Here is a 72,089-nt window from a genome sequence, read left to right on the forward strand (position 1 = left end):
TGATTTAGCACACTGTTTCACTTCATGCTACCCTCCTGTTTCCCCTACCCTAGTAATTCACATAACCCAGAGACCATTTCCATTCCACAGGGAAGCTACCTATCTTTCTTCTATGTTTATATCCCTGAAACACTCCTTCCCCATTCTCACTTAAATCTTAAACATTCCTCAAGCCTCAGCTGAAATGCCCCCTCTGTAAGAAGAAATCTCTGACCTCTACCCACCTCTATCTCAGAAGATTTTATATTTTCTTTCATTTGATGGTTTCTACTTCATGATTACATTTTTACTTCTGTGTTTGTATGATAAACTTGATTTCTGCCCCTCCCCACACACACAGGCTATTTATAAAAGTAATATTAAGAAATGAAAACAATGTGTTTTCATGTTAGTTTCATCATGAGCTGGAAATTATTCCATGGTTACCTTAAGAACAGTCAAGTCTGACAGACCTAGGTCAAGGGTTCCTTATCATTAGTGTAGGAAGAAAGGCCCTTCCTTATGTCTTGTTCTTTTATAGTGAATAAAGACTGGGGCTTGGTGAACAGGTAGAAAAGGGGGGAGTTAGGAAAGAAGAATTCATGTTCAGATAATAGAAAACAAAAAAACTTAACTTTTCCATCTAAATAAATTGTGGAAAGGGAAAAGACAGGGAGAGCCAGGAGATTCTGTGGGTAGTAGCTCAGAGTTCTGCACTGAGAGCCAGGTTCGCTAGTTAGGGCTGTCATAATACATCAGTGTCAAGAAAGCTGAATTACCACTAATTTGTTTCTTCACAGTTCTGAAGACTAGATCCAAGATCAAAAAATATAAGTAGTTGTGTTTCCTTCTGAGGCTCTTGTCTCTAGCTTGCAGATTGTTGCCTGCCTCCTTTGTTCATTTGTACCAAACCATAGGGTCTATTTGTGCGTGCATGTTTCCCTTTCCTTCATGGATATCACTTAAGTTGGATTAATCCCCAACATATAACTGGATGTCACCTCAATTATCTCAATAAAGACTCCCTTTGTAGTCATATTCTGTGGCCCTAGAAAGAAAAAGAAAGTCAATATAAGAACTTAAGGGGCCTTCCAATCCATAACTGCACCCAGGGGCAGATCAGATGCTCTAGCTCTCCCCTACAACCACACACAAAGACAGCTTGACTCCCAGAAGGTCCATCATAACCAGACTCGCAGGTGAGACACCAATATATGGCCTAACTGGGCCCACCACTAGCCCCAGCTGAGAAAGGAACTATATCCCCTGCTGGAGACACATCTTGCTTTCAGCCTGCAATTCAGATTGGAAGGCCCAGACCCCCTCCCACACCCAGAGACAGCCTGACTTGAGGAGGTCCATCAAAACGGGGATCACAAGAGGGACAGGCTCCAGTCAGAGATAACAGGGCCAGTTAACACCAGAGATAACCAGATGTCAAGAGGCAAGTCCAAAAACATAAGCAACAGAAACCAATGCCACAATCAGCACCCAGTTCTCTCACCTCACCAAGATCTGGATACACTACCATTCCTGAAAAGCAAGATTCTGACCTAAAATCTCATCTCATAAACATTATAGAGGGTTTTAAAAAGAACATAAATAACTCCCTTAAAGAAATTCAGAACACAATCAAGCAGGTGAAGGAATTGAACAACAATGGCCAGTATCTAAAAATGGAAATAGAAAGAATAAAGAAATCACAAAGGAAGGCAACTCTGGAAACATAAAACCTAGGAAAGAGACCAGGAGTTACATATGCAAACATCACCAACAGAATACAAGAGATAGTAGAGAATCTCAGGCATAGAAGATACCATAGAAGATATTGACAGAATAGTCAAAGAAAATACAAAGTGCAAAAAGCTTCTAATCCAAAACATCTAGGAAATTCAGGACACAATGAAAAGACCAAACCTAAGAATAATAGAATAAAGTGAATAGAAAGAAGGTGAAGATTTCCAATTCAAAGGACCAGAAAACATCTTCAACTTTATCATAGAAGAAAACTTCCCTAACTTGAAGAAAGAGATGGCTATATATGTACAAGAAGCCTACAGAACACCAAATAGATTTGACTCAAAGAAGTCTTCGTGTTAAAAGTCTTGGAACGATCAGGAATTCAAGGACTGCCACATAAAATCACATATGTTGAATCTAATAGAAGACAAAGTGGGAAAGAACCTTGAGCACATCAGCATGGGAGTTTCCTGAAGAGAGTACCAATGCCTCATGCTCTAACACAACAGTTGACAAATGGGACCTCATGAAACTGAAAAGCTTCTGTAAGGCAAAGAACACTGCCAATAGGACAAAACTGCAACCTACATATTGGAAAAAGATTTTTACCAACCCTCATCCAATAGAGGGCTAATTTTCAAAATATACAAAAAAAAATAGAGGGCTAATTTTCAAAATATAGGAAAAAAAAGTTAGACCCCAGAAAACCAAATATTCCAATGGGGAAAAAAAATGAGTTAGGGAGCTAAACAAAGAATTCTCAACTGATGCATATTGGATAGCACCTAAAGAAATGTTCAACATCTTTAGTCAGCAGAGAAATGCACATCGAAATGACCCTGAGATTCTACCCCATTCCAATCAGAATGGCTAAGATCAAAAACTTAGGTGACAACAGATGCTGGCAAGATTGTGGAGAAAGAGGAACCCTTCTCCATTTCTGGTAAGATTGTGACCTGGTACAACCACTTTGGAAAACAAACTGGTAGTTCCTCTGAAAATTGGAAATAGTTCTACCTGAAGACCTAGCTATATCACTACTGAGCATATATCCAAAAAAATGTTCCAACATATAACAAGGGCACATGCTCCACTATGTTCATAGCAGCCTTATTTATAATAACTAAAAGCTGCAAACAACTCAGATGCCGCTCAATGGAAGAATGGATACAGAAAATGTGGTACAGTTACACAATGGAATAGTATTCAGCTATTAAAAACGACAACTTCACAAATTTTGTAGGCAAATGGATGGAACTAGAAAATATCATCCTGAATGAGATAACCCAGACCCAAAAGGACATACACAGTATGTACTCCCTGATAAGTAGATATTGGACCCAAAAGCTCAGAATGCCAACGATACAACTCACAGACCATATGAAGCTAAACAAGAAGGAAGGTCCAAGTGTGGATGCTTCAGTTCCACCTAGAATTGGGAACAAAATAATCATGGGGGGGGGAGGGAGGGAGGAACATGGGTGGGAGAGAGAAGGGGGAGGGAAAAAAGGTGGAGGGCAGGGCCAGGTATGGGAAGAAACAGGAGAGAATCACAGAGGGCCAAGAAAATGAATATAAATAAGTAGGTGGGCTGTGGGGTTGGGGAACCACTAGAAAGTCCCGGGAGCCAGGGATTCGAGAGGCTCCCAGGATCCAATGGGGAAGACATTAGCCAAAATACCCAACAGGGGGGATATTGAACCTGAAAAGACCACCTCCAGTAGACAGACATGGCCCCAAGTGGTGGAATGAGGATACCCACCCATCTCAAAATTTTTAACCCAAAATTGTTCCTGTCTAGAGAAAATGCAGGAACAAAAAAGGAGTAGAGACTGAAGGAAAGAAAGGCCATCCAAAGACCCCCCAGCCTTGGGAAGCATCCCATCCACAGACACTAAACCTCAGCAGTATTGCTCATGCTAAGTGCTTGCAGACAGGATCCTGGTTTGGCTGTCCTCTGAGAGGTTCTGACAGCACCTGACAAAGATAGATGCAGATACAGCCAGCCATTGAACTAAACCTGGAAACCCCAATGGAAAAGTTCAGGGAAGGACTGAAGGAGGTGAGGGGATTCCAACCCCATAGTAAGAACAACAATATCAACTAAGGGGACCCACAGAGCTTCCAGGAACTAAATCACCAAACAAAGTGTATACATGGGTGGGTCCAAGTCTCCTTCTTGTCAGAACCTCATGATCTACAGCAGGAAGAACACATGAGGCTATTAGTGGTGACACTGAGGCTACAGGTTCCCAGTCTCAGATCAAAAAAGGAGGTAGTCTGATCATGGATTCCAGGAATAGATTTCACCCAACAGTTCAAAGCTTCAACCAAGCTGGTTTTGTTTCAACAATGCCACTGGTTGATTATATTATTATTCCTTCTTTGTCATGATCAGAAGGGCACCAGAATAGCCCCTCTACAATGATAAATATTAAAGAATTTTATTAAAATACCTTGTCTTCCTTTAAAAGTCATCTGAACAACATGTAGGGAGTATACAATTCTAAACTTACTGAAGTTTTAACCCACAGGAAGTGTTAAATGACTCAGGCTGAAGCAGAAGAGGGAGAAACCTTTGCTCATTCACAAGTTTACACATCCCTCCTACCCATGGGAAGATAGACATAAGGAAATGAGTCAGTTTGTAGGGGGAGATGTGTTCCTCTAGACAGGAATGGTAACAGGCATCACATTCAGACATTCTTAGTGTACACTCCAAGAGGACAGGCTTGTTCAGGTGTGCCCAGCACAGAATAGATTCTGGGAAAATGTTTTGCAAATATTTTTTGTCACCAGTCTTGCAAGAACATCTATGCCAATTTAGATCTGTCTTTAAAACGTAACAGTAGGTTTGTCTCCATTATGGTATTTTGTTTTTCAGCTTTGCATTAATTCCAAATTATTCCAATAACAAATGTCTCTAGCCTTGCAAAATAGTGTCGGGGAGAATCTTATCTCTAATTTTAAATTTCTCCAACCATTAAACGTGATGCCCTCCCTTCAGGGTTCTATATTTAGAGCCCATATTAATTCCAATTCACCCGGCTCCCTTAGCTCATCCTCCAAGTTTGCTTGACCTCTTAAAATTTTAACTCAAAAAATACTAGACTCTATTAAATTTTTTTTTTAAATTCTCCCTGGCTACTACTTTGGCTTCATCTCCTTTGTCATACTCAATTTCCTTCTTCATTCTGTCCCCACATTCATTCATCCCTCTACACACCAATTCCTAATCATGCACCCTAATGCTACCATTTATGTGAACCTCCTCTTGGAATTCGTTTTTACATTATTTGAGTTTCATATTGCATGAACTATCCTGAAATATCATCCATAACTCATGATTTAAAATTAATTATCATTAATACCTTATATACATCTAATATAACTATTATTCTACAAATACATATATATTTATAGAGAAAATACATACATATGCATATTTTACACATGTGTACATATGAAACTCATCGTGATATATTTAATATTCTCCTTAGAAGCAGTCCACATTTTCAGTGTTCATTAATTTTGAACACCATGGCTCACAATAGAGATAGGAAGCTCTCAATGACACAATTTCATTTATCTTAGATCAAATATGTCTTTATTATCTAGGAAATATGCCAATATAAATTTTAAATTAAATTATGTTTTCTTAATTTTTAAATCAATTTTTCATTGTTTTGTTTTATGCGTTATCTTCATTTAAGCAAGTAGGAGAGTTTCCCAATGCAGGCCCATCTGTTCTTCCTCTTGACTTTGAAGTGGTCTGCAAGCTAAATTGGTAACATCTTTCATTCTGTGGCAAAGCCCCATATTGTCTCAGGCATGCAATTCCGATTTCATTGCCCTATTGAGCCAAAGGCAAAGGGAGGCAACAAGAGATAAATCCCTTCAAAAACTCAATAAGTTTAATAATAGCTAACAGACACAGAATCCTACCCACCATAGAAATGCTTAATTGCTCTTTGTCATTACCTTGGTTCAGATGATAACAGCTCTCTGTGAAGCACCCTTCCCCTTTGGGGTAACTGAAGAGTTACACTGTATGAAAAGGACTTTGGAAGCCCACACCTCCCACCACACGCACACATATTCACATTCTTTCAGCTTCCACTGCACAGAAAGTAGTAAGAACAGGAAAAAAACCTAGACTCTTTTCATAGTTCTCCAGGGAAAGTCTCTTCTCAGTATTCTAGATAAAATACAGCAGGGTTTGGAAGTCCTCATCTGAGCCCAATCTACCCTATGCCATCTGAAATACATCTGGCTTACTTTGGATACAAAATTTTTTAAATGTGGCCTTAACAAAAAAGCAAGAATAAATTAATAACATATGTATGAACTACAAAGTAATGGCCTAATAAACCATTGCTTAAATTTCTCCTTGTATTTCATTTACAATATTAAAGGGAAGCCCTAACCCTAACCCTAACCATTTCAGTTGATTTTTTTATAGTACCATTTCCGCCCAAAATTAAACCCATTGAATAGAAAATAATCAAATTATTTTCTTCACATTGAAAAGTGAAGGAAAAAACTAAAAGTTGGATAATTGGATGAATGCAAGTATTTATAAACATATGTATCTACCAACCAGCCCATTCCCTCTAAGTATATCATTGCTATTTTCTTCTGAATGTCCAAGGGTTGTCCATACTTTCAAAGCCCATATGCTTAGGAATAATGAGAAAGCAGAGCAAATAGGCTGACACTAGATGAAACTACAGAGCTAGAAAAACTTTTTTTGTGTCCTTTCTTCTCCCTTTTCTATCAATCATTAAAAGATAAACCCAAGCAAGTTAAGATTTCAGAGAGCACATGAGGAAAAAAAATGGATACTGGATCAGGCAACTCAGATTCAGGAAGCTTTGTGCTCCAGCAGAGGGGGTATAGGGGAAGGCTCCAGAAGGCGAGCATGGAAAAAAAACAAAGAATATATTTGACTGATAAGTAAAGTAATTACCTGCCTGGATCTGCCTCTGTCTGCTAACCTAAGCCTAGAATGTTTCAGCCTCTAATGTATTCAGGCTTACTGCTGAATCAACTGTCCCCACCCCTTTCTTAGAACTCCACCAAAATCAACTGAATTCAACTCAACTTCTCTCCCTGAACTGCCTCTCTTCCTGTCTTTTCTTGTGAGAGCTGGACATATCCTGTCACTGACTCATTCTGTCAAATCTTTCTCAGATTAATTACTTTGTCTGCCCTTCAACTATTTGGGATTAAAATTGTGTACTAAAGGCATGTCTGTATTCTGACCAGATAATACTGTAACCCAGAGTGTGTCTGAATTCCAGCTGGATCATATAGACCTAGATGGTCTTTGGATGTGCTCCTTTGCCAGAACAGCTGTTGCTGGATTGACATTCCTCTACATCCTACCCTGTAGCAGCTTAAGAAATTCTTTTGCAAGATTCCAACACAGGTGAAGCTGGAATTCTTAACTTCACCATAGAAAAGGATATCAGGAAAAGTCAGAATGAATCAGAGTTGGAATTCAATAAGAAGATGTTTTATCACAGACTTAAGAACAAAGACCAAAAGTAGAAGAGTGTTCAGGAAGACAGTGTGCATCCAAGGGTGGGTGAGGGTGTCTCAGAAGAGACTGTACTGAACTGACTTAGCAGCGTTCATACAACATTAATGGTTTCTGTAGCTATAGCATTCAGAGTTTCTAAATGACCTTTTTGGTTTGTTTTGGCTTGTTCTTGTTGTTCTTGGAGACATTTTATTTTGTTTTGTTTTGTCTTGTCTTGTCTTGTTTTGTTTTGTTTTGTTTTGTTTGTAAATGAGTTCATATGGTGCTTCCTGGGGCTGCCTTAGGTAAGAATATAGGGAAAACTCGAAGTGCTGCTACTGCTTGCTACACAAGCAAAAAAATGAGAAATGAGTCTTTAAACCATGTTTTATTGAGAGAACGCAGAACACAGGGAGGTAACAGCTTAGGATCCTAGGAATCTGTCTTCTATCTCAACTTCCCCCAGCAGAGTATAGAGGAAGAGAAAAACAAAGGCAATCAATCATCCAAGGGTTCAGTCTCCCAAATACCTCTGTGGTCAGGTAGTTAGTGTTGTTTCAGATTGTTGTTGTTGCTGCTGTTGTTGTTGTTGTTGTTGTTGTTTTTCTCCATATCTTCTCCTCTCTGGGAGAGGGGTATTGTCATATTTCAGTGCCACTGAGTCTGTATTCTTCTTGATCTGTTCACTTAGATTACATCTAATCTGACAGTCAACTCAGAGGAAACAAACCATCAGAAATAATGTGCGCATAGACAAACTCCTTACTATGGAACAAGGCACAAATAAGTCTATATAATAGAGAATATTCAGTGCCCCTATCAAAACCATGTCACAACAGTCCTGCACTGAGGTTAAGATGTGTCTTTTATATGTAAATGGAATTTATAGTCTTGCTTAGGCGACTCCTAGAAAATTACTGGTTTACAAGTACAAAAGGAGAAAGGTCATCTACCCATTCATATGTGAATAGGAATTAAGCATGGCTTGTTGCTATTTCAAAGTAGCATTCTCTCTGCAGCTAGCCTTTACAGCAAATGTAAATTTTGCTGGAATTCTTGACTCCCAGATGTCAGACCGAAGGTCTCTCAACCAGTTGCAGACTAAGAGACTCATTTTCATTCCTCTGCCCCCTAATCTTCTGCTGTCTTTCTATCCTGCCTTATTACCAATAAGGACTGTTTCTCACATGATTTCTGTAAATCCTCTAGCCTGCTCTACCGTGGAATTTGCATAGCTGTACTAAAAAGGAAACTAATGGCCCAGAGAGGCTAAATCACATAACTAACTTTCCAAGGGAAACAATGTTTTTTCTATCACAAAAGATGTGCATGGCAAAGTGGTACCAAGAGGCTCCAACTATGCTTCTTTCTTTTTCTGGTGGATCCAATCCTCCATGTTGCTATAACGTTACCTTAGAAACTCCATGTTCAGAATTAATTCAGAAACTGAGATATGCAGATCAGCTCCTATACTGAAGAAATAGAGACAGCCCCTTCTTCATTGCCCTATCTGTGATCTTACCTAGCATCTTGATATCAGAATCTGCCAAACTAACAAATTGGGCACTCCATTCTCCCAAAGTATTAAGTGTTATGTAATGTTTTCCGAGGGAGTTCCCAACAAATGACTATCCATCCCAGATTAGGAACTGACAACAGGCCAGAGTAAGGATTCAACCAAACCCAACTTGGTGAATTAATCAAAGGACAGATGTGTGGGTGACCCCTTATGTCTGTGCCATTGATATGGGAAAACCAGAGTGCCTATGAAGTGAAACAAGGACTTTCCTAGAATCTCAGATGTGTTTTTACCCAAAACACATGGTACCAGATTCTCAACTTCCCAAAACTTCACTGTGTCAGTGAACTATGGGCTCATGTTTTCATATTCAAAGAATGAAATTCACACACCACAGAGGGTGAGCCTTAGAAAGAAGCACATTATAGATTTATAGGTGGAAGCTTAAAGACAGACCTCCTGGATGACAGGAAAGGTCCTAGGAAACAGGGTACTATCAAGTTATCATTCCAGAGGCCTTTTATAGGACGTATGTCAGAAATACGGATGAGGCATGAAAAGGAGATTGGCTAGTCAGCTCAACTGGCCCAACCAGGATGTAACCAGCTATTTCCTCTTAGTTTCAATCTACATCAGGTTACAATATTAAGTCATGTTTGAATTAAGGTGTGTCTTAGAAAACAAAGAATCTAATTTTCCTTATACAAAGAAGAACATTGGAGCTCCCATGAATTTCGTACGTCTCTGCACTAAGTCCATGACAGAACCAGATCTTAAACTGGGGTCTCTGGACATAATTCAAAAGAGGGCCACCTATTTGCCCTAGCTATAGGCTGGCTATGTGACTTGGTGTTAGAGTACACGTTTATCACACAGGTGGCTCTGGGTTCAATTCCTGGCAGCAGAAGCATCACCACCGACAAGAATGATTCATAGCACAATGGTAAAAGCTCTCGGTCTTTACTTGTCATTACATGTATCACCATCTCTAGACGCCAAAATAAGCAGTATCTCTACTTAAGCATGTTCCCTGGCCTAAATCTTAGTAATCCCTGCATTATAATATTTTCTTGAATTTTCAATTTGTTGTATTCATGGTTTTTGTTTTAACACTTTTAAAGCCCATTTGGTTATTAGCCCTTAGAATGGATTCTGTTTTTATTTTTCTCCTTGCATGTTTTATTATTTGGTCAGCAAATAATATCCCTCCAGTCCTCTAATCAGCCTGGAAGTCCACTCAAATACCTCCTGAATGACAAGATTCTCATCTTATGACCATGAGATAAGTGGCTTCTTAGATTAAAAACTCAAGTTTTCAAGGATTATAGAAACTAATCCTGTGCAAGTATTTCTTTGTTCTGTATTGTTTTGTTTGTTTCTAGTGCAATAATTTGTAAAATTTTATAAACTAAATTAAAAGAGAATAGACAATATATATGTATTTCAACCCCACTATAAAAACTGGTTTATGCTCTTTCTCCATCCTTCAGCGTAAACATTAATGGTGAGCGTTGTGACTCACTTGACAAAATATAGAATGCCCTGGGAGATGGACCGTTAGGCAAGCCTGTGAAGATTGACTAGATCATGATTGGCTTCTGAGCATATCTGCCTTGATTGTGTCAGGTGAGTTGAGGTGGTAAGACCCACCCAGTTCAGGTGGCACAATTCCCTGGGCTTGCGATATATGGAAATGTAAATGGAGAAAGGAATCTGAACAACAGAATGCTTTCAATTATCCATGCTTCCTGACTGTGAATGTAACGTGACCAGCTTCTTCAAGTTGCTTCTATCTTGATTTCTCCATAGTGACAGACTGTACTCTCAAATTTAAGTCAGAATGAACTCTTTCTCCCTTAGAGTGCCTCTGTCAAAGTATTTTATTCTAGCAAGAGAAAATTGAGTCAAAAAATGTTGAAACCTAATCATAATGTGATACACTTGGTGGGACCTTTAGGAATGAACTAGGAATGAATGGACTTAATTCCCATATAAAAGTGAAGCCAGAGAGAATTCTCCTCTGCTATGTGATGTTAGTTTTACAGAAAGATGGTGCCATCTGTGAAGCCTGAAGTAAGCTCTCACCAGGCAGCAATTCTGCAAGTGTCTTAACCTTATACTTCTCTATTTCTGAGCTGAAAATTTTAGTTCTCTTATTTATAAAACAACCAATCTACCAGGGGTTGTTATAGCAGCCTAAATATACTACACATAACCTCAGTGTCTAAGAAAACTCATTGTCCCCAGAGCCGCTAATACTCGTGATCATAGTAATCGTCATAATTATCATCACTGTATATTAACATTTCAGACATTGAGGAGAAGCAACCTTCTGTGTTTGGTCTGTTATCACTGCCTGTATCAGCTCTATAAATCCCATCCCCAGCCAACAATCTCAGTGTCTTAGATAAAACATGACTCTGTTTTAATCAGCAGAGAATTTTTCTGCCAAACGTGCATTAAAGATTATTTGAATCCTGCTATTCAAACAGTTCACCGATGATCATGAGCTGGCTTAAATGTCAAGAGTTGTGGTTGAACTTCAAAGATGAGCAATAGATAAGGAAAACATTTTCAATTCTGCGAGCAGGGACAATATGCCAGAGACCATTGTTATGCTGTAGAGCAAACAGCTATAATCAATGCATAATCATCAAAGGTAGAAGGCCAGTCTCCTTCATAGTTGAATCTTCAGAATATAATGTTATCCTCATAGAACCATCACACATCCCTCTGCATCAGAACCTAGTTCTTGTTTTCCATCTCATTGTTCTAGCATTTTTAATATTCAGCATCTTTGCACTTGTACCTGGCCTTCTGTTTTGTATATTATTATCTAAAATGTAAAGACCTGGTTTAAATTTCCCTTTTCTAAGCCCCCTTCAAAGTCACTCCTGCTTCTGTAATTACCAATATTTGTTGATACATAACTTATCCATCTTCTCTCACCAGACAGACCTCAAGCAAGGGTAAGTTCTTGTTTGTTTGTTTGTTTGTTTAAGGGTAAGTTCTTAATAATATTTTTATTTCTCAGACCTATCACCTAACCTCCAGCACATTAGAGAATGCCAAGACATGCTTATTGAAAAAATAGATGAATGAAAAAATAAACTCCTTACTTTAAATTTGTTGGAACTATAGATAGTCCTCAGGCAAGAAGAGAGTGTTTTCAACTATGGTGTATTAGTTTATTTTGAGTGTATCATGGGCTTCTGAATTTTTACCAGGCATTCATATGTTATAATGAGTCAAGATTAAGTAGGTTGTTGTCTGAGTGACCAGCCTTTCTTCATGAGCAAGGTAAAGGTCATGCTTGCATGAGTGTGCTGCTATCATAAATAATTCCCAAACTTTAACCTTCAAAGAATAAATGAATCTGAATTCTACCATCCAAAACTACAAACTATGCATATGCTCCTGATACACAAGATCAGTTCAGCAAGAAGGATGTAACATTTAGCAACGACAAAACATATTTCAACTACAGTCAAAATAAAGGGTAGGTGCTCACCCCAGCTAAAAGAGAAATGAAAAATGGTTGGGTAGCACCGACATGCTTAATGCCTGTTTTGTTTCAGCTCTCATTATGAGAACTACTGTTGTCAGAGACATAATACAATTCCGACCAGAGGACTTAAGAAATAAGATTTAAAACAGGCCAGGGACTTAGTCATCCAGATCAGATTTGCCAAAATGTCCAAAAAATTAATCAGTTCATCCTGCATTACAAGAGGAGCAACAGTCCTACCTCATGAATTATGGAACAGTTGGTCTGACTCTCAAATCTGAAAGTTTCTAGGGCAATTCATTAAGGAAAAGATCAATTTGTAAAAAATCCTGGAGGTTATTGAGTTGTTTAGAAGCAGCACACAAGATTTTTCATGTCAAACCAATTCCACTTTCTTCTTCAGGCAGAAGGAGCTGGGAGAAGACATGAAAGATGCATTAGATGGCTTACTGTCCTCTTAACAAGGCTTTGGACACATCAACATATTGACCATCAACTAATAGGTTGTTTGCTTAAATTGGAGGACAACCAGAGGACCTAAAGTGATACAGTAACAATTTAAAAAAAAATCTATCCTCCACCCAGTGTTTTCTGAATTTGTAAAACATGCAAGACAGCCTAGTGGAAAAGGCAAACCCCATCCACACTTTTAAATTAAGTAGAAAGTTCTGAAGATATTTAGGCATTATAAAATAAGGGTTTTAAAATGTCTTTCCTAGAAATAAGGCCACTGACAGTCTCAATAATGGGTCTGTTACTTACTAACAACCTGAATTTGATATCATGTGACTTTTCTGCCTCAGTTTACTCATCTGTTAAACTAATGTGAGTGGAGGTTTATACACTTTAGTCAATGGTTAATAATAAATGAGTTAGCCATATAACGTACTTAGAATAGTCTAGGAAGTTCAGGGAGAGAGGCATTATTTCCACAATGGGTAGATTATTTTAGGAAGAGATCAGGAAAATAAGGATAGGATGAACAAGAATTGTGAAAATTCAGAGGTAGTGATATGAAAGAAATGCTTGCAATCAAATAGACTCTAGGATGCCTGAACTCTGATGCAATGATCTCTTGGTTGATACTGTAAGTTAGGTAAAGAATAAATGAGTAATCTAATTGTACTAAAATATCAATGAAAAAAAGAGACAAAACAAAATAAAGTTGTATAGCATGTGAAAAAAAAAAGTGACTTAGATAAGTGGGATATGGGCAGACGGGGGTGGAGATATATAGAAGCTGTGTTGTAAATCAAATGCAGCCTGTGAGTAACCAGCAGTCTGGTATAAGGGCAGCCAACTTCAGGCACAGCCTGAAATAGCATATCCTAACGTGCAGATACCAGAGAAAGAATTGAGGCTCATCTACTGGGACATCATTATTAGGAGCAGGATATTAGATAAAATTACAAAGGAAGAGGGTAGATCAGGAGGGCACTGAGCAGTTCAAAATAATAAGTATTCAAGATGGTGAGGGGGCAGACTCCACACACGTAAGCACAAGGCAGGAAGGTGAAAATTAGAATAGGAAGGATTTTTCTGATCTCAATGTTCATTTTCCTTTGTTAATTGTAATCATGTCTGGCTTCTCTCTCAGAAAAAAAAGAAGAAGAAGAACAAATGTTTAAACTGGCATAAGCTGAATGGAAAATTGGTTCAAGGAGGAAGCGTAAATAAATGAATTAATTCAAATGCAAGAAGTTGGCTCAGGATACATATTAGAGAGCTGTCCAGAGCTAGGGGTGCTGGATTCTTCTCAGTAATCCTCTTCCTTTCCTTCCTTCTCTCTCAGAGTTACAAGAGGTATCTAGAGAAACCTATGTGGTATAGGGTGTCACCCCAAGAATCTGGTTTATGTATTTCCTCCTTGTCTCCTGGGCTATGAACTAATGCCTTGTACAAAGCTAAATAACCAGGAAATAATGAGTGGACTTCCTACAGGATGTGACAACTGCAGTACCTAAAAATAAATATACAAGTTTTCTACCTAATAGATTCTAAGAGACCTATGAGTTATATGGAAGTCCCAGCTTATGTTGTTGCCTGGTGTACTATTCTAAAACAAAGACCTCTAGTCTTTCAGTGTGAAGAATTCCTCTTTGATGCAGTACTTGCTTTCATTTTAGAGAAGCCAATATCTCCACAATCAGAGTCAGCTGACTTCAGTAAGTATAACTCTCTTTCAGAAACACCTTTTAGGTTATTTCTCCTACTCTTTTCTAATATATAACATTTCAGATACTTAATGTTTTCTTATTAAAGGATGTGAAAAACTCTCTGCCTCCATCACAGATTGTCTGCTCAAATCTCAAAAAGCTCTCTCTCTCTCTCTCTCTCTCTCTCTCTCTCTCTCTCTTTCTCCTATCAAGTCATCCCTAGATCCCAACAGCATCATGTCTCTCTCAGACCACTAAGGGATATATCAGTCACTGTCTGCATAGTTAGTTAAAGAAACTGCAGGAGTACCCCTAATGCATTCCATGAAGCCATCAATAGCTAATATTTAAGTGAACCTGATTTTTTTTTGTTTCAAAACCCACCCAAATAGCTTGGGGAGATCCTCAGCATATAAAACCCCTTGTTTTACATGAATAAGTACCTGAATATAAGTGTGCAACTTCATGGTCATAGCCATGCTCGTGACTGTAACCCCAGAACTGTGGGGTGTAAAGACAGGATGATGAATTCTGTGGATTTCTGGCATTAAGCCTAGTAGTACCAGACTCAGTGAGTGGCCCTATTTCAAGATAATAAGGCAGAACATGATAGAACAGAATAGCTATCCTTCTATAGCTTCTGTATATATAGGTACACACTCACGTGTTAGTAGACCACACATAAGTACCACATAGAAGTCGAAACACACAAATGGTGATTTTTGTTTTTACAAACATGCATGAGTTTACACCATGCTAGTTCATTAGACCATTTTCATGGCATTATGTATTATCTGAGCCTTAACACTCCCCATTCTTATGTACTTTCACCCCATCTAAGTACTCCACATTGGTGAAAAGCTTCTAAGTCCAAGCCACACTGAAATCTCTGACTTTCTCTTCAACTACAAAGTTCCTGGGAGAGGCATCTGTCTACTTGAGATATGACCTTAGTGAAGTGAAAATATATCTGGATTTTTCTAAACTCCATCCTGCCCTTTAAAATAATCAGCTGCCGTGTTGACAGTTCCTTCTTCAACAAAACTCCGAAGCTAGTGAGACTCCTTATTCTATGTACTTTGCTGTCTAGAGTCCTATTAACCTCAGATTTATTAGCTTTTTTGTCAACCACTTACACGGCCAGCTTCCCAAGAGGAGAACACATCACAAAGCAAAGAAACGCTAAGAGACACATACATAGAGAAATATCTCAAATAGCAAACATTTACTGAAAGCAAGGACGTCGAATGATCACACTTGAATAACCCTTCTCCCCCACGAGCACATTCTATGGATATGCCTGTGAACATTGTGCAAATAAATCTCATTATTCTGCAAAGCATGGAATTATTCTCTCTTTCAGAGAACTGAGATGAAGCTGAGAATATTCACAAATGTACTGGGCTGGCTCCAGATGCATGCTAGATTATATTTATCAAAATGAAAGGATTTTTAAAGTGAATCTAAAATAAATTCTTTCAAAAATTTAAGACTTTACCCTGGGGGGATTTGGCTTCTTTCTTCTGTCCTCTCTCTGGCTCCAGAGACAGAGGATGGAAAGGAATCTTCATTAAAACAAAGCAAAAAGGATAATTTGACTTAAGTTACTGAGCCAGAGAGCTGCCAGATGTCAATAGAGCCAGCAGAGGTTACCAGGAGCCAGGGACCAGAAGTAGAAATTAGAGCAAATGTGTCTATAGAAAAAGTCTGAAAAGTCCATCCAACTCCAAATGCAGAGTGACTGGGGGACCCTGGAGGCAGCCTGTTTTGGCTGGAGGGCTGAGCAGCTGCCTCTGTTTAGTTCAGGTTTCCTCCTGTGTTTTCTTCCTAAGAGTCGTGTTTCTAATTGTTGTATTTTAATGTATTAACCTATTCTTTGTGGCTCACTTTAGACATAAGCCCAAGGAAAGAGAATTTAAATGCACAAAACTACCCTTTGGATTGTTCTGAACCTATCTCTTTATAAATCTATTTCTAAGCACACATACACATGCGCGCGCGCACGCGCGCGCGCACACACACACGTGCACACAGTGACATAGTCACTTTAAATCAATGTCCTTGGATATTTATAATGTACCTCTTAGACTGATGTCATTACTTTTCTTCTCTGTGTTCCATTCAAATTAAGCTCTTGGTCATTGTCCAGTGAATGTGACTCATGTCATGTCATTGTTCCCATTTTACAGGTGAAACAAATAACACAAAGAACAATGAATGTGACCAAAGACACATTAGAAGTGATAGAGATGAGACTGGGAAACAGCTGGTATAGGTTTAGGACTTGCACTCAATTACTGCAATTTTCCTGTTAAAGTATTATTCATGGTGGCTATGGTGGCTTATGCCAGTACTGAGGAGACAGAGGCAGGAAAATCTATGTGAGTTCCAGGACAGTCTGTTCTACATAACAAGTTCCAGGCTAGCCAGAGCTTCACAATGGGAAATAATTATTCTTCATAATAAAAATTGTGTAAAGTATAATATAGGTATATTGTGGGTTCAATATTCCTTTTAATTTTATTAGTGTGTATTCATTACATAAGCTAACATACATTTTACACACAGATATGATGTAGTTTAATCATTTTGCTTTCCTGTCTCCTCTTTCCTCTTGTGCTCTTTCTTTTTCCTATTTATTTTGATGGTGGTGGTGTTAGTGTATGTGTCTGGGTCTCTCTCTCTCTCTCTCTCTCTCTCTCTCTCTCTCTCTCCCTCTCTCTTTTTCTCTCTTTCTCTCTTCTGTGATATGATTAATTTCTTGTGTTTTCATGGTTGTAGTTACCTTCCTTGTGTTAGAATTTTCCTTCTAGTATCCTCTGGGGCTGGATTACTAGAAAGATTGTTTAAAAATGGGGTACAGAGCTAAACAAAGAATTCTCAACTGAGGAAACTCTAATGGCCAAGAAGCGCCTAAAGAAATGTTCAGCATCCTTAGTCATCAGGGAAATGCAAATCAAAACAACCCTGAGATTCCACCTCACACCAGTCGGAATGGCCAAGATCAAAAACTTAGGTTATAGCAGATGCTGGCGAGGCTGTGGAGAAAGAGGAACACTCTCCCATTGCTTGTGGGATTGGAAGCTGGTACAACCACTCTGGAAATCAGTCTGGTGGTTCCTCAGAAAATTGCACATAGCATTACCTGAGGATCCAGCTATACCACTCCTGGGCATATACCCAGAAGATGTTTCAACATATAACGAGGACACATGTTCCACTATGTTCATAGCAGCCTTATTTATAATAGCCAGAAGCTGGAAAGAACCCAGATGTCCTTCAACAGAGGAATGGATACAGAAAATATGGTACATTTACACATGGAATATTACTCAGCTATTAAAAACAATGAATTCGAGAAATTCCTATGTAAATGGATGGAACTAGAAAATATTATCCTGAGTGAGGTAACCCAATCACAAAAGAACATACATGGATGGCATGCACTCACTGATAACTGGATATTAGCCCAAAAGCTCACAATATCCAAGATAAAACTCATAGACCACATGAAGCTCATGAACAAGGAAGACCAAAGTGTGGGTGCTTTGACCCTTCTTATAAGGGGTAACAAAATACTCATGGGAGCAAATATAGAGACAAAGCATGGGACAGAAACTGAAGGAGGGGTCATCTGGAGACTGTTCCACCTGGGTAACCATCCCATGTGCAGTCACCAAAGGTAGATGTTGATGTGGATGTAAGAAAGTGCATGCTGACAAGAGCCTGATATAGCTATCTCCTTAGAGGTCTGCCAGAGCCTGAAATATACAGAGGCAGATGCTCACAGCTAACCATTAAGCTGATCTTGGGGTTCCCAATGGAGGAGTTAGAGAGAAGACTGAAGGAGCTGAAAGGGTTTACAGCCCCATGGGGAGAGCAACAATAACAACCAACCATATCTCCCAGGATATAAACCACAGCCTGGGAGCACATAGGGAGGGACCCATGGCTCCAGCTGTATATGTAGGGGAGAATGACAGTATCAGGCATAGGTGGGTGAGAAAGTCCTTGGTCCAGTGAAGGCTGAACTCCCCAGTGTAGGGGAAATCGTGGGTGGAGGTGGGAGTGGGAAAGTGGGTGGTAGAATATCCTCATAGAAGCAGGAGGAGGGGGATGGGATAGTGGGTTCCTGGGTGAAGGGGAAAGGGGATTACATCTGAAATGTAAATAAAATATCCAATAAAAATTTTTAGAAAAGAATTAACAGAATTAAAAGGTATATTTAACATGACAAGATCTGAACTAAAATCAACATTCACTAATATACCAAAGCGTATATGATTAAAAGTTAACACAAGTAAAAAAAAAATTCATTTTTCATGTAGTATCTTGGTTTCTCCATCTATAGTGATTGACAGTTTCGCTGGGTGTAGTCTGGGTTTACATCTATGGTCTCTTGGCACCTGCAAGATATCTGCCCAGGCCTTTCAGGCTTTTAAAGTCTCTGTTAAGATGTCAGGTGTTTTGATATGTGTTTTCCTGAGATCCCACCCCTCACCAATCAGAATGGCTAAGATCAAAAATTCAAGTGGCAGGATAAGGTGTTGAGGGTGTGGAAAAAGAAGAGCCCTCCTCCGTGGGATTGCAAACTGATACAACCACTTTGGAAATCAATCTGCCAGTTCCTCAGAAAATCAGAAATAGTTCTACCTGAAGATCTGGTTATACCACTCATGGGCATTTATTCAAGAGACGTTCTAGCATACCACAAGAACACATGCTCAGCTATGTTCATAACAGCCTTATTCATAATAGCCAGAACCTGGCAATGACCCAGATGTCCCTTAACTGAAGAATGGATACAGACAATGTGGTTTATTCACACAATGAAATACTATTCAGCTATTAAAACTGAATACATCATGAATTTTGAAGGCAAATGAATGGAACTAGAAAGTGTCGTCCTGAGTGAGGTAACCCAGACTCAAAAGTACCTGCATGGTATGTACTCGCTTGTAAGTCCGTAATAGTTAAAAAGTACAGAATTCCTATTATACAACCTACAGACCCAAAGAGGTTTAACAAGAAGTGAGGCCCAAGTGAAAATGCTTCAATCACCTTTGGAAGTGGTAATAAAATAATCACAGGAGGCAGAGGAAGGGAGGGAGGGAGGGACTTGAGTGGGAGATGTGAGGTGGCAGGACCAGGTATGGAGGAGACAGGAGAGAAGCCCAGAGGGCCAGGAAAATGAATGGTTGGAGGAAGCTTCTAGATCCCAGAGACCTTGGATGTGAGAGGCTACTCAGTGGGGATGACCTTAGCCGAAATGCCCAATAGTGTGGAAACGAACCTGAAAGGACCACCTCCAGTAAATCAAGAGGGCTCCCAGAGGAGGGATGGAGTCACCAAACTAACTTCAAAACTTTTGGCCAAGAATTGTTCCTGTCAAAAAGAAATTTGGGACAAAAAAAAAAAATGGAACAGTTTGACGAAAAGGCCATCCAGTGGGATCTATCACTTGGCTGGGCCTCAAACCCTGATGCTATTATTGATGCCATGTTGTGCTTGCATACAGGAGCCTGGTATGTCTGTCCTCTGAGAGGTTTTACCAGCAGCTGATTCAGACAGATGCAGATACTTATAGCCAACCATTGGAGTGAGATCGGGGAACTCTATGGAAGAATAAGGGGAATTATTGAAGGAGCTGAAAGGGATGGCAACCCCATATGAAGAATAACAGTATCAACTAATCCAGACCCCTGGGAGGTCCCAGAGACTAAGCCACCAACCAAAGAGCATCCATGGGCTGGTGCACAGCCCCTGGCTCATATGTAGAGAACTGCTTTGTCTGGACTAACTGGGAGAAGATATGCCTAATCCTGTAGAGAATTCATGGCCCAGGGTAGGGGAATTTTGAGGCGAGTAAGATGAGTTTTGGTGGGTGGGTGAGAAGGGTAAAATGGGTAGGGGTAGGGTGGGAGGCCACCCTATCAGAGGCAAAGGGGAGGATGATGGGATGAAGAACTCTTGGAAGAGGGACCAGGAAGGGGGGGGGCAACATTTAGAATGTAGATAAATAAAACAATTTTAAAAATAATAAATAGGACCTCAAGAAACTAAAAATAAAAAAAAAAGTCAGGTGTAATTCTGATAGGTCTGTCTTTATGTTACTTTGCCTTTTTTCCTTGCAGCTTTTAATATTTTTCTTTGTTCTATAATTTAATGTTTTCATTATTATGTGGCTGGATGATTTTCTTTTCTTATCTAATCTATTTTGTGTTCTGTAAGCTTCTTGTTAATTTATAGCTATCTCTTTCTTTAGATTAGGAAAGTTTTCTTTTATGGTTTTGTTGAAGATATTTTCAGGGCTTTTGAGCTGGAAATATTCTCTGTCTGCCTTCTATTTCTATTTTTCTTAGGTTTGGTCTTCTCATAGTGCCCCACATTTCCTGAATGTTTTATGTTAGAAACTTGATCTCCAAGGTTGCCTCCATCTGTGCTTCATTTATTACCTCTCTATCCATTTTCAGATCTTATATAGTTTTATTCATTTCAGGTTTGATTGTATTTTCCTGTATTTCTTTAAGGGTTGTATTTATTTCAAAGCTGAGTCTGAAGAAAAATGATGCTTTAATCTTCCTTTAACTGGACAATCTTATCTAACCTCAATAGAAAAAGATGTGCATAGTCTTACTACAACTTGATATGCCAAGACAGGTTGATGCCCATGGCATGTCTCCTTCTCTCAGGAAAAGGAGGTAGCCTAAGGGAAGAGAAAGTGAGTGGGAGGGACCGGGAGGAGAAAATGAGGGGAAGCTCCAGTCTGTGTGTAAATTAATTAATTAATGAATGAAAAATTAATCAAAAAGGAGAAGGAAATAGTAACTTAAATATTTTTTAAAAGAGTTATTTATTCTACCTTATTTCCACTACACCATTAAAAGTGTAATATTACATATATACCATGTATTCCCATGAGTATGGGAAGTATATTTCATCATAGTCATGACATTATGCACCGTCTTCACTGTTTTTTAAATCCATGAACAAGGAATAAAAAGATAAAAAATAATCAAGAAGCATTTATGTTAAGATGTAAAACTTTAGACTCTTTTCCCACAATTCAATACAGTAAGAAGAATTTCTCCAAAATATGTTGCAGTAATTATAGGAGAAGAAAATAATCTCAACTTTAACCACACATAAAAATTAAACTGAATTAAATCACAGATATAGGCCAGTGAGATGATTCAGAAGGTTAAGGCACCTGCTACGAAGCCAGGTGAACTGGCTTTGATCCCTGGGACTTAATGATGGAAAAAGAGAACCAATTCCCAAAAGCTATGCTCTAGCCTCCATACACAAGCCATGGCATTTACATGTGTGCAAGGGCACATGTACACACAAATGCAACAAATAAGTATAATACATCATAGATCTATAAGAAAAAATAAAACCCTTACAATTCTCAAGAGCAACAAAATGTCTTTGTATCTCTGTGAGGCCAAGATGTCATAAAGATGCAATAAAAAGCAACAATTGTAACAAGAAATGACAATTTTATTTCATCAAATGGAAAACTTCTGTTCATCAAAAACATCATTGAGAAATGTGAATGCAAGCTACAGTGTGAGAAAATCTATTCGATATATAAATATTTAATATATATATATATATTGAATATTGGCATGCATATATATATGCATATATATATATATATATATATATATATATATATATATATATATATATATCAGTAGATGTATATAAAGAAAAGTTATACCAGATTGCTTACAGAATGTTAATTACAAGGACCATAAACTGGAATCCACTCACATGTCTATCAGCATTCAAACAGATAGACCAATTGTGCTGTCCTCATCCAATGAAATAATCTGTAGCAGTGGAGGGAAAAGGGCTGGAGAGATGGTTCAGAGAATAAGCACTCTTATTGCTGGTCTTCCACAGAACCAGTTTGGCTCTGAGCACCCAGGACTCACAGTCACCCGTAACTCCAGCTCCAGGGCATCTCTTAATCTCTTCTGGACTTCGTGGGCACCTGCCCATATGTGGCACACACAGACAAAGACACAGACACATAGATGCAAATAAAACTTTTATTTAAAAAAAGCAAGAAAAAATTTACTTAGGACATGAATGAATCTTAAGTACCTCATGCTTAGTAAAAGCATCATGGCAAGAAAGAGTATGCACTACAGTTACATTCGTATGATGTTTGGGAAAGTGAAATAATTTTTGCTGATAAAAATTAAAGCAGGTTGTATGGGTTATGAACATGTGTTCATGGTAAAGAACTTGAGGGAAATTTCTGGGTTAGATGAAATACCCAATGCTGTGGCTATAATTGTGATTATGGGTACACATATTACCCAAACATTAAAAGTTTCAACCCTGTCTGTACATTATATTCTACATGTCAATTCTTAAAACTTCAGTTACATGGCTCTAAAGTAAGCATGATCATCATTAAATAATTTATCTTTAATGTTACTCAACTCATTGTGAAATATGTGCTACACAGACAAGGATTTCTATTTTGTTTGTTGGTCATTCCCTACCTACTGCCTGCTCCTCAGGAGACACCCAGGAAGTATTCGGGAACACAATACCGCTGTTTCCGAAGGATCTGAACCCCAAATTATATACATTATTCTGCTTCTAATCATGTAGAAAAAGGTAGCAGTTACAAGGCAACTTAGCAGAGCTGCTTGGACCATAGATGTCCTAACTAGGGATTAATTATTCATTTACTAGTTAATTGGTTATAAACTTAACTTTATTAGTTCAATAACCAGTGGCTGGGATTGGACAGAACAAGTTCTCCAAGCATGTGCTAGCATTCATACTGACATTCAGCAAACAATTAGAAAGTTTTATCATCCAGCACAATGAATAATGAGTTTGTGAATTCTATGAGGATTAAAAACACAACTTTTTAAAAGATGTGTGACTAGTGTGTAATGGTCCAGAATACAGTTCTATACATGACTGTCTAATGGTCCAGGATACAGTTCTATACATGACTCATATAATAGCTCATGCTACGGTAGTTTGTTCCTAGCAACCATGTCATTAAGACGGAATCCAAACCAAGCAAGTTTTTTTTTTTTTTTTTGAACAAAACAAAACGTTTATTTCTTAATTTTCCTCATATGAAAGTATATTGTTGTGAGAACATATAAAAATGTAATTATTTTTTGTTTTCTGAGGGTTTTTTTGTTACTTTTATTTTTTTACAGTCCGGTCATCGCTCCCCTCCCCACCTACCCTCCCAGTTTCTCATCCCATCCCTCCTCCCTTTTGTCTCCAAGAAATTGCTCCCCTACCCTTGCTGCCAGGCTTCCCTACTCCCTGGGGCCTGAAGTCTCTCAAGGGTTAAGTGCTTCTTCTCCCACTGAGGCCAGACTAGGTAGTCCTCTGCAGTGTATGTGTCTGGGGATTGGACCAGCTCATGTATATTGCCTGACGATAGGCTCTATGTCTGAGAGATCTCAGTAGTCCAGATTAGTTGAGACTGTTGGTCTTCCTATGGGGTCACCTCCTCCTCAGCTTCTTCAAGCCTTTCCCCAATTCAACCAGAGAGGTTTTCTACTTTATTTCTATGGTTGGGTGTAAGTATCTGCATCTGTCTGAGTCAGCTGCATGTTGGGCCTCTCAGAAGACAGCCATTCTAAGCTCCTAGCATCAGTAATAGTGTCAGGCCTTGGAGCCTCCCATTGAGCTGGATGCCAAGTTGGGCCGGTCACTGGACCTCCTTTTCCTTTTCCTCAGTCTCTTCTCCATTTTTTTTTTTTTTTTTTTTGTCCCTGCAGTTCTATCAGACAAAAACAATTCTGGGTCAGAGATTTTGACTGTGAGATGGCAACTGCATCCTTCTACTTGATGCCCTGTCTTTCTACTGGAGGTAGACTCTGAAAGTTCTCTCTCCCCACTGTTGGGCATTTCATCTAAAATCCCTCCCTTTGAGTCCTGAGAGTCTCTCACCTCCCAGGTCTCTAGTAATTTCTAGAGGGTCCTCTCATCTCCCACCCCTGGAGGTTGCCTTTTTCTATTATTCTGCTGGCCCTCAGGGCTTCTCTCCTGCCTCCTTCCCCACCACACCTGATCATGTTCCCCTTTTCCCTTCCCCCTGCCCTCTCCCACCCAGGTCCCTCTCTCCCTCTGCTGCCTGTGATTGTTTTCTTCTCCCTCTTAAGTAGGATTGAAGCCTCTCACTTGGGCCCTTCTGCTTGTTAACCTTCTGTGGATTGTATCCTAGGTATTCTGTACTTTTTTGACTAGTATTCAATTATTAGTGAGTACATACCAGGCATGATTCTTTCGGGTCTGAGTTACTTTACTCTGGATGGTATTTTCTAGTTCCATCCACTTGTCCCCATTCATTTTTAAAAATTTATTTTTATTGGATATTATATTTACCTTTCAGATTTTGTCCCCTAACCACCTTTCCCCCACCACCGAGGTACCTCCTATGCCATCCCCCCTCCTCATGCTTCCATGAGGATGTGCCCCCACCTACCCCCCACTCCCATTTCCCCACCCTCAAATCCCCCCCCCACTCAGTGTTCATCCAGGATCTCCTGGCTTTTATACTCTCTGGTGAGAAGTCTGGTGTAATTCTTATAGGTCAGCTTTTATATGTTACTTTACCTTTTTCCCTTACTGCTTTTACTATTTTTTCTTTGTTTTGTACATTTGTTATTTTGATTATTATGTGGTGGGTGGTATTTCTATTCTGGTCTAGGCTATTTGGAGTTCTGTAGGCTTCTTGTATATTTATGTACATCTCTTTCTGTAGGTTAGGAAAGTTTTCCTCTATAATTTTGTTGAAGATATTTACTGGTCCTTTAAGTTGGGAGTCTTCACCCTCATCTATACCTATTATCCTTAAGTTTGGACTTCTCATTGTGTCCTGGATTTCCTGGATGTTTTGAGTTACTAGCTTTTTGTATTTGCACTTTCTTTGACAGTTGTGTCAATGTTTTCCATGGTATCTTCTGCACATGAGATTCTCTCTTCTATCTCTTGTATTCTGTTGGTGATACTTGTGTCTATGACTCCTGATCTTTTTCCTAGGTTCTCTGTCTCCAGGGTAGTCTCTCTTTGTAATTTCTTTATTGTTTCTACTTCCATTTTTAGAACCTGGATAGTTTTGTTTAATTCCTTCACCTGTTTGGTTGTGTTTTCTTGCAATTCTTTAGGGGATTTTTGTGTTTCCTCTTTAAGGGCTCCTACCTGTCTACCTGTGTCCTCCTTAAATTCTTTGAGAGTGTTATTTATATCCTTGTTAAAGTCCTCTATCATCGTCATGAGAAGTAATTTTAATTCTGAATCCTGCTTTTCTGGTGTGATGGGTATTCAGGGCTTGCTATGATGGGAGAACTGGGTTCTGATGACGCCTTGTAACTTTGGATTCTGTTGCTTATATTCTTGCACTTGCCTTTCGCCATCTGGTTAATTCTAGTGCTGCCTGCACTCACTGTCTCTGACTAGAGCCTGACTTTCCAGTTATCTTGCTTGTGTCTGAACTCCTCGGTTTCCAGATGTTTCTGTGATCTTTTAATCCTGAGCTCCAGTTGCTCTGAGTACAGTGGCTCCTATAGGATGTCTCAGGATATGGTGTCTCCATGGTAGCAGACCAGCTAGGTGTCCGCTTCTCTGAGTGCAGTGTGTCCTCTAGGATGTATCGGTATCTGGTGTCCTCACAAGAGCAGACCAGGCAGGTGTCTGCTCAAGGCAGCAGGCCCAGGCAAAGGGCAGAACTGGAGTGGCATTCCACAGGGGTGGGGTTTGGGTGTCTGCCGCTCTGGGTTCGATGGTCCCTCTAGGATGTCTCGGAGTCCAGTGTCCACACAGGAGCAGACCAGGCGGGTGTCTGCTCAAGGCAGCAGGCCCAGGCAAGGGGCAGAAGGGGAGTGGTATTCCGCGGGGGTGGGGTTTGGGTGTCTGCTGGAACCTGAGTGCTGCCTGCACCCAGTTATGGGTCTGGAGCGGGAGTAGGGCAGTGTGTGAGTGTTCTTACCTGCAGATGTGGGTTCAGTGGTTCCTCTAGGATGTCTTGGGATCTGGTGTCCATACAGGAGCACACCATACAATTGTGTGCTCAAGGCAGCATCATTGTCCGCATTCTTAATAGCTGAATAAAATTCCGTTGTATAAATGAACCACATTTTTTATATCTGTTCTTCCCATTGTGGGACATCTGGGTTTTTTTTTTTTTTTCCAGCTTCTAACTATCACAGATAAGGCTGCTTTGAACATAGAGAAACATGTGTCCTTATGATATGCTGGGCATCTTTTGGGTATATGCTCAGGAGTGGTATAGCTGGGTCAAGCACCTAAGTGCACTATACAAAGAAGGTCACAATTTTTGGTTTATGGTCCAGTGTTTACATATTCTGGGTTACTATTGCAGATTTTTAAACATGTGTATCATAACTCCAAAACTGATCTTCACTTTTGTGAAGACAAATATCACTTTTGTATCACACTGAAATGTGCAAGGCAATTAGAAGACTCTTAAAGTAGTTGCAGAAACAATTCCTACTATTAAAGAACAGTGTTTCTCCATGGATTACTACTTATCTCCATGAAGTGAGCAAGGAAACTTTGAATCTGGCACCCCACCAAATCTCATTTCATGAAATCCTTAACCCCAGGAGAAATTAGTTGCATTTTTTTGCATAATATTGGGCTGTTGTTTAATCTTGACCATCGTTAAATAAGTGCCAAATAAGAATAGATTTTATATGGGTTTCAAAATTCTAACTATTGTTTCAAACATAAGAGTTTGGTGAAGATGGAGAAAAGAGGATGGGGAGACAGAGAGAGATAGAGACTATGGGGAAGAAATTTGAAAACTAACCTATGGAAGCAATTTTTATTTTTTCTATTTTTTTCAGTCTCCTAAGAACTCTAACAGGATTTTTATGTTCTTTCTTATTCTTTATAAAAAAAAAAAAAAATCAGGCTTTCAGCAGATTTGAAAAGTAATGGCCATGAATATTCCATTCAATTCAGGCCTACTTTGTGAACACGACAACAGAACAGTACATGCCATTTGGGGTCCATAGTTCTGCCAGAGGCAACCTCTGATAGGGTGACTCTGCCTTAGCTGTTGCTAGGTAATGGCCTTTGGAATAAATGCACCTCCTACTGCAAATCAATAATTGTACAATGTTAATTCAGAACATGATCTCCATGGTCACCAACGATTACCATGAGAATTTGCTTTTCATGAAACAGCATTTGCACAAAACTTGTCCCAGACGAAGTCTTTCCAAGTACTTACTATATTTGACTCTGGCAGCGGTACATACTATGACTTGTCTTTGCTGTTGGATCTATTGATTGAAATGCCATTCATTGTGTACAGATGAAAAAGAAATATGGCTTAGACAACTCCTGTTTATTAAGATGTGGCCAAGTAGAAATTTCATTTCATTTTAAGAAGCCCCAATACCATTTTCTTTCCATCTTTGCTTCTCACAAAATATATTTGAAATTCAAAGAAGAATCATAAAAACCATTTGCTTGTTGTTTGGTTTAAGGAGGAAAAAAGCCTTCAGCTTCAAGTAAGTCCTCTGCTAATAGCTTTTATATCTACCATAAAAAATACTTTTACTATGAAAGCATAGTGTCTCAGAAATGTGCTTTTAAAAAGAAAACATCAGCCTTGAATGAAGAAAAAGAGCACTTGGTGAAGGTAAGGGGAAAAGTAAGGATGGGTCCCGATATTACATACAACTCAAATCATCTCTCATGGAGCCCTGGGGAATACATCTTCCATTTAAATGGAAAGACTTCACAAAAGACAGAATGGAGACAAAACAGACATGGAGATGAAGCACCATGACTGAGTCATTTCAGTGTTTTAAGGGGCTGCCACAATAAATAAGAACAAACCGAATGGTTCACTACAGTGGGTCCCAATCGCAACACAGCCTTGGAGGCTGGATGTCAGCAGTCAAGGAGCATGTTAGACCATGTTCTCTGGAGGCTGGGGAATCAACTTTCCTGACTTCTCAAGGCACTGCTCAGAGATGACTAATTTTTTGGGCAGCATAACTCCAGACTACTTACCTCTCTCTATGTCTGTACCTAAAGATCCCACTTCTTCTGAAGACCAGCCATTGATTAAGAGTCCACTCTAATGCACTGTGGTCTCATGTTGACATTATTTCCAAATAAGGTTATATTCTGAGAATCTTGTTCGCATAAACTTTGTGGGGGACACTAATCACCCCAGTAGTGTGGGCTCCTTAGGAAGACACGATTGGATGCTGCATTAGCCCAATGAGAACCACTGATTATTTCCACAGCTTTATTTTGTAACATGAATTCTCATACAAAGCCTATCAGAGTAGACAGATAAATAAATTAACAACTACACAATAACCTTTGTTGATAAACAACTAATAAGTTATAAAAGCAAAAAAAAAAAAAAAAAAAAAAAAAGAAGTAAGTGGTATCTTTGTCTTTTAATATATTTTGTGATATTTATCTCACATTAGGAATAATCCATTCAGGATTCGCCCAGAATAGTATGATGGCTAATTTTGATTGCCAATTTGGCTAAACTAAGAAACATCTAGGATATTCATGTGATATACTTCTAAGCTAAGCATGTCTGTAAGGGTATTTCTATAAAGGGATGTTAACAGAAGGAAGGAAACCCACTGTGAAGTGGGAGGCGCCAACCCATGTATTAGAGCTCTTTGGGCAGAAAAGGGAGCACAGAAAGTAAGCATAGGCAGAGAGCTAACACAATCCTCTCTGCTTCCTGCTCCTTCACCCTCAGGGTGAACTAAAGCTCTCTGAAACCAGGAACCAAAATAAGTATCTTCTTCCTCAAATTGTTTTGTCATGCCGGGCGGTGGTGGCGCACGCCTTTAATCCCAGCACTTGGGAGGCAGAGGCAGGCGGATTTCTGCATTTGAGGCCAGCCTGGTCTACAGAGTGAATTCCAGAACAGCCAGAGATACACAGAGAAACCCTGTCTCAAAAAATTTTTGTTTTGTCATAAATTATGGTCACAGTGATACAAAGGTAACCGGTAGACCCCATGACAAGCATTATCATGCCCTCAGCCTCTCTTTAGATAGCTATGTGCTCTAAAAGATAGTATTTAAGGACTGTTCTTATTTCTCACTGTCATCTTAGAGATACCTGACAAGGGAATCTTGATTAAAGAATTGCCCAGATCAGATTGGTCTGTGGGTAAGTTTTTAGGGGATGGTTCGATTGTTAATTGGTATAGGGGGTCTAGCCCATTGTAGATGGATGGCACCATTTGTTGAGTCCTGGACCATATAAGACAGTCAGCTAAGCATGGAACTCTGCACAAGTGAGCCAGATACCAGTGGTTTTTTGATTCTTTAACTTTTCTGATTCTAATTGCTGCTTCAGTTCTGCTGCTGACATCCCACAATGACAGGCAGCAACCTGTAAGCTGAAAGAAACTCTTCCCTCCTTCTAAGTTGCTTGTTGGTCAGAGTGTTTTTATCACAGTAACAGGATGAAACTACAACACTCACTAACAAAGAGTTTTCTCAGTTCAATCAAACTATGATGTCTATGCTTGGAGAACATGAAAATAAAACAGCCTCTTATGAAACAGCATTTCCAATTAAGGCAAAAAGACAGAGCAGTAAGCTGTCTTCATGTCATCTTCTTTATATACAATTTTGCCAGAAGTCTAGGGGAAAAAGTGTCAGAAGATTTTTCTCAGAAAAAAAAAATTGTTTTTTTGCTCTCCCAGAGCTATGACAGATTATAAGGTTGCCAGTTAAGGTACAGAAAGATATCATCTTCTCTGTATTTAGTGGAAACAGTGATCCAGATTTGCAGCCCACATTGTTAGGACGCAGTCATGCTCTTGTTTTCCAAAGCCACTAAAGGTTGGCATCTGATAATTGGCCAAGAGACTTTAGAAGAAATGATGGACAATCTTGTTGATATTTATCATTCTTCTTTGAAGAAAAACCATGGGAATGAACTACAAAAGACAACTCCAGGACAGTAACAGGGAAGGTTTGCAGCTGTCTCACCTCCCCAAATGTTTCCTGGTTCCAATTTTCCTTCCTCATAAAGTAGTTAACAGGTATCCTTATACTGGTGACAATGAGTAGTCTCTGTCAAAACGTGACTATCTGAAATTATAACAGCTTATAAACAAGGCTTCGAGTTCATGCATTGGTTGATAATGACATATGGTTATTTGAACAACAGCAATTGGACTCACTTTTCAAAAACATTTCTCAACCAACCTCATTACTGACGTGTGAAATTCTACTATTAAATTGTGAGGCTCTGAGTACAGATTTCTCTTACTGCTGAAAACGCAATGTCCCCAGAGGGTGGACCACATTAAAGACTTCATTCATAATACTTTATTAAGATCCAGAAAGTGACAATATTTTTACAAATTTAAAAATATTACCACTACAATTATTATGATTGATTTGTAACCTGCATGTCCTAGGGGAAGGAAAAGAAGGGGGAAAAAAAGCCAGCCATGCAGAAACTGGACCAGCACTCTTAGTGAGCTTTGACTCTGGTATGCTCACTGCTCTCCTCACCTATAAACACTTCTTCTGCAAGCTTTCCAAGGCTGGTTCTTTGTTACCACTCTCAACGAAGACCTTACATCTTATTTCAGTGGGAAAGAAGTTGTCAGAGGAACCATGTGTCCCTAAGATATCCTTCAGCGTGTCTTCATCAACAAACTCATCTCCAGCATTCTATTGGCTGTTTCCCACCATCTCATGTGCAATTGCGTCTTCATTCTACTGCTATAAGGACCTTTGCTGAGGTATCCAAGTCTTCTCTGTGTTTCAAAATCTATAGGTCAAATTTCAGTCCTATGCCTTCCTCGCTGGCAGTACCACCTTCATGCTCGTTCTGGAATCATGTTCTTCACTTCACTTCCAGTTGTTAGTCCCTTCTGGTATTCTTCCTATCGTACTAACCAAACTCAATTTTTTTTTCTGACATTCCTTTTTCCTAAAGCCTCTTCATAGCACACTATGATCCAGGAATTTGATGATTTTCAACTTGGATTTTTGACTTTGAAGTACAACTGCCTACTTGAGATAGCTGCTTGAATTTCCATTAGGCTACTAGAAATCATCATGTGACTCCTTCACTTGGTTAACCAGAGCTACTCTGTCTCCAGGCTTATTCAGCTAGGAAAATGTGAGCTTCTTTTTTTGAGTGGGTTAAAATAGAAGCCTTGGTATCTTTACTTTAATATCACACCACATTATCATCAGCAGCCTTCAAAGAAACACTTTGAAATTTTTTCATGTTTTGACCTTTTGATGAGAATGGCCTCATAGTCACATATATTTTAATATTCAGTCCCCAACTGATGAAACTCCTTGGGAAAGGCTAAGAGGTGTGGCCTTGTAGGAGGTTGTGTATCACTGGGGCAGGCTTTGAGGTTTCAAAAGACTCTTGTTATCCTCAGTGTCTTCTTACTGAACCATGATTGAGGATCAAGATGTGAGCTCTTAGCAGTTTCACTCTACCGTCATAGACTCTAACCCTCTGAAACCATAACTGAGATTAAACACTTTATTTATAAGTTAGATTGGGTGTGGTATTTTATAATAACAATAAAATTAATATGACAAATATGAGTAACGTCCTACCTGCTGCATTCATTTCCCCATCCTTAGCAGCCAGAGATGTGTTCATAACTAAAGTCAGTTTTCATTGAGCCTCCTGCTTCCACATCCTCCCTTATGCCCTCATCTCAATCACAAGAAAGCTAAGCTCCTCAAATGTTTACCTGGGGTTCAGAACCTAGCATGTCTCTGAGCTCAGTTTCTATTTCTCTCCAGCTCTGTTCCTTTGACCATGTCAGGTCACGTGTCTGAGTTCCTTCCAATACACCCAGCATTCTCTTACCTTATGCTCTTTCTAGCTGAAATATCTTCCCCATAATATTTTGCATGGCCCTCATCTCTTTCTTCTTTTGCGGTTCTGGTTGGACTACATCAGGGTGCTTTTCCCTTATGTTAAACAGCGTCTACTACCAAATCCCCCAGCACTTTTTCTTTCTGCATATCTTACTTGTCATATTTGTTCACATCTATCTCATTTAAACTCCCTAAACAGGAACTCAAAATTGTTATATAAATTATTGAATTCCTTACACAGTTCATTGTCTGGTTTATACTGCATTCTCAAAACATGTCTTTTAAATAAGTAACTTTACTAATTTTAATACCGACTTCAAAAATCAACCTCACCCTTTGCCTAGTAATAGCTTACTTTATTCTCATTTTCTTCTTGATAAACTAAGACAGCTCAAGAGACCACCATCAACAAACAATACTTTTAAAACCCCACCATGTTCTTTAAAAACAAGAATAAAAAGTGAGGAAAAAGTGGGAATTTTTAATGTTTATTTTAGATTAAAGTTACCATTTTTTTCTATGTCTGAACCGTATAATGTATTTAGAAGGGAACATTTATAAACATAGGCAAGTTTCAGCGAAGAACAAGAGATAGAGTGAATTGGATGAGGGTTAATTAACTGTCAGGTCTCAGTTCCCTTTTTTCATGTGTTCTCTATGTGCAACTAATGTCCGTGAAAAGATGCTGTAAACTGCAAATCCCTATGCTGTGTGCTGTGTACAATTTAAATAGTTTTATTAAAACAATACTTCCTGTTTCTTTATTGTTAACTATGGCATTTTGGTCCTGTATAAGTAAAATTTTTTCTGAAATATTTTAATATTGTTTATATAAGTAAATAAAGTATGATATTCCAAATATCCAATTATGCAAAAAGAGAAAAAAAATAGAATACCATAGAGGCAGTCTTCTCCAAAACAGTTCTGATCTCAACTCTGCAATAGTGAAAATGTTATAAAACATGAAAATGGAAAATTAGGGTGACAGATGGAATTAGTACTGTTGGTACTTAATTCCTTTAACACAAGGAGAGTATCCTGGGTTAACCACTTAGATTCAAAATAATCCCAAGATTTATTTTTAGAAAAAAATGGGAAGACCCAATATGGACAGTAGCATAAGATTTTGTGATTTTTACATAATTTTCAGATAGAAGGAGCCAAAAGCCTATGGATGTGCCTGGCTTATAAAAGCTAGAAAGGCAACCAAATAAGCTCCAAGATGGCAGCCCTGTCCAAACCCAAGACTTGAGTCCAACTTTTAACCCATAGAAATTTATGCTCCTATAAGCATTGACTTTGTGGTAAACTTCCACAGGAGCAGTAGAAAATGGATGGGAAGAATTATGTGGCTGAACCATGAGTTCTAGTGTCAAACAGACCTCAGCTCACCTAGGCTTTGTTCTCCTTAAATAAAATACGGAAATAAAAAGGTGCATGGAAATATTGTGAGGACTAAGTGAAGGAGGCATAGCATAAACCTTCCAACAAATATATTAAACTCTTAGAAGCCATTAGCTAGTCGGGCAGTGGTGGCACATGCCTTTAATCCCAGCACTTGGGAGGCAGAAGCAGATAGATTTCAGAGTTCAAGGCCAGCCTGGTCTACAGAGTGAGTTCCAGGACAGCCAGGGCTATACAGAGAAAAACCCTATCTCAAAACAAAACAAAACAAAAAAACATTAGCTATTAATTAGTAACTGTGATAGTTTGAATGAGACTGTCCCCTTGAATGCCTGACCCCAATTGGTGGAACTACTTTAGAAGGCTTAGGAAGTGTGACCATGTTGGAGGAGGTGTGTCACTAGCATGGACTTTGAACTTTCAAAATCTCATACCATTCTATTTAGTGTTCCCTGCCCCACTGCTTCATGGTTGTCACCGTTGTGTAAAGAAATGTTTGTGAACCCCTAAAGGACCACCAAGGAGGTGATTCCGATGCCATCACATTAGGGTCTCTTTATTCCAGCTTGAGCTTGGGCTCCTCCACCTGCCCCCGCCCTCGCCCCAGCAATTCTGACACAATAGGAAGGTGGAGCCCTGAGCCCAGTTTTAGGCAAGCATTTGTAGAGGCAAGAAAGGGGTAATTGGCTTGATATACATCTGATTAGAAGCCATTATGGCCTTTAACATAACTGGCTAATTATTTGGCTAATTGCTGGGAGCCAAACCGCAAACTTAACGTCTGCTTCCAACAATCCTCATGATTGTTGGTTGTTAGGAAATGAAGTGTTAAGGCCAGGCTATTAGCCTGGAGGTGCAGATTTGTTGGGCGAATAACCTAGAAACTGGTGCTAGACACAAGTCTTGTTGGAGGGTATTCTGGACACTGGTGCTAGTTACCAGCCTGTGAGTCAACTTGAGTTCAACCTTAGGTCAGGTTCTCTAAGATGGTGTCTGAACCCAAAAGGTCTGGTCTCTCATGACAACGTGTAGACTCTGAGCTACGGCTGCAACACCTTGCTTGCCTACTGCCATGCCCCTCACCATGATGGTCATGGACATATACTCTGAAACTGTAAGCAAGCTCCCCCAAAACTCTTTCTCTTACAAGTTGTCTTGGTCATGCTGTTTACAGAAAAGTAACTAAGACACTATCTGGTCAGTTTTATGTAAAATTTGAGTATCTGTTTACTGTAACAGCAAAAGACCTAGGAAAGAAATATGTGCTTATATTTAAATGGAGATCGAATAAGGAGCCTGAAAAACTGAGTTAAGGTGCAGGCTCTCATAACAATGGGATCTGAAGCAAATCATTGAACTTCTCATCCACAAACTAAAATTACCATAGTGCTTCATTTGCACCAAGTTAGGTACTCAATGCAAAACCCTTCAGGGATGAATTCATAGGACTAGTAGCCTGCAAATCACACAAATCCTTTACCTTAGGTTGTTTTATGGACATGTCATTTTTAAAGTGTGGAATGATGAATAAAATCTCTCTTGTTAAAGCCATAATTATTGGTAATTGTTCTTGGTACATGATAAATTTCTAGCAGGTAAAGAAGTAGCTGACAGAAGGAAAAAAAAAAAAAAAAAAGACAATGTGACCCAAATGAGATTTCTTTAAAAATTATAAAATCATCAGAAATCTAAGTATTTTCTTCATGTCCTAAATTTTCCTCAAAAACACTCAGCTCATGTTCATCAAAATTCTTTTAAACAGGCTATATATCTAAAGGCAAGATTGCATCTGAACAGGGTAGCAGTCCTGTAATTACAAACTTAAACGGTTAGACCAGCCTCTCTCAATCTCTGTGGCATACAAAGACTTGAACTCACTAAGTCTACCTTTGTTAAGGACTACTTCAACAGTGTTACAGTTCTAGATTCTCTCTCTCTCTCTCTCTCTCTCTCTCTCTCTCTCTGTCTCTCTCTCTCTCTCTCTCTCTCTCTCTCTCTCTTTCTCTCTCAAAAGCTATTGGAAATGGGGATCTGCACATAGCATACTGTGCATGTGGAGGTCAGAGGATAACCCACAGGAGTTGGTTCTCTCCTTCTACCACGTGAGTTTTAAGGATCAAACTCAGATCATTGGGCTTGGAAGCAAGCTCCTCCATCCACTGAGGCATCTCATTGGTCTCATCATCCTTTTTTTTTTTTTTGCTACATATCTCCCTAAATTCAACTTCTCCTTCTTTCTTAGGCCTTCAGTAGCACAAATAAATGAAGGCTCACAATAATAGACTGTATGTTATTACAGCACATAACATATAATAACAATATGTTATTACAGACGTGTAGCAGGATGTGTGACACAGGCAAAGTAAGTGAATGTAGTACTCTCCACACGTGTGACACAGGTAGGGTTACTAGCCCTGGAAGTGTGTTACACATGGGGTTCTCCATTGTCATAATTTTGCAGAATGCTAGGCTGATATTTGGTATGTCTTCTTTCTTCTTTCTTCTTTCTCCTTTCTTCTCAGGGTCCTCAGCCTGCCTGAATGTGTGAGACTATAACATCACAGTGGAGGATGAGAATTCACTGGGTCATCCTGAAATAAATCCGTACTTAAATCTCTATCATCCAAATGGAGGAAAAAACCACTGCAGTTTTCAAAAGAGCATATTAGGCTGGGTCCTAAGTGAATGCGGGGTTGGTGCAGGAGCCAGTAAGCAGATTTACTGAAGGTACAAGATAAATATAAAATAAGAGATGCAGTTGTAGAATTATTTTATATGTCTTTTAAGCCAGTGCACTATTGCATTTGTGTAAAAGAAAAAAAAAAATTCCTCTTCGAACTCTCCATGGCTTGAGAGCAAGGCTCCACTCTATCAATTTCTGCCTTCCTCTCTCATTTACTTCGCTCCTCCTCAACCTTAAAGACACATTTTCCTTATTTCTCTCCTTGACATATTTTTCTATATTACCCCTCCCACTCAAGTCAAGAGTGGAAGAAGTAGTGATGATTTAGCACAGAATCCAGGTGGCGTTTTTCCCCCTGTCTGTCTCAGTAGAGAGATGAATAGGCTATGGCAGAAAAGATTTTATTGATATCCCATAACTAAAATGTTTGAAAATCCAGGAATTAATTACCATTCACATTTCCCTGACTTTGAGTCCCCCCACACACACACCTTTACTAGAGCCTCAAAGCTTATGATCACACCTTAATTATTCTCAACAGCAAATAACCATGTACTTGAGTTTTGCTGTGATCCCACATCCCAAGAGTTAGAATTGGAATTTCAGAAGAGACCTTCTTTACATGCAAGAGCTACGTGCTCTGCCTCTTTGATGCTCACTGTCTAATAACTAGGCCATTGCTATTCACTCGATAAATGTTTGCCAAATGATTCGGAGAATGTGTAAAGTACCAAGACCTCTAACATGTAGGTTGTATTCATGGCGGGGTCAGTGTTGATGGGATGACAATGTGCGATGTGAATCTCTCTAGAAAATGCCCCCCATCGTAGAAAATGCCCAGCAAAACAAAGTTTCCAATATTCTACAGAGATGAGTATGAAAGTAACATACACACTAATCGCTGCGATTAATGAGTACCTTCCAAGGCCTATCACTTATCCTAACCAATGATACAATGTTTCATATACACAATAGAGATCTTTGAAAAATTGATGGTTGGGTTCCATTGAAAACCAAATAAATGGGAATCTCAAAAATTGGGATCCTGGACACAGCTACCTTTTAAAAGGTGTCTAGGCTAGACCAATAGCTCAGTGGATGAATATGCTTGCCATAAAACCTTACAACCTAAGTTTGATCACAGAACCTACATAGTGGAAGAAGATAGAAATTAACACATTCCTGAAATTAACAAAATCCTGAAAATTTTCCTCTGACCTCATCATGGCAGTGTACACACACACACACACACACACACACACACACACACACACACACTGAGAGAGAGAGAGAGAAAGAGAGAGAGAGAGACAGATACACACACAGAGAAAGACAGAGACAGAGAGATATAAATGCAAAAATGCTTCAAAATTGTCTTACTTTCCATTAAACTTCATAGTTAAAGGTCCATTGAAGACTATAATGTATAGCCAGTATTAAGAGTTAGTGCTATAGACAACAAAGAGCCTATAATAAGAATAGCTACATTAATAACAATTACATTGGGCAAGCCAAAGAGAAATTACTAACTACAGCAATTAAGGATCTCAAAATTGGGCATGGTGCTAAATTTTAACCAAGAAACAAAGACATATACATATATTAATGCATAAATGCATATATACATATATAAAGAGAGAAAGATACAGAGATGTCTGTGATTGTGTACACATGCACACCAGAGCCCTTGTATCCTAGAAAGGCTAATCCTTAGACTCTCCAGAGACAGTCTCTACCAGTGAAGATTCCAAATGTCCCAAAAATTGGAATTCGTCAAAACATTGAACGTGATTCCAATACTCAGAGATAAACACTTACACACAAGATTTTATTAGCAGATAATTATGAAGCCAAATAATGGTGTTTCTGTAAATTTGCATGTGTAAATATATATATATATATATATATATATATATATATATATATATATATATGTTAAAAATAAGAAGCTCTGTTTACCATGTTGAAAGTAGGAGAATTTTTCCATTTGCATGCCCCCAGAGTATTTTCCTCAGTAAACAGCTGCAAGTATTTCTTCACATCTAAATGGGTGACAATTCTTCTGAAATGGGTGACAATTCTTCGGAAGACTAGCTAAATCACTAATTTCCTTCATGTCTCAGAAAAAGCTCTTCTGGACCTGGAATACAAGTCTTGAAAATGGACAGTTCTCTCACAGGCTAGCTTATACTCTGGGTCTGATGGAGAGATCCTGACGCAAAGAATAAAAGTGAAAGAAAGTGCTGTTGATGACAATATCTGACATCCTCAGACATCCCTACATTTGTACACACATGCTGTCAAAAAAATAAACATTTTTGTTTTTCCATTGTGTAAAACCGACAAGTTAGCATAGGTGTTAAGTCCAATTGTACAGATTGAGAGTTTGTGCTAAAAAGCATTGCCTCTTCTTTGGACCTATGAAGTAACTAAAAGCAAGATAGAGGCTTGATTTTTTTTTCTGTTTTATTTTTTATTTCTTCTCTACTTTGGGTCCAATTCTTTCTTGACTTTATACAGGAATGTTAGTAATTAAAGGAGCTGTTGTCTAGTTAACCAATATCATCTTCATTTTAAGATAAAGACACAAAAATAAGTCATTTTCTTAACCTGGAGTCACCATAGATTCCAGGAATAGCACAGCTTCACTGTGCAGGCCACCAACCTCCCCAGACAGTCTGGAGGTTGATGCCTGATACAGAGTAGAAGTCATCATCCTACAAAAGCCACATGGATACTATCAACCTCTGTCAGCCACAAATGTGTCCTTGGATTGCCTCCTTGAATGAGAGTTGAGACAGTCACCAACCACGCCACCCAGGACTATTTAATTACGTAGATCTCTTGTCGCCTGCCCCAAATATTTGTGTATTTTTTAGTCATTCATGTCAGTATTCTTAAAGACATACTTGGGGGTCAGTCACTGAACTCATGTATTTGTTCCTCTTTCCAAAGCATTGGACAAATCTTTTAGCACCAATGTTGGTCTTCTTAAGCAGTGCAGTGGGATGGGTGGCTAAGCCTGGTTTGTTAGGATTCCAGGAACCATGGCTTTTGCGCCAAACCCTACATTATTATAATCTTGCTTTATGTTTTAATTATATTCAGTTAGTTGGTTAGTTAGTTAGTTAGTTAGTTAGTAAGTTTGTTATTTAGTTAGAGGGGTTGTACATGCTACAGCATTCACATGGAAGTCAGAGGATAACTTGCAGAAGTAGATTTTCTCTTCCTTGTATCTACTAGGGATAAACCCATGTCATTTGGGCTTTTCATCAAGCACTTTTACCCACTGAGTCAGCTCACTGGTTCATGATCTTACTTTAGAAAATTCCTACAAATCAAGAAGTCTCTAATTAATTTGATTACTTGATCATGTAATGCTTGCTTCCTGAAAAAAAAAAAAAAACCAACAACATATTTCTTTTTGTAATGTAGAGATGCAGTGATTCTCATGACACTGACAAAGTGGTCAAATAAATTAGGATTATAGGCAGAAGAAGGATTAATGGCATGTAGAAGTTGGATTCACAGCATCATGAAAGAAAAGAAAGAAACTCCTAGGATTAGTTTCTAGTTAGTTATGCTCAGAGCATTCCAAGACAAAGATGTTCAGCAACTATACTGAAAAGAGAGTTGCCTCTGGAACACACCTTTCTGCTTCCCTCTGAGAACTGGTTAAGCAAGTGACCCTTCTTCTTTAACCCATTTCACTTCCATCAGTTGGTGCTAAGCAAAGTGTCACTTGACAAGTGAAAGGTCACCTTTCAGAAAACTGTTTGACAAGTAGAGAAAGTTAGAGGATTCCAATTTTAGTCACTACACTGAAGACTCTGGTGAGTCACAGGGTAGAAATTATATTCTGTTGAAACAAATCAAGTGCAACCAGAAACATGGAAGCCAGTCTTCAAAGAGGAATGGGATTTCCATTATCTGAGCGTCTAAGGCAGGTATGCCTAAGATATAAGAGATACTAAGCTGGTCAGATGGGTAACCAACTTTAAAAAAAAAAGGAACAAGAAGACTCAGAGGACTCCTACAATAGACATTCCAAACATGTTCGAGACAAGGAAAGTTAAATTATCCTGAGTGATATCTTCTAGAATCTGATACTTGATAGTTAATAGAAAAACTGTAAAGAAGGTTGGATGGGATGCTATATGCTATGGATGTCTTAAATAATAAAGATTATGTTCAGTTTCAATAGAAGCTGGCTACCTGTAGCAGAAAGAGTTTGGGATAAGAGATCCAACAACCACCTGCATAACAAAGAAGATTCATTACTTCTGTTTGCTTTCTAATGGAGTAGTCACTGGCTAGACATAGACTCTTCCTACAAGGTAAATGCTCCATAGGGCTGCTATGTGATAGCTTAGAAAGCTACTAAATAAGATATAATCACACATACCAAGTTGCTTTGATCCTGGACTTTGGGAAGCTGATCCTGGTTCTTCCCAACCTGGAGAATTTGTCTTCTAAGGGTCACAGTAGAGGTCCTAAACTTGCAATGGAATCGAAGTTGAAGGTGGTATGGCAAGTCTCTCTGCACCTTTACAGTAGCAGCGGCAGCAATCTGACCTGAAACCATTACCAAAACATGGAAGAGGTGTTCCACTCAGTGTAATCCTAGGATGGAGAAAGTGCTTTAAAAATATGAGTGGATGAATCAAGTTAATAATGATACCTTTTCTGATCTTTCATTTTTAGTGGGGATCATTTATTTGGTGCATGAAAATCTTGTTTAAATTCGTAATAACCTGATATACACAAAATATCTATCTTGACTTAGTCTACAGTGAGGCTCTTATCTGGCCCTTAACTCCAGTGTAGGATTCTGTAACTGGTGTTTTAAGATAAAGGGCCATATCTTGGAAGCCCCAACAGTTATTTATTCCCCCTAACTGATACCTCAATCCCTGCACAAGTAATCATATGAGGAATGCCAGTAAAACAAGAGCAAAAACAAACAAAAACAAAAACAGGAGATTCAGGAAACCAAGAATACTGCCATGAGCTTTAAATACAAACAGAAGAATCATGAAAACATACTTTAGCAGTCTAATGGATTAGTGTGTTACTTCTGGTTCTAAAAGGTGATCCAAAGAAGTCCTTGTTCCTTAAGAAATCATGGTTGGTCACATGACCTGATTATTCCTTGTTTAGGGTACAGCCTGCCCATCAGAGGAGATTGCCATCATGAGGAGGGGTGATTGTCTGTCAACCAAGTTTTTGCTACAACTGGAACCAGAGTGTGTAAAGATTCAGGACAATTACATCGCCGTACCTTCATACCATACAGAAGGAGGATAAGACAGGTAAGGTTAACCTATAATGGCTATCATGCCTAGGTAGAGTTAAGCAGAAGCCAAACCAAAAGAAAGGAGACACACAAACTCCAAGTAAAGATTCGAACTTTGACCCTGAGGTGACATACTATACAAGCCCGAGTGAGGAGTCAGTGCATTTTTTTTTTTAACAAAAACAGTTTCTGAGTACCTATAATAAGACAAATAAGCATAGAAGACAGTTTAGTACCCTGGGAGCCCCATTGGTTTGAGGTGATATACTCCTTCTTTTCTTCTTCTTCTTCTTCTTCTTCTTCTTCTTCTTCTTCTTCTTCTTCTTCTTCTTCTTCTTCTTCTTCTTCTTCTTCTTCCTCCTCTTCTTTCTCTTCCTCCTCCTCCTCCTCCTCCTCCTCCTCCTCCTCCTCTTCTTCCTCCTCTTCCTCCTCTTCCTCCTCTTCCTCCTCTTCCTCCTCTTCCTCCTCTTCCTCTTCTTCTTCTTGTAATAATACTCTTGGTTCCTTCAGCTGCACATATAATGCACACACACACACCTCTCTACAAACCGAGCCCCAAGACAACCTATGAAACATAGACCCCTTGCTTGTATGTTAAACATTAGTGTGAGTCTTCCTGTCCCTGTTAACAATAAAACTCAGTTGACAATTATATATGAGTGTGAAGATGAGAAGAGCCAATGTGGACTGCACTAGTTTTGGATTATGCACAGTAGGGCAAAACCATCTCCCCTAGTAATCTTTAAGGGAGGACCCCTTATTTATCATCTTAAGCCTATGTATATGGGCATGTATATGGTTAAGATCAGATGTATTATGGAAAGGGACACATATAGCAAAAAAGCAGTTCTACAACCTAATCTACCAATCAAAGTAGAGAACCACACAAACTATGCCTCTTAGTAATTAGCCTCTCCTTCTATTAGACCCCTTAAAAGACCCCAGGCTGTTATCTGGGAGTCTTCAGTCATGTCATACCGTCAATCTTTCGTTGTATTCCTTTTTAATCTGTCATCTTAATTCCTCTTTAATCTGGATACAATTATCATGTCTGTTTACAAATCTTTTTTAAAGTTATTTGCATAAGAGACCAGAACCTTGAAACACCCACCCCAGACAGACCCTGACCATCAGGGACAGTTATTTTTTTCTAATGAGTTCTTCATCTCACCTCCCATATTCTCAGTGTAAGTGAGAACGTCATTCTCTCATTATGGCAACATGTTCTTGGACATTTGATCTGAGGATTACACAAATGAGCACATTTTCCTTATCCTTCCAGGGAATGAGAAGTAACCAAAGCAAGAGTCGAACTCAGCTTTCCTGCTTTCCTTTCAGCAATGTTTGAACAACAACAACAAAAAAGTTATACATTTTCTTTATGAACTAACAGTTTCCTGATCTCAGGGTTTAAATAAATGCACAACAAATTAAATGTTTGATATAAAAAAAATACTTGACATCTGGTCTTTATGTAAAACATAAAAACTACACCTCTAATGTCAATGCAGTCATTGTGAGAAATAGGCTCTTCAGTTAAGAACACAGTATACCTCATTTTTCCCTAGATCTTTTTCTGACTCAGAATCTAAAAAAAAAAAAAAAAAAAAAAAAAAAAAAAAAAAAAAAAATACTGCCATCAAATTAAAAACATGATAGAACCCTGCACTGGAAAATATGCCAGCTGTACCGATTTCGGGAATCATACTCTCCTTGATTAATGTGAAATATCCCATCCATAGCACCCGCAAACAAATGTATGGGAGTGACGAGGCCTCAGGAGACTGAGCCAGCAATACCTTCTCAGAATAAATCTGCACTTCTTCTAATAGTTGTGTTTTTACAAGGTAATAAAGCCCAAGTGCAAAGGGAACTAGGGGGAAAGACACTGCCTTTGGAAGTAACAACCCTGAGAGAGCAGATTGCTTCTGGTCCCAGCAAGGGCCACTGTCCCACTGTTTTCTGGAAGAACTTCTTGACCATGAAAGTGAGGTAATCTTGGATTGCCATGACCTCTCAGCCACACACAGACGAGAGAGAGAGAGAGAGAGAGAGAGAGAGAGAGAGAGAGAGAGAGAGAGAGAGAGCGCACCTGCCTCACTGGTAGCTCCCAGGAACCATTTTGTGGGGTTAATGTAATTTATAAGAACAATTGAATTTAGTGCATTTACCCCCATAGGAAAGTAGAGCAACTAGGGCATGGATTGCTAATCTATGCCAGGATGAAGTGCCCACATGCCTAGTCTATGGAAATGGAGTCTTTAAAAATACATCCAACTCACTAGTAGTATTGATACACAAATCCTAGTGATGTGTTCATGTATAAAATCAATCTAACAGGATAATAATATAGCTCAATTGATTCAATTGATAGAATGCTTGCCTAGTATCCACCAAATCCCGGGGTCAGTGGCTAGTACCAAGTAACTGGGTGTGGTTTCAGCCATATGTAGTACCAGAACTTGGAAGGTGGATTGGAAGTTCAAATCTTTAGCTACACGTAACATTCAAGACTAGCCTGTGCTACATGAAAACCAGTCTCAAAACAAAACAAAATCCAAGTATCATCTATGCTTCAGAAGTATTATAAACCACGGTTCTGTCAACAAATTTTTTTTCCAAGACTGTAGTCTTCATTTTTCTAAATGAGAAAAAGGAGTCTTTCATGGGGGGAGGGACAAAAGTGAGAGCATACTTGGGAAAAGGCAGGAAACAGGCAACAGAAAATTAGTTTTCTAATTTTCACGGTGAATATTTCTTTCATATTAAAATGTTACTCAAAATCACATTAATAAAACTGCCACCATCTACCAGGTCACCCAAGTGAATAACTGTGTTATTAAAGATTTCTTGATATTTTTAAGACCCAGGCCACCCAGCATTGCAGTCTGCATCGAGGTCTTCTACCACAGATTGCCATTTCAGCACCTTTCTGCTGCCATTGTACAAAACCAAACCCCCTACCTCTCATCCTTCAGTGTCCTATTACTGTAGACAACCCAACAGAGGTGATATTATTTCAGGACATATCCGAAAATAACTTTTTTTTAATAACCAACCACCTGCATGGCAGGAAAAAAATCACAGGAAGCAAATAACCGTCCCTGCATGAGCCATTGTCGCCCGCAATCTCACAAGGTAATGAAACCAATTCCACACTTTGCTGGTAGTCTGCCACCGAAGGATAAAAACCAAAAGATTTTGATCATCCTGCAAGTGAAGCCTAGAAGAATTCCTGAATTTAAACAAAGAAGAAAGGCAGAGTGCCCTGAGTCCGTTGTTCTCTGAGATTTAATTGTACTCCTGACTCAATGCTCATCCAGGTGCATGAAACACTACTGGACTTCTAGAGACCAAACCGAGCTGAAATGAAGAAAATCATACCCAAGCAGAGAAGAGATATGATTACAGCAGCAGGAAGCTGCATCCCAGAAATCTGAATTTTGAGCTCAGGCAAACAAGTTCTTCCAAGTTCACAAAAGAAGTCTCTTTATCACTCTCTCACTGATGCACAAATGGGAAGGAGTTTTCATCAACTTGAGATCCTGAGAAAGTCAAATGCCTGTCACAAGAGATGATAACGGAGATGACCATGCCCTATAACATCCGGCCCAGGCCAGAGTTCTGGTAAGATTATGAATGGCTCAGACAATGTATTCCTCTAACAGACTGGAAAGAGTGGAATGTGTCCAGAAATAAACAAGTCACCTAGTTAGTGTGCTCAAGTTCTGTTTTTCCAAAGCCAGATCCACTGAGAGAATTAGAAGAATGAATTTTCTTTCTTTTTTTTTTTTTTTTGAAGTCTCCCTTCAACTTTAAGCATTTCAGACAAGATTCAATAAAAAAATTTTAATCTAATTTTTGTGCCAGCAAACCCCATATAAATCAGCACAAGCCCTGAAAAATTGAAGAGGCACTGTGTTTTATTGAATCCATAAATCTAAGAACTTTGTGCTTAAAGAACAATCTCTCTCTCTCTCTCTCTCTCTCTCTCTCTCTCTCTCTCTCTCTCTCTCTCAAAATTAGTGTGAGAACAGGCAGGGAAATGGATCCCAAGAATAAAAGCCATATTTAAATTCCAGATACATGAAGGATGTTGGGAAAGAATCTTGCATAAATAAAGTTGAACAAGGTCTCTGAACTCAAGTCAGCGGTTTAAGGCCTGCCTATTGGCTATGAGAAGTTTTGTGACGCTTTTAGGCTTGGTTACTTGCTTTGCTCACTGCTTTGACCAACTGCCTCATAAAGAAAACTTAAGGAAGGAGGAATTTATTTTGGCTCTTGGTTTGAAAGAAAACAGTCAATCATGTTGGAGAAAGCATGGTTTTAGGTGAATCCACAGCAATGAGAGAGTCAGATGCTTGTTCATATCTCAGTAGAAGACTCACCAGGACGAAAATGTCAGGACTCAGGTGAGTGTCTCCTATAGAGAGAATATCTTATGTCTGTATGGATGTGGCAGCTGTCAATAAAAAATGATGGCCTATGTCTTAGACAGGAAATAGGAGGTGGGACATCTGGGAGACAGAAAGGATTCTGGGATTATAGCCAGGCTCAAGAGATTGGCCTAGGAAGATGTGAACAGACAGAACATAGTACTTAAGCACAGGTAACCAGCCATTTTATAGAATGTAGGTTAAAATAAATGGGTTATTTTAAATTATGATCTAGTCAGAGAGAGCCTAACTAAATAGCCACAGTATTTATAAATATATTTTGAGTCTGATTCTTAATTCTTGGAGCAGAGCATAGGGCTGGGAAGAAGAACCAGGTCTCAACTTTTACATTCTTCTTTTCCTCTTTTTATTCAACCAATGGAATGGTGTCATACACATTCAGAGTAGATTTTCCTCCTCAGTTAATCCTCTGTACAAACATCATCACAGACACACACAGAAACATCGTCTTGTAATTTTAAGTCTAGTCAGCTTGACAATGAATAATAACTATCACATGTCTACTCCTTTCCAATTTGACACAGAACACAACAATTTAAATCATAATATCTCACTCCTAACCTCTAAAGTCTTGATTGGAGCTCATAGTACAAAGAGTACTTAGTCCATCTCTGAAAGTCCCCTGAGTCTTAACAGTGTGAACACAGTTCAAAATCCCAAAGCCCAAAATCTCTTCTGAAACAGGAAGAAAACTCTCAACTGTGAGCCCAGGTGAGAAACACATACACACACACACATACATATGTACATACATACATACATACATACATACATACATACATACGTATGTATTTCTAATCCACAATGGCACAGAATAAACAATTCTCCTTTCCAAAATAAAGGAAAGATCAGGTCAAAGCAAAGCAAAAGTAAAGTAAGGCAAATACCAAGCCCTGCAGCTTTGTGTCTGAAAGTTGAAGCTTATGAAGCCATCTTCTTGAGTCCAGTGGTCATGGATACCTCTGCTCTTGCAGCACTGCAGTCTGCAGCAGTTGGGGCTAGCTATATTCAGTCTCCTCATCTTTCTTTGCTGGGCATTGAAAGTTGTGGCATCTCAGATCTCCACTGAATTTTGGGCTTGACATTTAGCGCTTTACTTGAAGCCTACACGAGAGCTCCATGCAGGGAATTTGATTCTACTACACATTGCCTGGACTCACTAGCTTTCTCAACATTGATACAAGACTCCAAGACCCCCTTCTTATCGTACCTTCCATACCTACAAACTGAGTACTGTATTGATGACATTAAGTCCCACTATCATTTCAAGATGTAGACCACAACTCTGGAGGACAACGTCTGTATGCCCTCACAACTGAATCTCGAGAAACTCTTCCCGAGGTAGTTGTTTTCCAGAAAGGGATTCTATTGATCTCAGTTCAAACTTCAAATGAATGTGTGTGTTGTTCTTTTTACTATTGGTTATTTTGTTTATTTACACTTCATATGGTTTCCCCTTCCCGGTTTCCCCTCCACAAACCCCTTATCCCATTCCCCTCTCCCCTGCTTCTATGAGGGTGCTCTCCCACCTACCCACTCACTCCTTCCTTACCGCCCTAGCATCCCCCCACACTGGGGCATTGAGTCTCTACAGGACAAAGTGCCCCTTTTCTCATTGATGTCACATAATGCCATCCTCTGCTATATATGCAGCTGGAGCCATGGGTCCCTCAATGTGTACTTTTTGTTTGGTCCTTTAGTCCCTGGGAGTTCTGGGAGTTCAGGCTCTGGCACAGCCCTTGGGAGACAGATATACCAGGTTATTAGCAAGCTCCTCTTGGCATCAGCAATAGTGTCTGGGTTTGGTGTCTGCATGTGGGATGGAACCTCAGGTGGGGCAGTCTCTGGATGGCCTTTTCTTCAGTCTCTGCTCCACTCTTTGTCCCTGCATTTCCTTTAGACAGGAGCAATTCTGGGTTAATATTTTTGAGATAGGTGGGTGGCCCCATTCCTCAACCAGGGGCTATACCTGACTACTGCATATGGACTCTTCAGGTTCTCTCTCCCCTTTGTTGAGTATTTCAGCTAATGTCATTCCTGTTGGGTCCTGAGAACTTCTTGCATCCCTGGCATCTGGGGCTTTCTAGTGGCTACCTCCAGTTCCCCATCCCCTACTGCTACAAACCTCTATTCTATTTCCTGGCCCTCTGTACTTATCCCTCTACTCCTTCCACATCTAATCCTGTCTTCCTTTTCCCTCACCCTCCACTCTCCCTCCCAGAATCCCCTTCTATGTAGGACTGAAGCATCCACTCTTTGTTCTTCCTTCTTCTTGAGCTTCATATAGCTTCATATAGCTTCTTGAGCTCTGAATTGTATCTTGGGTATTCCGAGCTTTTGGGCTAATATCCACTTATCAGTGAGTACATACCATGTGTGTTGTTTTGTGGCTGGGTTACCTCACTCAGGATAATATTTTCTAGTTCCATCCATTTGCCTGTGAATTTCATTAAGTCATTGTTTTTAATAGCTGAGTAGTACTTCACTGTGTAAATATACCACATTTTCTGTATCCATTCCTCTGTTGAAGGACATCTGGGTTGTTTCCAGCTTCTGGCTCCTATAAATAAGACTGCTATAAACATAGTAGAGCATATGTCCTTGTGATACATTGAAACATCTTTTGGGTATATGCCCAGGAGTGGTATACCTGGGTCCTCATGTAATGCTATGTCCAATTTTCTGAGGAACTGCCAGACTGATTTCCAGAGTGGTTGTACCAGCTTGCAATCCCACCAGCAATGGAGGAGTGTTCCTCTTTCTCCACATCCTCCCAGCAGCTGCTGTCACCTGAGTTTTTGACCTTAGCCATTCTGACTAGTGTGAAGTGGAATCTCAGCATCATTTTGATTTGCATTTCCCTGATGACTAAGGATGTTGAACATGTCTTTAGGTGCTTCTTGGCCATTCCAGATTCCTCAGTTGAGAATTCTTTGTTTATCTCTGTACACCATTTTTAATAGGATTATTTGGTCCTCTGGAGTCTAACTTGTGTGTTTTTAAAAGCCAAATCTTTTGACAAATGGAAAGTTGTGCCCTTAGGAAACTTTCTGATTGTCACTGTTACAAATATACATTTTCTCCTTATTTGAACTACCTCCTTAGCAATTAAAGCCATTTTGTCCAAAGGTTTAACAATTCAGAATCAGATGTCAAAGGATAATAGATGCTCTTTGTAAAATAAATCCAAGCATTTTTTCCTAAATAGACTAGATATTTTTCATATCATCCTACTCCACTTTCTTCTCTGTTTAACTGTAAATCTTGATGAGTAATAACCATGTCATCACCATTTTGTACATACATTTACAACTGCATTTTCATAAGAATTCTGCCTCTCTGGTCCAAATTTCACATCCAAAAAATAATGGAGTGGCATTACAACATACATCTTTTGAAATTTGATTTTTGTTTCTTGTGGTCAAATTATTTCAACTATTTTCTCAGAAGTCTTCTAAAACAAGGCATGGAGTCCTAAAACTATTGTTGATAAGAAAATACTTCAGACTCTACATGAATTTTTCTATGGTCAGTTTAAGGTGAACTGGGCCAATGCTAAACCAAACATTGACAGATGCTTATTTCATTTTCTTCCAAGTATTAATAGTTCCTGTTAATTTTATTCATTTATCACTTCTACAGTCTACCCTGTATTCCATGATTACTATACCCCTCAACCTAGATGTCAGAAGCATCAGCAAAAAGATTTCATCTGTCCTTTGAACTTTATGACTTATTAATAAGACATATTGTAAATCAGGCATTTTAGCTAGCCTATTTACTTATTTGAATCCTGATCTCTCTAAGACTATTAAATTATTTTATTTATTTACATTCCAAAAGTTGCCCCCCTTCCTGGTCCCCCCTGCCTGAGTTCTTCAACCCCACCTCCCACCTCTGAGAGGGTGCTTCCTCACTCACCTACCCACCCTCACCTCACCTCCACCAGCATGACTCTTCCCTGGGGAATCAAGTTTCCACAGGATTAAGTGCATCTTCTCCCACTGAGGTCATACTCTTATATGGCCTCTCTAAGACTTTTAACATGAAAGAGTGTTAGATTTTGTCAAAGGCTTTTTCAACATCTAATGAGATGATCATGTGATTTTTTTCAGTTTATTTATATTATAAATTATATTAATGGAATTTCATATATTGGACTATCCCTGCATCCCTGGGATGAAGCCTACTTAATCATGGTAGATGATGTTTTTGTTGTGTTCCTAGATTCGGTTTGCAAGTATTTTATTGGGTATTTTTTTGCATCAATATTCATAAGTGAAATTGGTATGAAGTTCTCTTTCTTTGTTGAGTCTTTGTGTGCTTTAGATATCAGGGTGGGTGTGGCTTTACAGAATTGTCGCTTCTCTATCCAACCAGCAGACAGGAACGACACAACTCAGAGTTCTTCTCAACGCAGTTTTTATTCAGGATCTTTTACTATCCTCTCTCTATGGAAGCCCTTTTCTTATCTCTCTTTCTCTGGATGCCCTTCTGTCCTCTCCTCTCTCTGGATGCCTTTCTGATCTCGCCTCTCTCTGGATGCCTTTCTCCTATCTCTCTGGATGCCTTTCTCCTATCTCTCTGGATGCCTTTCTCCTATCTCTCTGGATGGTCTTCTGTTATCTCCCTGGGTGGTCCTACTCTCCTCTCCGGAGGCTCTTCTATCTCCCTAGGTGGTCTTCTGTTATCTCTCTTAACAGCCCCTTTCTTTTTATACCCCTGCATGTCCCAATCAGCACCTGCCATGTAGGCATGCCTCATTGGTGTACCTCAAACAGCCCGATCCTGCATAGCATCGAGTCTGCACATTGTGACTCAGTTAGGGAAAAAACGCACAGTGCGCAAACTGCCAAGAAGCAGAGCTCGAGCACACCTGCTCCTCACACAGAATGACTTTGGCAGAATTCCTTCTGTTTTCATTTTGTGGAATAGTTTGGGGAGTATTGGCTGGAAAATAGATAAACAAAATGTGGTATATCCCACTCCTGGGCATATACCCAGAAAATGCCCCAACAAATAACAAAGACATATGCTCCACTATGTTCATAGCAGCCTTATTTATAATAGCCAGAAGCTGGAAAGAACCCAGATGCCCTTCAACAGAGGAATGGATACAAAAAATGTGGTACATATACACAATGGAATATTACTCAGCTATTAAAAATAATGAATTCGAGAAATTCTTAGGTAAATGGATGGAACTAGAAAATATCATCCGGAGTGAGGTAACCCAATCACAAAAGAACACACATGGTATTTACTCACTGATAAGCGGAGATTAGCCCAAAAATTTGAAACAACAAAGATTCAACTACCAGACGACATGAAGCTCATGAAGAAGAAAGAACAAGTGAGGATGCCTAGGTCTTTCTTAGAAGGAGTAACTAAATACCCAAGGGAGCAAATACGGAGACAAAGTCTGGGACAGAATCTGAAGGGAGGTTGTAGGGAGACCATTCCATCTGGGTATTCATTCCATGGGCAGTCACCAAAAATAGATGCTGATAGGGATGTCAGGATGGGAAAGCTGACAGCAGCCTGATAAGGCTGTCTCCTTAGAGGTCCCCCAGAGTCGGACATACCCAGAGACAGATACCCACAGATATCCATTAATCTGATCAAAGGTTCCCAAGGGAGGAGTTAGAGAGTAAATTGAAGGAACCTTAAGGGCTGGTGGCCCCGTGAGGAGAGCAACAATACCAACCAGCCAGAGCTTCCCAGGGTCTAAACCACCAGCCTAGGAACACATATGGAGAGACACATGACTCCAGCTGTATATGTAGGGGAGGATGGCCTTGTTGGGCATAGGTGGGAGACAAGGTCATTGGTACCCTGAAGGCTGAGCACTGAGGTGGGGGGCAATCTGAGGGTGGGAAGGGAGGCTGGGGGTAGGTGGGTAAACACCTTCATAGAAGCAGGAGGAGAGTGGAGGGGATAAGGGGTTCCTGGGTGGTGGGGGAAATATGGTAAGGGGATAAAATTTGAAATGTAAATATTATATCCAATAAAAGAGGGGAAAAAATAGAAAAGTGGTTAGAACCAACATTCTTAATAAAATGTCAACCCTCTTTAAAAAAAAAACTATCTTGATACTAAAATTTGTTTTGAGAATTGTATATTGCAGAATGATCAGCCTTGGTGTATCTACTCAACAAGCAAGCTGGGCAGACCTGCTCAAACCTCTGAGGTCCGGGAATTCCATCTGGAGGCAGCGAAGACACAGCATCAGAGGATTGTCAATTTGCTCTCCCCCCACTCCTCCTCTAATATCTCAACGCCCATAATCAGCTTGAAGAAGCTAATGATGAGTCAGCGCCCCTATTCCCTGGGCATGGGGACTAAGGTGGTAAATGTTGGGCTGTCTCTCTAGGGAAAAGTAGTGGTTTTGTTGGAATAGAGAGGATTAGCTAGGGTTTATTGCATAGCCATAACCTATTAGTAGAAATCTGTATAATTAATATCAAGATGAAGATATAAATTCTTAAATGGTACCAATTTACTTTGTTTACAAATTTTAAGGTTTTCATTGGCATGAGCTTCTTAGTGATATAAGAGTGAGATGAATATTGTTACTCTCATAGGCATTGTACCAGTATAACACACTTAGGAATACAAAGCTTAGACCCAGTCCTTCTTTAACTTTTTTAACTGATTTGAGATGGTCAGCCTGTGAGTTAAGGGACTATAGCAAATTCATGACTTGGAGTTTATTATAAGGGTGTTCTCTATGTTTTATTTAGAAATAGCTGAGTGGAGTTAACAGGCAACATTCCAGATTACCTTACATGGATAGCTGGTTTTCAAAACATCAGAAATCCTTAGAATTGACATGACAAACATTTCAGTATTAATGTTCATTTTCATTAGAGACCTGTCTGCTCTGGACAGCTTCCTATGTTACATTCTAAGAAGAAATTGAGCATCCTTGGAGTTACTCCAGTTGTGGTGAGACAGCCACTAGGCAAGAATTGCCACTTTCCTTCTACAGACAAATTACTGTCCAGAAAAGGACACACTTGCAGAATAGTCGACTGATTATATCTGCCTAGACAAAGTAATCAGCCCTTAATAATTCTGCAGCACTAAGGTCTGTCAAAGGATCCTGGGCCAGAAGGCAGAAGAACAGATGCTCCAACGTTTTGAAGTAGAGCGAGTGTCCAGGTGTTCAGAGGTCTCTATAAATTAGCTAAGTTTTAGAAACTATGATTTGTGCTTCCCACAATTATAGTTAACTCAGTCATTCTGGATTTCTGATGGGGTTGAAAACATATAGCTATTGACCTTAAGAGAAAAGATTTGAGTGGATGGTCGTCAGCTGACATTCATCCTAAGCCAGGTTCAGAACTAAATGTTTTAGTTAGAATAGATGACAGAGGAGCTGGTTAGTCAACAAAAGGATGGACTAGGTATTAGGACTATCCTGTACCTCACTGGTACAAATTGGCATAATTATGCTCTAATTGTATTTTGAGAGAAAAGTTTCTTTTTAACAGGAAGGGTGATGTGTAGGAGGAGCTAAGGTAGGAGGAGTACTGAGAGGAAGAAAAGGAGTAAGAAGAGGAGAAGAAGAAGGAGAGGAGAAGCTAGGTGATGAAAAAGAGAAAGAGGGGGGAGACAGGGAGGCAAATATTCATGTATCTCCACCAGTCAAAGATAGTTGTTATATCTAGGTTGGTCAGTGGGTTATACCTCTGATTGAACAATTCCAAACTTATAAAGCCTATGATTAACATTATTTTTTAAAAATGTATAGATGCAAAAAGGAAAAGGGGGCATGGGATAGGGGTTTCCTAAGGGAGGTGGGGGGGGAATGGGGATAGGGGATGCCATCTGAAGTGTAAATAAAATATCTAATAAAAAATGTGGTATATCTACTCAATGGAATACTACTCAGCCATTAAAAACAAACTAAGACATCATGAATTTTGTAGTTTAATAGATGAAACTTGAGAATATCATCCTGAGTGAGGTAACCCAGACACAAATGGATATTTATGGTATGTGCTCAATTATAAGTAGATATTAGCTATAAAATACAGGATACCCATGCTACAATGCACAGACCCAAAGAAGCTAAACAAGAAGGAGGGCCCAAGGGAAGAGGCCTGAATCTCACTTAGAAAGGAGAATATAATAGTCATAGGAAGAAGACATAGGGAGGGAACTGGCTGGGATAGGGGATGTAGAAAGGAAAGACGGTATTTAGAATCAGGTGTGGAGACAGACAGGGAAGATGGCAAGATGGCAATGAGAAATAATTAAAATCTGTAGCTGGAGAGGGTAGTGAGTAGGGTCATTTGGAGAGCCTGCCAGAGACATGGATAAAATTGGTTTCCAAGAATCAATGAGACTGACCTTAACTGAAATTCATAACAGTTGGGGATATGAAACCTGAAGAGGTCACCTCCTATAGCCAGGCAAGAACCCCAGTGGAGTAATAGGGACACCAACCCATCCACAAAACTTTTGACTAAAAATTTATCCTGCCTACAAAAAATGTAGGTAAGGGGGACAGAGCAGAGACTGAGGGAATGGTCAAGCAATGACCAGGCTCAACTAGAAACCCATCCCACCAGTAAGCACCAATCTCTGACACTATTAATGATACTCTGTTATGCTTGCTGACATGAGCCTAGCATGGCTGTCCTCTGAGAGGTTCCATCCAGAAGCTGACTCATACAGTTGCAGAGACCCAAAGCGAAACATGGGATGAAGCTTAGGGACTTTTATGGAAGTACTGGGAAAAGGACTGTGAGCCCTGAAGGTGATAGAAACTACACAGGAAGACCACCCAAGTCAAATAACCTGGACCCTTGGAGGCTCTCAGAGACTGAACCAACAACCAAAAAACATACACAGAGCAGACTTAGGCCACCTTACATATGTTTATCAGATGTCTAGCTCTGTTTTCATGTTGGTCCAGAACAACAGGACAGGGTCCTATCCCTAAAGCTGTTTTCTGTCTATGGAATCCTTTCCCCTGATTCTGCCATCTTATCTGGCTTCCATGAGAGATGTGCCTAGCTATTCAGAGACTTGATGTGCCAGAATGGGGTTGGGGTGGGAGGACTGGGTTGGATGGCTCCACTCTCTCAGAAGAGAAGGGGAGGGAGAATGGGAGAGGGACTGTGGGACAGCAGTACTAGGATGGGGTAAATTGATCTAGATGTAAAGGGAAGAGAGATGGAAAAAAGAAAGAGAGAGAGAGAGAAAGGAAGGAAGGAAGGAAGGAAGGAAGGAAGGAAGGAAGGAAGGAAGGAAGGAAGATGAATCCTAACTGCCTTTCCAGAGGACTTGGAATTGACTCTCAGCATGTTGGCACACAACCATCTATAATTCCAGACACACACAAATAAAAATAAATATTTATGTGTCTATGTGTGCTTGTGAGTGTGTGTGTGTGTGTGTGTGTGTGTGTGTGTGTGTGTGTATTTACATGAGTGTGTGTACCAGAGGAAGCCAGAAGAGGGTAGTAGATCCCCAAGAGCTAGAGTTCCTCTAGAAAAGAGCAAGCACTCTTGACTACTAAGTCATCTTTCTAGCACCATTCCACTCTTGTTTGTGTATATCAGTTGAAGTTAGTAGATTGTGCCTTTGGTCAAATGCAATCCAAGTCCAAAGTCTGCACATATAATAGTATAGAGTCTGTGGCTGTTTTTATAACACCAGAGTTGTGAGTTTCTATAGAGAAAAAATGACCACAAGCCTAAAAATATTTATTATATGATGCTTTATGGAGAAATCTTGTTATCCTTACCAAATATGGTCACTAGAGTGTAAGTGAGCATTAGTTATAATGGGGAATAGTAACAAGAGAGAGGCTAAGAGTCTTGCATGAAGAACTTCAGCCCATTTCCCAGCAACTTTTCAAAGACATGGGGCCCCCTATGTCCTAATTCTGACCACACAGTCTTCTCTCTCCACACCCACATCTCAAAAATGTTCTTCCTCCCTGTACCAAACTGTCAGCACCCAGATGGATAGAGTATCTCATACTTTCATATTTTTCTACATGTACTGACACTGTACAGTATCCTCATTCACTTGATACCTCTCTGTGTAACCAGACATTCTCTTAGCTACCTTATCCTTTATCATTCTTAAACCACTCTATCTTCCACCCTTTCAAACCAAAGAACACACCAATGCTTTTACTCTACGTATCAGTGATTCTGACATGCAGAACGATAAAGGAAGTTAGACAGATGAATAAACAGTTGCAATGATTGAGTTTAATTTTAGGCTAAAATAGAAAATGAGGATAGGATCAATTCTTTCTTAGAAGAAATAAAGAAATGTGTGATGAAGCTGCTTCTGCTGATAAAAATATTATTACTGTACATGTCCTAAAAGTGCTGAGGAAACAAAGATTTTTTTTATGAATTTACTGTAGCAAAATCCGTGAAAAATATCAGAAGTTATTCGAAGATAAGAATGCATCACAAATATGCTTTCTCTCAAATGCCTTAAAGTAGTTATAAAAGACAAGTGAGGCAACATGAAATTAATTAAATATAAATAGAACATGATTGATCTCCTGCCCCTAGGAATTCATTAACTCTCACTGATTAGATTTGAATAAATCAGGATACACTGCGTTCCATCCATGGAGGCTCTTAGAACAGGCTGATAGCAGGGCCTCACGTACATGGCCCTTGAAAGACATAGGCTAACACAGAGAGACATGGGTCATAGGAAATTATGCTTTGTTGCTGATGACTACTGAGAGAAAATGGTAGAGGCAAAGAGGAAAGGATGAAGAAGGCACAAATAACCTACTAAAGAATGGAGATGGGTTGTAGGATCTGCTGATAAAGGGGAATTTCTTAAAGGTCAGTCCACTACATGTAAAAATATTCACTTATTCACTGGCAGGCAAAATGTATTGGTTTGGAAACTGATCAAAATGATCAGAATCAGCCCTTCCAGGTCCGTTCTCCACCCCCACCTTTACATTTCTCTAAAGGGAAATCAGCTCTCCACAGCAGACAATTCTGTTGGAGCCCTAAAATAGAAATCTAACTACCATAGAGAGAAAGATGAGAGCTTGAAGAGAAGAATGACTGTTCTTAAAGGAGTGCATCTTGGTGTTTGGGAAGGTTTTGAGTTAGACTAGAGCTGTTTATAATGGTGTATTCTCCCTCAGCCCATATCTAGATACCCACAACTCAGATAATCTTCCATATTCATGCTAACTATGCTTTAACCAAATGGCTTCCTTTTTCCATTCATGGAGCCTGCAAGTCACAGTGTCCTGCAGAAGAGGTGCTGACAAGGGTCTAGGGAAGCATTGGGAAGTAAGTGATATGGATAAGTAGACAAATTGCATAGGATAAGGACAGAAAGATATTAGCTACTTTGTCATCTCAGTGGATGGGTTAGGGAGGACCAACTCAATCAGATTTGCCTTGAGATTTGACATTTACAAGCGTGGAACTCTGAAGAAAGTGACTTGGCCTCTCTGGTCTTAATTTATTCTTTATAAAATCAGAATAATAACATCTGCCTCATAAGTTTGCTTTCAAGAGTGCCTTTTGTATAAGTGTGGCTCTATTTTCTAACAAACTACTGACTATCTGCATCAGTTTTGATTAGTCCCATTGCCATTGTGATACATGTAACAAAGTGTGACCTGTGAAAGCTTTTGGGGACAACATTCTACTAACTAACATCAGAGCTATGGGAAGGCTTCTCAGCAAATCAGTATAAGAAGTATGTATCTAAGGATGCTTTTCCCTTACAGTTAACTTCTATAACAAAAGCTAAGATGGCACCCATCTCACACATCCTTATGTAGGCTCCACAAAGCTATAGAGTTTTAGGATGACACAAGTTAGGGGAAAATATGCTTTTTCTCATTAGTAGAAGCCCCACGCCCCTTTCAGGCTGCTGAACTACGAAAAGCCATGAGTCATCACATACATTTCTATTTGAAAGGATCATAACTGAACCACTTACAATGTGTGTCTGCAGTAAAGAAATATTACTCCCTTAGAAAAACTACTGTAGCACAGATAAGGCTGCTATGAACATAGTGGAGCACATGCCCCTGTGATATGGTGGGGCATCTTTTGAGTATATGCCCAAGAGTGGTATAGCTGGATCTTCAGGTAGATCTATTTTCAATTTTCTGAGAAACCACCAGATTGATTTCCAGAGTTGTACCAGTTTGCAATCCCACCAGCAATAGGAAAGTGTTCCTCTTTCTCCATATACTCGCCAACATGTGCTGTCACCTGAGTTTTTGATCTTGGCCATTCTGATTGGTGTAAGGTTGAATCTCCAGGTTATTTTGATTTTCATTTCCCTGGTGATTCAGGGCTTTGAACATTTCTTTTAGTGCTTCTCAGCCATCTGAGATTCCTCTGTTGTGAATTCTCTGTTTAGCTCTATACCCCATTTTTGATTGGGTTGTTTGGTTTTTTTTGAAGGTTAGCTTCTTGAGTTCTTTATATAGTTAGGATATTAGCCCTCTATCAGATGTGAGGTTAGTGAAGATCTTTTTCCAACCCATAGGTTGCTGACTTGTCTTCTTGACTAGGTCCTTTGCCTTACAGAAGCTTTTCAGTTTCGTGAGGTACCATTTGTCAATTCTTGATCTTAGAGCCTGAGCCATTGGAGTTCTATTTAGGACTTTCCCCCCATGCCAAGTGTTTGAAGCTTTTTCCCACTTTCTCTTCTATTAGATTCAGTGTATCTAGTTTTATATTGAGAAAAGCTGAAAACAACCCAGATGTTTCACAATAAAGAATGGATACAGAAAATGTGGTTCATTTATATAATGGAATACTATTCAGCTATTAAGAAGGACATCATGAGTTTTGCAGGCAAATGGATGGAACTAGAAAACATCATCCTGAGTGAGGATTTCCCAAAAGGAAATGCATGGTATGTACTCACTAATAAGTGGATATTAGCCAAAAAATAAAATAAAATAAATAAAATAAAAGTACAGAATACCTAGGATACAATCCACAAAACTCAAAAAGGATTAACAAGCCAAAGGGTCCAAGTGAAGATACTCCAATCCCATTTGAGAGGGAGAAGAAAGCAATCATCGTAGGCAGAAAGAAGGAGAGATCTGGTGGTAGAGGGGAGGGGGAGGGAAAAGGAGGAACATGATCACGTATGGATGGATCAGGAGAGAAGTCCTACAGGCCAGCAGAATGAATAGAAAAAGGCAACCTCCAGGGGTAAGAGGTGAGGGGACCCTCTAGGAAGTACCAGAGACCTGGGAGGTTAAAGAATCTCAGGACTCAAAGGGAGGGATCTTAGATGAAATGACCAACAGTGGGGAGAGATAACTTTCAGAGTCCACCTCTGGCAGAAAGACAGGGCATCAAGTGCAGAGATGGAGTTGCCATCCCACAGTCAAAAACTCTGACCCAGAATTGATCCTTTTGAAAAGAACTGCAGGGACAAAAATAGAGAAGAGACAGGAAGAGGAGGTCCAGTGACTGGCCCAACTTGGGATCCAGCTCAATGGGAGGCTCCAAGGCCTGACACTATTACTGATGCTAGGAGCTTAGAATGGCTGTCCTCTGAGAGGCCCAACATGCAGCTGACTCAGACAGATGCAGATACTTACACCCAACCATAGAAATAAAGTAGGGGACCTCTGTGGTTGAATTAGGGAAAGGCTTGAAGAAGCTGAGGAGGAGGTGACCCCATAGGAAGACCAGCAGTCTCAACTAATCTGGACTACTGAGATCTCAGACGTAGAGCCTATCGCCAGACAATATACATGAGCTGGTCCAATCCCCAGACACATACACTGCAGAGGACTACCTAGTCTGGCCTCAGTGGGAGAAGAAGCACTTAACCCTTGAGAGACTTCAGGCCCCAGGGAGTAGGGAAGCCTGGCAGCAAGGGTAGGGGAGGGATGGGATGAGAAACTGGGAGGGTAGATGGGGAGGGGGGCAATGACTGGACTGTAAAAAAATAAAAGTAACAAAAAAACCTCAAAAAAATAATTATATTTTTTATATGTAGGCCTAACATGCAGCTGACTGAGACAGATGCAGACACTTACACCCAACCAATGAACTGAAGTTGGGGACCCCTGTGGCTGAATTAGGAAAAATCTAGAAGAAGGTGAGAAGAAGGGTGACTCCATAGGAAGACCAGAAGTCTCAGCTAACCTGACCCCTGAGATCTCTCAGACACTGAGCCACCAACCAGGCAGCATACACTAGCTGGTCTGAGGCCCCAGACACATATATAGCAGAGGATTGCCTGGTCTGGCCTCAGTGGGAGAAGCTATTAACCATCAAGAGACCTGAGCCCCGAGGGAGTGTCGAGGATGGGGGTGGGGACATCCTCTCGGAGACAGTGAGGAGCAGGAATGGGATGAGAAACTGTAGGAGAGTAGACTGGGAGAGGGGTAACTACTGGAATGTAAAAAAAAATAAAATAATAAAAATAATCCCCCCAAAAAGAAAAGAAAGGTAACATAAAGAAAAACTAGTGTAAACCAGACTGAGTGATTTAAATAAAATTAAACCTGTAAAAGCCACTAAGGCTCTCACAAGCTTTTATAGCAGTTAGACAAAGAAGATATATATATATTTTCAAGTGGAGACCTTGGCAGTGAGTGTTTGCTAAGATGAAGAACCATAAGCTAATGAGAAACCAATACCTTGGATAAGTTTAGGGATAAGATGTGATCTGGCCAAAGTCCCCAAAAGATATGTTTGTAACAATAATGATCTTTTATCTATAATGACCGAGTCAAATTTGTACATATATACAGTATAACTAAGACATATTAAATGGTGCTTAGATGTGTGTATGTTTTGCAAAAAGAATAAATTAAACTCTTTAACGTAAGCACTACCTCTCATGTTTATTTCCATGGTGGCAACACTAAAATTTACAGTTTAAGCAATTTTCAGTTATGCAATGTATTGATCTTAGCCCATCACCCTGAGGTGAAGTAGGTCTCTTGCTTATGTCCAGTGTCAGGCTCTCCCATACTTCTCACTGCTGCATTCCTCGGCCTCCATTTGCTCTCTGTTTTCATTAGTGTTTTTATGTTGTCATTTTTATTTAATTTTTGTCATTCCATATGCAAATGACACCATCAGGTATTTTTTTTTTCTTATGGAGGTTTAATTTATCCAACATAATGCCCTCTGGGTCCATTTGGGTAATCACAAATGGTAAGATTTGCTTCTGGTTTCTGGTGGTGGTGGTGGTGGTGGTGGTGGTGGTGGTGGTGGTGGTGGTGGTGGTGGTTGGTTGGTTGGTTGGTTGGTTGGTTAGTTGGTTGGTTAGTTGGTTGGTTAGTTGGTTGGTTGGTTAATTGGTTGGTTGGTTGGTTGGTTGGTTTGAGCTTTTGGTTTTGGTTAGCTGGTTTTTTGTTTGTTTATTTTTAGCTGAGTAACCATCCATAATGTATGTACTCCACATTCTCTTCATCCATTGACACAAGTGTTCTTGGGCTGCAGTTCCAGAGGATGCTTCCCGATTTCAGCACATCATGCTCTTTGTCTTTAGACAATATAGGAAAACATAACTTCCTGAAAGATTTTTAAAGATCTAAATATATGCCTGAAATATATGTGACCATATATCCTCTGATTGTCTACCAAATTATATTTATGTTTTTTTGGTTAGTTGGTTGGTTTTTTGTTTGGTTTGGTTTCTGTTGTTGTTATTAATGTTTGTTGTTGGTGGTAGTAGTTTGGGTTTGGTTTGGTTGTTTTTTTAGGGTCCCATGAAGAGGCCAGAAAGAGAGTTTGGAAGAGTTCTCAGTATTCAGGAATGTTTACTGCTCTTGCAGAGGACCTGAGTTCAGTTCCCAGCACCTACATTAGGCAGCTCGCAACTACCTAAAAGTCCAACTCCAGAATATCTGACACCTTCTTCTGTTCTTTACAGGCAGTGCACACACATGTACACACACATACAGACACACACACAAACACACATACAGGCATAGACACATACACACACGCGCGCACACACACATACACACACACAATTAAAAATGAAATAAATCTTTAATACAAAACTGAGGACAGAGCTAGGACAGCACAATAACCACATTTCAGGCTCCTCTGAAGAGGATCCTCACAGCTGGGGATGGACTCAGGGGCAGATGCAAAGATACAGTAAAGAAGCCAAAATTGTCTGATGTGGTGCCACAGGTAGTGCAGTGACCAGCTTGTTGGGAACAAGCCAAAACCCTTTTTGAAGTGAGGAGTGTGCGTGCATGTGTGCATGTTCGTGTGTGTGTGTGTGTGTGTGTGTGTGTGTGTGTGTGTGTGTTATTTTCTTCATGAGTACTTTACAAGCCCATACTTGGTGCATAACCTAACACACTCATTTAGCTTGGAGATTTTAGCACAATGGAGAAATACACACCCACAGTGCTACTAGAATAACCAACACCAACGTGGCAAGGTAGAGGTTTTACCCTTCTGAGAATTTCCATTTTGTTCTGTCCTTACTGAGCATAACCTAACAAAATACCTGCTACTCCTCAACACATCTCTCCTGGCCCTCTCCTGTTCCTTTCATTTTCTTCACTCAGCTTTTCTTCTGTTCTTTAAGAAAACCACTGAGAGGAAACCAGTGTGTCTAGTCACATTACATACACAGTCAAAAGTAAAGAGCAATAAATTGATACATACTTACTAGTGTTCTGTTCAGTATCTCCACTCTTATACAATCCAGGATCCCATGCTTAGAGAATTGTGCCACCCACAATGGACTGTTCTTCCTACCTCAATTAACATAATCTCAAAATGTACACCATAGACACGTCCCCCAACCAACCTAATCCAAACAATCATCCTGAGACTCCCTTTCAGGTGGTTCTAGAAAGTAACCATTAAAACTAATCAGTTCAATCCTTCCTCTGAGCCTTATTAAGCTGGACCAAGAGGTAGATTAAACGGTTGCCAAGTCACAGAAATGTTATGTTTGTTCATTATGGCACATAGATGATCCTGACTAATTTTCCAACACTGAAAATATTTAAAAGGTCCTAAAACTGATGAAATACCATATGTAAAGTAAGTCTACAATTTCTGGAATACTTAAGTTAAATCATCAAACCACTTATGTAACATACAATCCTTAGTCATTTGTTTTATGATTAGCCTTATGGTTCATCCTAGGAGTTCAATGAGATTACACTATAAGATTTCCCCCATCTTCATGATTATCAATTAATAAAAACAAATGATTAAAAGAAAGTAAAATTCATATCGAGGCTAGGGAGGGGGTCAGTCGGTAAAGTGCTGCATAAAGACCTGAGTTCAGATCCCACTGTCCATGTAAAACACTAAGTATGATGACACATGTCTGCAACCTCAGCACTGGATGGGCAGAGACAGGAGGAACTCCAGCATCACTAGCTAGCCAGTCCAAGCAATCACAAAGTTTGAAGTTCAGTGAGAGACTCTATCTCAAAAAGGAGGGTGGAAATCGATAGAAGACACCCACGCACATACATATTCTACACATATGTGTATACGCACAAACAAAAAATCATTTTAGCAAACAAAAAGAATGTGGCCAATGCACATAGTTATAGCTAGCCAGTATGAAAGCTAATATGTTTATCCAAGGGCTCTGTATTGTTCAGTAACAATACACTAACAAGGTCAACATGCTTCTGGTCATTAGGAAGGAATCACTAAGTTCATAGTCAGGATGTTATACAGAAAAGGTGTTGACCTTTAACCTTGCTATGAAACTGAAAAGAAGTGTCCAGGAAGGAAGGGGGAACTTAGTACTACAAAAGCATAGTGGCAAAGCAAAAAGAGTGAATGAATGATTACTAACACTAATGCAATATGTGGGTCTGAGAACTGAGGAGAGATGATTCCAAAAGGTATGGAGGACAGTTCACAGTGAAATTCTTGTGTAATATTAACACGTTCAGACTAATTCATAGGATGATGAGAGTTTCAGAAATATTTTAGGAACACATATAGAGGAGACACATGATCACCAAAATACAGTAAAAAATGGCCATTAATGATGATTTTTCAACTCTGTCTACATTTATAGACATTTACTTCAAATTAACAAAGAAATAAGATCCAGTATCATTCGATCAACAGGCATAAAAGACAATCATGAGCTCCATTAAGTTATCAAGAACATTAGTTACTGGGATTCATTTGAATTGATTTCATATTATACATGCATAAAAAGATAATTTTCCATTGCTCTTATGGTTTTGTGATTTATTACCTTGAAAAGACTTTACAGAGATCATTCATAAACCCATTCCATTCATTTCCTGACTCTGGAATATTTTCTTTTAAAAATATTACTGGAAGCAATTTTAAACAGCCCAAGTTTTAAGCATTTTAAAGGCAGCTATTTTACATACACAGTAAGTATTTTTTTCTGAAAATTCTGTATTATAGAATCATAATTCACAGTGGGCTACCCCTGTTAATATGCACTCACAGCTGCATGTAGCCCTAGGAACCATTATTATATTAAGAATAATGTAAAGACATTTCGAGTTATTCTGTATCATCATGTGTATTACCAAGTATGGGCCATTATGAGACACGGTCACAGCACACAGTGTAATGGTATGTTAAAGAAGATGTTGTGGAGAAAACTGAAGGCACATTAAGAGTACACAAAACTCTGTTGAATTTTAATCGCCTTTATTCATAGGACACAGGCCCTAATGATCCTCAAAATGTGTGAGATTTAAATAAGTTATCATTATTCTGCTGCATTTAAGCCCTTGGGGTGAGCTAATCGTCTTCAGTGAGCTCATTCCCAGAGACGAACATGAAGAACAAAAACTTGGATGACATGGAAAGGAATCCGTGGTACCTGGTGAACAGATGCAATGAATCATGTCCAATCTACACCAACAAAGGGCCCTACACACTTCCAGGACTAATAAAATTATATAACTTTATAATTTTATTATGAAGCCCCCAAATTGAACCCCATTTCTGAAAATATGACATTCAATGCATTCAAATATAAAAGAAATATCCGTAAGAAATTTGTCAAAATTACTCTGGGCCAAAAGGAGACATTTTTATTGTTAGTCTGATCCTTAACTTAGGAAATGATACTAAGGAGAAGCTGTAACAAAACCCAGCTGGTAGAACCCACCTCAGTCATTTCAGTCACTTCAGCATTTTCTCTGATCTAATGACTGTAGCAGCTAAAGGAGCACCAGTCATGTGGCCAGGAATCTCACATTTCCTCTCACATGTATCCAAATACAATTCCATAAACTTTTAGTAGCTATACATGAATCCTGCCTGCATTCTGAACAAAAGTAGAAGTCACATATGATCCTTCTCTTTTTCTTTACAAAATATCTGTGCCATACACAAATTGTTCCCTTCTAGGGTACAAGAAGAAAATTCCTGTAAGCATGGCATTAACTTCCCTCAGATGCAGGCTGTGGTTCTAATGCTCAACCCATCTTCTCTGGGATGTATCAGTCTCTCCCAGAAGCCACAGCATCCAGAAATGCTGTAACATTTCAGTAACAAAAGTTACTGAGCCCAGTCATTTGTCAGATAGACAATAGTAGGTCCAAACTGGACTGAAGTAGCAATCATCTCAGGACTTCATCATTATTGCAAGGATGGTAATGTGATCCTGTGTCAGTTGGTCCAGACAGCCTTTCTGCAAGAGTCTGAAGCTAACTGAAAAGGCAGACTTTAATCTGCTGAGAATGGTGATGAGCAAAGATGGGGTATCCAGTTGCCGGTATGACCACCTGACCACTGCAAGAACTCCAGAAAGCAGTGGAGCTAAGAAGAGTTACGACAACATCCTGTAAGCTCAATGCCAGGCTTCCCATGATGTTAACAGAGGACTAGATCACATCATTGAGATGTCTGTTTGATGTACCTATCTTTTAATTCCTTTTGCCATTCCACATCTGTTCACCATTCTTCTGAGGAGGGTAGTTCACATCCCCTCCAAGGAAGTACCTTGTTTTCTGTTCTTGGTCATGGTGCTTTCAATGGAGCATAAACTTCAGCTATAAGTGTAGGCAAATTTATCTGCATAACCACACACAGGGAACCAGTGATTGGTTCAAGAATGGTACTATGCCTAGAAGAGATAGTAATGGAGAGAATTTGGTGAGGAAACATTATGTAGGTCTTGGGATGTATAACAGAGACTAAGCACCTTCCTTGCATGTTCCAGGCTCAAGAGAAAAGGTGGAGGTGGGAGGGGAAAGAGACATCAAATGAAGCATTACTAATGTGTCATTTGAGACATTGTCTCAGAGGTAATATCCTACCTCTAGAATTTTAACTAATTACCCTTTGCTTTTCCTTAAAGTAATTTAAGATTATTGATTTGGTCTTGTTGGGGAATAGGTTTTCCTTTTCCTTTCTTCGTTTCACTCATACGTTATCATTGATCATTTTACTTCGCTATATTATAACTAGAGTGGATTAAAAACTAATGCAAATGAGCTGAGATTTCACTTAGTTTATTTATTTTTTTTCTGTTACTGATGAGCTGTGACGGCTCATTTTTGTTTCATTGTCTCAGAGATACCTGGAGATTCTATCCAGTAAGTCTTTTTGCCAGTGCTGAAGGAAGGATCCTTACTCCAGAGTCAAATGAAGGAGAATCCAGCCAAGATTATTTGTTGGGCCAGGAACCTAGTCCTATTGTTGAGATTATTCAGCAAATGAACAATGTCCAGAGGTGAAGCCATTCCACCTAACAATGGGAACTAGGGGTACAGACCTATGGCATCTGTCTAGCTAATCATAAGAGCAACAAGGACCCGCAAGTAAGAGCATGCCCAGGTGAGGCTGTCCATCTCAGACTGTTAGAGGCTGCACTCCAGAGTTCTGAACTGACATGCTGTTCTTCCAATCATGTTGCTGGGGTGTCCTACAGCTGTTCTTAAAGAGGAGCAATCATGAATAAACCTATCATGTTCTCTGAATTCATCAACCCAAAGACAAATTCTGTTACCAAACAGGCAATTACAGAATAAACTTGGCTACTACATGAGGGAACAAACAGGCAAAATTATGACAATTGATATTTTTTTGATCAAGTGTAATAGATCCCAAGGAAAAACTTAGTAGTACACACATACACACACACACACACACACACACACACACACACACACACACACACCCCACCACCACCACCACCAACAACAACAACAACCAATTTCTAATTCTACTTATAATTCAAGGTGTTTGCTTCACACTTTCCTTCTTATCTAATTATTCCTGTAATATAATTTTATCTTATTGGAACACTTCAACAACCACATGGCTTCCTGTTTTCTAAATTTACAACCTCAAAGCCCAAGATCCCTTCTGAACCCAGAGGAATGTTCCCACCACACACTTCCACCAGGAGATCCTGGCCAGTATCTACAGCCTACTTGTCCTAACTTGAGTCCTTAAGCATCAGGAAGTAAAAATAGCAAAAGATGCAGATTCCCCGTCAAGAAACCTAGATTTAAATCTTAATTTCATCATTTAGTAAATCTGTGATCTTACCAATTTATTTACATTCCCTATGCCTCAGTTATATTTGTCTATTAAATGAAAAATTTTTTAAATTTTTTGATCTTGCAGTGCAAATAAACACTAATATACACAATAAGCACTGGGAACAATTATTACTTTCTACATCTCTTTTTTCATTAATTAATTAATTTAATTACTTTACTTCTCCTTCTTACATCTAAAAATGGATAAGAATTCTAATGTTTGTCTCAGAGATTGTAAAGAGAACATGAGAAACGTTCTTATTGTCTCTTTACCCTTCACTCAGTTTTTTCCTAAAAGGTCAAGAGATAGTTTGATTGCTAAATCTGAAAAAAAAAAAAAAAAAATGATGTTGCTTCAGTCAATGACTTCTAAGTCCTTCTCTTTCAGATCAGCTAGCCTTTGGAAAAGACTTAGTCTTAGCTAGGCATGCTGTCACAGACCTGTACTCTCAGCACTTGGAAGATGGACATAGGAGAATGAAGCGCTCAAGAAATGTATTGATTCTCGAAGTCAGCCTGGTCAACATGAGATCCTGTACCACACACATACCAGTAACAAAATGTTCTAAATCTATACCCATCAGGGTGCCAAATGCACCATATTATCCAGCTGTGGAAAATTAACACATTTTAACTAGATTAGAAATATGAAGAAACCTACCTGGCCATAGGTATTGACTTCTGAGTGTAAAACACTTTTGTTTCTAAGTTGAAAAAAAAAAATGAAAAGAAAAAAATGCCATTCATTGAACCCCAACAACAAATAAATTTCCCCAGTAGCAAAACAAAAAAAGAACAACAAAAAAAAAAACAAACACAAACAAACAAACAAAAAACAGTATTCTTTCCCATCCCCATCTGCTACCCATGTTCCTTTCTGCATCTCCTTATGCCAGAGCCCATGTTGACCTTCCAACTTCTGTATCTAACTCTTATCCAGGAAGACTTCGTCAGCTACACTGTGGTTTTGAATATGTCCTCTTGGTTCACAAGCCATTATTTCACTCTCAGATTAGTGATTTGTCACCTGTCTTCCATCTACCCTCCCAACAGTACACCCTTCACACACAGTCACAGATCCAACAGAGAAAAGAGGTGCACACCTCTATTTATCAAAGAGCACAATATATTTTAGTTTTTCTTCTAGTTACATATTCTTTTATTTCTTATAATCCAAATACACACACACACACACACACACACACACAAATGTATATTATTCTACTTACTACCTCACACATCTGGAGAATCTTTTACACTCACATGAGTCCACAGTAACTTGAAAGATTGGTCTTCATGTTCACACTAGACTACATTCTTCAGGTTAGCATGGATCCCACTAGAAAAGTGGTATTTATTTCTACAGATGTTGCTCCACAATATTAAACAATGTCTTTCAAACCCATGTGAAGAAGGAAGATACTATACTGGCCACTATACTGGTACCTCTGTGCCTGAAACATACCTTTTTTTACCCTTGATAATCTCTCTCTCTTACCTATAAAACTCAGTCAAATATCTCTGCACTGAGGTTATATTACTCCTATGTTATTCTTCCCTTTAGATTTAAATCAGAAGACATCATATTTGAGTGTCAAAATAAGGCTCTCAGGATCCATGACACTTATGGTAAAGCTGGCTTGGAGAGCTGAGCAGATATGTTTGTATTTATCCCCATCAAGACACACACCTGATGGAAGAGAGAGGAAAGAAAGCTCTCTCAGTCACACACAGGCAGCTGTCTCCTTAGAATGCAATCTCATGAAACCCATAAGCAATGCCTATTGTTTCCACAGATGATCTTTCTCAAAGTTAAGAGCTTGTATCTTAATTTGATTAACCCCAAACTCCCTTGAACACTCCATTAGGTTTTAGATATCTCTTTACTAATGGAAATATATTAAGGTTTCTATTGCTGTTTGAAGCACCATGACCACAGCAACTCTTACAGAGGAGAACATTTAATTGGGGCTGGCATACAGATCTGGAGGTTTAGTCCATTATCATCATGGTGGGGAGCCTGATAACAGACATGTTGCTGGAGAAGGAGCAGAGAGTTCTACATCTCTATTCACAGGCAGCAGAAAAGAGTGAGCCACTGACTGGCTTGAGCTTTTGAAACCTCAAAGCCCACCCCCAGCAACATGTGTCCTCTAATAAGACCACACCTACTCTAACAAAACCACATGTTCTAATCCTTTCAAATAATGTCATTCCCTATGAGCCTACAAGGGCCATTTCCACTCAAACTACCACAATGAATATCAATCATTTTATCTGTATGCATCTACATGGACACCTACACTTTGTGTTAACATGTAAATATTTTCTGAGAAGAGTGGGGTTTTGGTTTGTTTATTTGTCAAGTTTTGCAATAGTCTCACCATGTACCTGTCTGGCATGGAACTTACTATATAAACCAGTCTGGCTTCGAACTCACAAAGCTCTTCCTGGCTCTACTTCCCAGGTGCTAGAATTAAAGGTGTGGCAACACTGATTTGTTTAAGAAAAGTATTTATCAGTGTTCCAAAGCCTGGTGTGTAGTAGATCTACAGCAAATATTTGTGTATTGGATAGGTAAAATGAGATCATACGCCATTATAAAGAGAGAAGCATCATAGAAATTAGAAACTTCAATTTCACATCCAAAACCAAGATATTGCACAGAAAAACTTCAAAGCCTAAAACCTCTAAGTTCATATTTTTGCAAAAGGATCTCAGGTTTGAGGGTGAAATACAGACACCAAGAAAATAAAAATTACCTACATGTACACAGATATACTAAACATCCTTTCTTTGGTTTCCTTGACAAAAAGACCTATGTTTATTTCAATTGTTTGAAAATGTTGGGGAAATCAGTGGGCCATGCTACAAGATGGCTGATTGCTGTTCTTCAAATGGGTCAAAGCCTTAGACCACAAGGAAAGCAGTTGTCCCAGGAGAAGAAACACTAAGGAGACCAGATAGCTAAAGACAATTGCAGTACCGGGAAGGATCATGGAAGGAAAAAAGGACAAACGTAAAGAAGTTAAATGAAATTTGAAGTTTGGTTACCAGAACTGAACCATGACAGTTTTTCTCATACTGATGACTGGATGGTTAATAGTTACAGTGCCAACACTATGAAAAGTGAGGTAAGAAACATGAAACTAGTCTGTATGCCATCTCAACAAGCTTTCTATAAATCCCAAATGAACCTAAAAGCAAAAACATTAAAATTCATATTTACATGTGTATATGTAAGTTTTCAATAACTTTAAATCTTACTAGTCCTTTTGACAACTCACTGCAATAATAGTCATAAAATTGTAACTGAGGCTCAATTACTGAATCTGAAATCCCAGCAAGTTATAAATACCTGGTGTTGGGAGCTGGAGAGATGGCTGGGTAGTTAAGAGTGCTTCCTCCTCAAAGTGTGGGACAGAAACTGAAGGAGGGGCCATCTGAAGACCATTCCACCTGGGTATCCATCCCATGTGCAGTCACCAAAGGTAGATGCTGATGTGGATGTCAGGAAGTGCATGCTGACAAGAACCTAATATAGCTGTTTCCTTAGAGGTCTGCCAGAATCTGACCTATTATTCAGAGGCAGATGCTCACGGCTAACCACTGATCTGATCAAGGGTTTCCCAATGGAGAAGCTAGAGAGAAAACTGAAAAAGCTCAAAGGGTTGGTGGCCCCATGAGGAGAGTAACAATACCAACCAACCAGCGCTCCCCAGGGTCTAAACCACCAGCCTGGGAGCACATAGGGAGGGACCCATGACTCCAGCTGTATATGTAGGGTAGGATGGCCTTGTCGGGCATAGGTGGGAGAGAAGATCCTTGGTCCCATGAAGGCTAAACACCGAGTGGGGGGAATTCGAGGGTGGGGAGGTGGGAGTGAGGGGGTAGGTGGGGGCACATCCTCATAGAAGCAGGAGGAGGAGGAGGGATGGGATAGGAGGTCCCTGGGTGGTGGGAGAATGGAGTAAGGGGATAAAATCTGAAACGTAAATATAACATCCAATAAAAAAAAAGAAAAACGAAAAAAGAAAAAGAGTGCTTCCTCCTTTCCTAGAGGACCTGAGTTTGGTTCTTACAACCTATATCCATTAGCCAACAAGGAGTTATAACTCCTGCCCTCTTCTGGTCTCCATGGGCAACTGTACACACATGACATACACATACACACATACATACATATATACATACATACATGCATGCATACATACAATAATTTTTTATAATTTCTGACATCTCTAACTTAAGCATCAGTCAGAAGGTGAGCACCCTACTAGCTCAGCAGTTCCTAACCTGTGTGTGAGACACAGTCTCACTGAGAGCCAGATGAGTCTTTCACAGAGGCCATCTATGACCAGCAGAAAACAGAGATATTTACATTACAATTCATAACATTACCAAAATTACAGTTGGGAAGTAGTAACAAAAAATATTTTTAT

The sequence above is a fragment of the Arvicanthis niloticus genome, chromosome 4, assembly GCF_011762505.2.
Source record: "Arvicanthis niloticus isolate mArvNil1 chromosome 4, mArvNil1.pat.X, whole genome shotgun sequence".
Lineage (NCBI taxonomy): Eukaryota > Metazoa > Chordata > Mammalia > Rodentia > Muridae > Arvicanthis > Arvicanthis niloticus.